The 72,089-nt window shown below is 37.0% G+C and overlaps 4 protein-coding genes across 4 annotated transcripts; 3 read left to right on the top strand and 1 right to left on the bottom strand.

Annotated features, from left to right (window-relative positions):
* Positions 1-4,214: 4,214 nt before the first annotated feature.
* Positions 4,215-4,937, top strand: LOC127849196 (uncharacterized protein C2orf16-like). The gene has a single exon (XM_052381916.1). It carries the CDS (start codon positions 4,215-4,217, stop codon positions 4,935-4,937), a length of 723 nt encoding a protein of 240 aa, XP_052237876.1.
* Positions 4,938-9,575: 4,638 nt separating this feature from the next.
* LOC127849195 (uncharacterized) lies at positions 9,576-10,982 on the top strand. Its single transcript, XM_052381915.1, has one exon. The coding sequence runs from the start codon at positions 9,576-9,578 to the stop codon at positions 10,572-10,574; it is 999 nt and encodes a 332-aa protein (XP_052237875.1). The 3' UTR covers positions 10,575-10,982.
* A 39,407-nt stretch (positions 10,983-50,389) lies between these two features.
* On the bottom strand, positions 50,390-65,710 carry LOC127848545 (uncharacterized). The gene is made up of 4 exons (XM_052381059.1): positions 65,553-65,710; positions 65,235-65,290; positions 55,298-55,380; positions 50,390-51,876 (listed from the first exon to the last, which is right to left on the bottom strand). Exons 1-4 carry the CDS (start codon positions 65,567-65,569, stop codon positions 51,010-51,012), a joined length of 1,023 nt encoding a protein of 340 aa, XP_052237019.1. The 5' UTR covers positions 65,570-65,710; the 3' UTR covers positions 50,390-51,009.
* Positions 65,711-66,464: 754 nt separating this feature from the next.
* LOC127848546 (galactoside alpha-(1,2)-fucosyltransferase 2-like) lies at positions 66,465-69,079 on the top strand. Its single transcript, XM_052381061.1, has 2 exons — positions 66,465-66,764; positions 67,159-69,079. The coding sequence occupies exons 1-2, from the start codon at positions 66,725-66,727 to the stop codon at positions 68,109-68,111; spliced, it is 993 nt and encodes a 330-aa protein (XP_052237021.1). The 5' UTR covers positions 66,465-66,724; the 3' UTR covers positions 68,112-69,079.
* The last annotated feature ends 3,010 nt before the right edge of the window (positions 69,080-72,089 follow it).

Below are 72,089 nucleotides of genomic sequence, written 5' to 3'. Positions count from 1 at the left end.
TATTTAAGTACCACTTATTGATTTTACTATGGTACACACCATTTAATAAACATTATTCCACACGGCACTTCTTAATGGTTTAATATTTTAACAAATTCCAAAGAAATGCATAGCAAAAATTGCCGAACTCGTCGTTTAAGTCATATCATTATATAATATGCCATTAATGTTAATAACAGTCCTCGTTAACTTAATTAAAATTTAATTAAGCATACACGATATACGTCATGTGTAGCAAACACGTAAATAAAATGTAAATGTACGCTTACCTTTTTGTACAGATTTGCAACATTCACGAATTTAAGTGGGGTGTCCTTCGTGTCCCTAAGGTTGTACAGGTCACAGCAGGCACGGATTTACCGGGGGGCACGAGGGGCACGTGCCCCCCCCCCCCCAGCCGCTAAAGACTTCTTGGTTTCATGTTTGTGTTTTTTTTTGTGAAACACAGTTGGCCAGATGTTCCGATTTACCCGATATCTGACAGAGAACGTGTCCCTACCTACAGTGTCAGTCAGTACAGGCACCGTGTACTTAAACAACCGCCACTCGCCGCGGTGTTCATCTCACTGTGTTAGCTTACCAATATGAACCCCGCGATGGGTGTTCAGATCAAATATCGCGGGGGCCGTTTGCGATAAGGTGAACACCGCGAATCACCGCGGACCCATAATATCTACCGCGGTGTTCATCGTGTTCGCTAAAAATAAAACAATTGATAAATAAACGTATTGTATTGATCCCTTTTGATTTAAAAGTGGTAATAAATAATGTATTTCACACCCATGCACATGACAGTGTTTTCTGTCTTTTAAACGCCGCGTATTAAAGAAAACCGCGTTCGCACTTAGCTGTAGGATACCGCACCTGGAGGAGTGTTAACTGAGTGTTTGATTATTCAATGAACAGTTTGAAGCCATGGAGAACTCATAACTGATTGTAGTAATCGTATTATCCCGAGTCTCTGGATTACCCGATACATACGTGCCAAATGTCTCAATCTGTATCCATTACTCGATAATCCCATATATGCTCGATTTATATTTTTAAAACCACATTATGGATGGGTAATGTAGACGATAAGAGCCATAAACACAAATGTTTGAAATTTTCGAAAGTGTCAAATAAATTTCGGCATAATTATGATTCTATTTAAAGATACGATGAAATAACCTCCCAATCAGGACCGTTGTATTGCATCTTGCGTAAATCACCTGACACGGTTTGCACGCGTCGTGTAAAGCTATTTTAGGTTACAAATTCTACATGAAATAAATGAATTTCTTTGTCCAGATAAAAAACGCGCGAAAATTGGCGTGGGTGTATTTATTTGTAAAAAAAAAAATTCGTAGCGTGTACAGCATTGAGATAATTTAATTTCCATTAAAAGTTTCGTTGTGAATTTCAACTAAAGCACCGGGGTATCTCGCGAATTATTTGGCATTGACATTTCCTCTTAATAAAATATAATTTAAACACGCTGTATCGTTACCGTTACGCTGTATCAGTACCTTCATTATTGAAACAATTATTGTTTTGTATATTGACTGCACACAAGTGTCGTAACATACAGATGCAATACGTAAATTCAGACAGTACTTAAAGTCGGACACAAGAAAATAAATGATTTAATACTCTGTTGATTTATTTGAAACTCGGTATTTGTTGTTAAAAAGGGCAATTGCATTGATTAACACTATAAGAGTCAATAGTATTGATCATCTAAACGCTTTATTTACGTTTCCGACTTTACGTACTGTCCGAATTTAAGTACGCATACATGTGCACATACATGTAATATCTACATGTAGTATATGATTTTCTTGTGTACATTTACATTTGAAACGCGTGAATGACTCTCGCAGACAGGTGTTTACGGTGGCTGAACAGCATCGCGGTGATCATGGGTGTTCCCGTTAACGATAGCGTGCAATCGCGGCGATTCCGGGTGTTCGCCGAACACCGCGGTCAGTAGCGTGTCCGACCCCCGCGAAATGTCAACCATCGGGAAAAGTGAACACCGCGGACAGGCGTTTTTGTATAAGTACACGGTGCCTTTACTGTACCTAACAGTCAACTATCCACAGGGGGCACCTGTTGTACGTTTACACTCGATTATCACCGTCGCAAAAATCGCTTTAGTTCGATATGCTCTCTTTTCGGCAGATATTTTAAGCGTCTGGGTAACGTTTATTAAGCGCCTGTTATTTACACTAAATAAGCGCCTGGATGATCTCGAACATTGTTTTGACGGCAAGTATACCAATTAACACTGTTCTGTCAGATGTCATAACCGTGAGAACATTATATAAGTAGACGTTTCTTGCGGTATATAATACAGCGTGTCACGGCATTGTCTTCATAAAAAAGAAACGAAAGGCAACAACGCTGGATCGATTGTTTTTTCATTAAAAAAAACAACACAGAATCAAAGTTGTTAGTCTAAGGTAACAATTTATTAAAAAAAAAAAATAATTATTTTAACATGTTTATTGCGCTAAGTATATTCAGTATGTTAAATTGTTAACACTGAAATAAAACAGCAAAATTATTAAGTGTGAATTTACTAACTAATTTTTCTATACTGATAATATAATGAATAAAGCCCATACAATGATATATGCCTGCTCTGCTCTGTATACACCTTGTAGATATTAATTTCATTAAAATTATTGAACTTTGTTAAATGTTATGTGCACTTTTTTCAGCTTTTGCATTTTCAACTTATAACATTCACATTTTATCACGCTTTATATAAGCTCTGATAAACTATGGTAATTGAAATATTAATCAGACCTACAGTATTTTTTAATGATATGTATAACTGAATTTCGCATTTTTAACACTCACTCTTTTTTATTTTCAGAAGTCATCATGAAGATAACTGTAAGAGTTCACCTACCAACTCAAGTGTGGTTAAAGCTGTCAGCCCCCTAACAATTGGAGCCCCAGTGACAGATATAAGTGAGTTGGCAGAACTTTTCATTACTTACTGATGATTAGAGGACCTAGACAACAAAGTCTGGATTACTACATGGATGACCTTCACCTGGAACACTTCAGGCCGACATTGAGTGCTGGGGAATTTAGTGGGGTAATGATCCCCCCCCCCCTGCAACTTAAGATGCCGCATTAAAAGCATGCAATAGATAAATATTTCCAAACATTTGTACCATTTAAAAAAATGCAGCAACCTTTCCAATGACAAGCTGTGAATGCGAAAGGAGAATATCAACGTCAGGGAATGTCAAAACAAGTTGTCGTTCAACTATGGGGGAAGAAAGACTCACTGGTATGTGTCTTATGTCAGTGCACAGGGACATTGATGTATACCTAAGTAATATTGTCCAACAATTTTCAAGGAAGAATCCAAGAAAAATGAAACTGCCTTGTATTTTGGAGTCTGATTTGAACAATGAAGAAAAGGACTTGTGTAAAGTTAAAGAGACTGTTTAGTTTGTAAATGGTCCCTATTACAGTTTGAAAATTGTGAGTTTTTGTGTATTTGTTACTTGTTGAACAGTTGAAAGTGAATCACACTTTTAATAAATTAAACATATTTAAAACACAGCATTTTATTTCACTTCTTTATGTTGAATGCACCAATATTAAGTATGAACGTATTAATATATGACCATTCATTGAACTCAGACTTCATGCCGCACACCCACTCGCATTTTTTTTGTTAACAAACTTTGTGGCCCCCAGTTGAACCCTCTCTGGATCCGACCCTGTCACATGTTTTTGAGCCCGATCCGTTTTCGTCATACTTCAGAGACCAACAGCCATCACTGCAAAGGGCAGCGCACGATATGAAGTCCATGGCAGATCTGCGTGATATTTCCATATACTTCACGTTGATCGCGTTAGACACACTCACGAATTTTGATTTCTGTGATGCGCTCCCACATCTCGCAAATGCTTGCACCAGAAGCATCACTCTCAACAGTTTTCCACATATGTTGATGCTCCGATTGCTGAAATTAAAGTGAACAGCTCACAGTTTCAACAATGCGACACGCGCACTCTGAATAAAGTTACGTTAGGCAATGGGAAGGTTTCATTGGACAAATCAGACATCATTGTTTTTCACGTCACATGACATAGAGCTGCATTTAGCATTTACGTCGTAACGATGGCATTGCGTATTAAACCGGACAGTGTGTATAGCTCAACAAACCCAATACGGAAATCGGACCCACTCGACTGGCAGGTAGATGAGAGGGTATCTTCAGACAAGCAGCAAAATCCGCGGAGAGAATGAGCAATCACGCAGGGACAGTGAGCAATCACGCAGGGACAGTGAGCAATTACGCAGGGACAGTGAGCGACCACACAGGAACAGTGAGCGATCACACAGGAACATTAAGCGATCACACAGGAACATTAAGCGATCACACAGGAACATTAAGCGATCACACGGGAACAGTAGGCGATCTCGCACGGACAGTAGGCGATCACGCAGGGATAGTAAGCGATCACGCAGGAACAGTAGGCGATCTCACAGGGACAGTAGGCGATCACGCAGGGACAGTAGGCGATCACACAGGGACAGTAAGCGATCACGCAGGGACAGTAGGCGATCACGCAGGGACAGTAAGCGATCACGCAGGGACAGTAGGCGATCACACAGGAACAGTGATCGATCGCACAGGAACATTGAGCGATCACATAGGAACAATAGGCGATCTCGCAGGGACAGAATGCGATCACGCAGGGACAGTAAGCAATCACGCAGGGACAGTAAGCTATCACGCAGGGACAGTAAGCGATCACACAGGAGTATTGAGCGATCACACAGGGACAGTAGGCGATCTCGCGGGGACAGTAGGCAATCACACAGGGGCAGTAGGCGATTACGCAGGGACAGTGAGCGATCACACAGGAACAGTGAGCGATCGCATTCAGAAGGTTCTGTTTCATGGAAACGGCAGTTATAACTTGCACCCAGATAGACTGGAACCAAATTGACATTGCTGTCTTCACCATAGAAACGGATCAACACAGAGACAAAATCATGTCGTTCATGAAAGATCACGGATATAAATGGCTTACACACTTGACAGGCTATGACATTTGTAGTAAACACACAGGCTAGTCGGGGACGATACGTTCCGGCTTAACTGGAGTTTTGCTAAAGAGACTCTCTGTAAAACTAACAAGAAATATCTTTAAAAAAGATATACGGCGTAAATAGTTTAATGAATGAGATCAAGGATAGCGAATGTCTTTTTCTGTGCAGTTCTTAGCTGCATCACACGCAGTACGGGATGTTACGGGGAGTTTTCGCGGCTTATTTTACATTATAACATATTGCTGGTCATAAACCTATAGATACAAAACAGAAAACCAAAAGACGAATGGAAGTGAAATTTAAACATATGAGTCAACCGGCCACACGAGAACAAACCTGTTTTAGTGGTCTGTCGGGCATTGCTATTTGATTCGATTATTAACAGTATCGAGAATCATCGTGCTCATGCTTAAAGTGATATTATGGGCATTTTGCACTGTTGAATTGAGCTGAAAAGAATTAACAGGTCAAAATAGTTAGTTAAAATGTGGTTACTGATCAATTACCTGCAACTCACCTTGCTACCAGTTGTTTATAAAAATATATTTTATATTCGATATTCTTACGTGACCCACCCAGTCCTGTAAGCCGAAATGATCCGTAAAACAATATTGTGTCTTTGTGTCGTATGAACAAATCTGCACTAAAACTAAATTTAGGTTCAACTCGTAAACGCATGATCAGTTGTCAAACGAAAGTACGGTTGATATTCAAATGCATTATTTTTCTCTTTCTGGTATATTGTTTTAGTATGTTGATGCTGCATTAATTACTATAAGTGTATATGAAGTAGAAACATAAAAAATAATCAACGGTTGCGATAGACACCTATAAACTGTTACATGCTCATAATATCACTTTAGTACATTAGGCAATATGGTGGAATAATTATTGTTAAATTTATTAAAAATAATATTTATCATTGTATTGTTGAAAACACATTAAGAATCTATTATTGACATACCATAATTATATTGCTGAATATCTTCTTTTAACATATTTCTGGTCTAAAGAAAATTCCAGGTCACCTAGTTCACGGATAGCGTCTTTATTATATAACGATTATTTTACTGATCGCGAACTCCGGTGATGACCTGTATATAAACTCTGAATGTCCGCGAATTGACCCGAAACCTCGCGGGTTGAAATGCAATTCTTTAAAGTGAGGCCTCGCTTCCACTGCTCTTTATACTTTTACATGTTAACATGTTGACAGGAATATGGAAGTAAGTACTAAATATGAGAACATAGCCTTTTAAGTATAAACGCTTTTGCGCTGGTAATACTCTGAAAATAAAAGGTGTACGCACAAACTGTATTGATGTCGAGAATTGAGTGTAAAACTGTTCTATCTATTAAGCCTTTTCATTAGAGATAAAATTGTTTCATACAGTAAAACAGTGTTACAAAGACGCGGATATGTTTCCAATGTTCTGGTGGTATACTCAAATCAGCCAATGGAATAAATGAAGTGTATTCATTCGTACCTAGCCGCGGGAAATTTTATTTGAATTTTATTGGACACTTACAAAGGTCAAGTCAGGGTGAAAAGCTGGCTTAATACAGCTTACGCCGAAAAAAATCATAAAATTGTAAAGTGTCGCCTCTGATTAGCCTTTGCGGACTCCACATGCTAATCTGGGACAGCAATTCTGCTCCCTTATTGATGAAGATAATGTGGGAAAGCAAACAATTATAGTGTTTCGCATCGGAGGCCCGCTTAGATCCTATGAAAAGTGGTTTTAAAATGGTGAAAAAATTGAAGATGGATAACATCGACAGATTTCAAAAACTATTTTTAATTCCAACCTAAGGATGCTTTGTAACTATTGGATGCAATGGCGACCTCAATTTATTGCTACTCGTGTTCGTTACAATGAAACTCTAGAGCGTGTACACTCCCGGTTTTTTCAAATGCGTGACTTGTTTAAATTGAAATGTACCAAACTTTCTCGCTGTGAGTGAGGTGTGGACGGCATCCATTAAATGTAACTCATATGTCGCGTTGTGTTAAGTATTAAGCAAAGCTGACTCGAATGAAAGACCAAAGGTATCCGAAAAACTGTTACCTGATCCTACGTAACTAAAACACGGACGTCAAGACAACGTGGGTGATACAACTTTTGTTTGAAAATAGATTTGGGTTTGCTTGGATAAATAATTATATCCTGCATCCTTTGAAGCGCACAATCTTTAAGTCTTCTTTTATAGAGTTTCATAAAATCACTGACATTTCCAATTTCTCCGGCTATCCAAGCAAACCCGAAGCCATTTTCAAACAGAAGTTGTTTAACTCTGGATGCCCACGTTGTCTTGCCGTCGGTGTCTAATTTACGTCGCATCAGGTAACAGTTTTTCGGATACCTTTGGTCTTCCATTCGAGTCAGCTTGATGATATTGGCAACATGCAGGTGTGTTATAAGTTACATTTCTAATTCTTATTTAATAACAATGTTTCTGTATTTAGTGTACATGTAAATTTGCTAAATTAATAATTTTTAAGGTGGTTGTGTTTTGTGAACATTCATTTCTGCGACTGTAATTATTTTGTAAACAGATCTATATTTTAATTTTTGTTCATCTGCAAAAATATATTAATAAATAATGGTCCATTAATTTGGCTAATAATGCTTACTTTAAATACTGCTACACTGTAAATGACGAATTTACAATGCAATACAAATATACCATCGAGTTTATAAATTGTCATAAGAAATTCGTTTATATTTCATGTTGTTTACATGAAGTTATAACTATTGTTATGTTATGTTCAACGTCCGAAACAAACAGATATTTGAAAATTACTACTAGATCATAAAAACGCTATGTTATTCGCGAACTCGGCTTGTATTGGACCAAAAATTGTAATTGGGCATCGATCTGACACTTTTCACGACCACTGATCTGATGAATACACGGAGGTACTGTGAGAATCTTAAGACTTTCGGTTTATCTGATATCCTTCACGATCTAACAAAGTTCACGCTACAGCGGGTTTACGCTGCCTAGTTCATTTTTTTTGTCGCTGGGGCTCATGCTCTTTTTTTTCATGTATATCTCAACCTTCTTCCTTTCTTTACCATCGCTTCTCCTGTCACATGTTTTTCTTTTTGTTTGCAGCAGATATTGATGCTGAATACATGCAAAACATTCTCTTACTCTGTTTTCTTGTTTTTTACTCCTTTTGCATTCCAGTGCATGATGTTGATACTAGGGTTCTCTTCATTTTTTGTAATTATCACCGCAAGCTGGTTCAGAACAATGTGTGTATTCGGGCAAGCTTAGCTTATCTTACACCTAGCTCATATATCTAAAGGTCACCCCTATCTGCCACCTGATACCCACTAGGTTGCTGATTGCCACAACAATACCTATCTTAATTATTTTAAGTTTCTAAACACCCTTTTTCAAGCCAATATATTTTTTGCTTCCAATTTTTCGGACATCCCCATCATTTAATTGCTTTCAATTTAAAGAAAGTTGCGTTTTTATCAGATATCAACCAATTTGCGTTAAATACTGATAACGGCCATAAAACCTGACAGATGAATGTTAGAAGTCGCTGGGTCATTGCATTTGGTTTATTTGGATTTAATAGGCATGTTTCCATGTACAGCCCATCAAATGCTAATAATCTTACTCTGTGATTAAAGTACATTTGTTGAACATATTTCGGTTATTGAAACAAAGTCATAAATTATATTCAATTAAGTTCAAAGATTTCCTTAATACTTTACCGTGTGGTATATACAAGCACTCGCTATGATAATTGATGACATTATGCACAGGAATATAGAGACATCCCGGTGCCTTGAGGTATATTGTCAGTGTTTCTCTTACTTTTCGGACACTATTTTGGAAATATTTTAGAGTTTCTTAATTTTCCGACACAAAAATATTACATTTTTAAGTGTCCGAAAAATTAGAGTAATTTCGGTAGATGAGAGAAAGCTTAACCCAGAATAATTGAAGTTACAATTGTATTCATGGGATTTATGGAAAAAAAATCTTACTATTCTTAAGTTTCTCTTAAAAATAAATGTTTATGATTTTAAAATACACACAAAGTATAGAAAAATGACTTAAATAACCTAAACAAATGTACATTATTTGATACGGATTTATATTTTAAATGATCATTTCTATCGATTGGGACATAACCCATTGAGCTAATTTAATCAATAGTAGTTGAAAGACTTCGATCTTACTTCGATCGTCAGGCGGTGCTAGGCGGAAATAGAAGAACGTTGAATAATGAAACACAAGTTGCTAGCAAATAGACGCGGATCAAGCGTTTCGATTTTCTGTTTTAAACACTATCACAAATCCATTTTTTGCTGAACTGTATGGAATTAATCAAATGTATTAAGTGTGTTAACTGTGGTACACTTGCGCATTTGAACGTTTTGGTTAATTAAAAATGTTTGCGAAAACGTTGCGCACCGACTTGAAGCCGTTTATTGCGGGATTCTGTACTTGTGCATTTCTCTTTTACGTCGTAACGATGGCATTTCGTATTAAACCTGAAAGTGTGTATAGCTCAATACGGAACTCGGACCCAATCGGCTGTCATGCAGATGAGAAGTTATCTTCAGACAAATTCTCAAAATCCCCAGAGACAGTGAGGGATCTCGCAGGAAAAGTGAGCCATCACACAAGAACAGTAGGCGATCACGCAGGGGTATTGAGCGATCACGCTGTGGCAGTAGGCGATCACAATGGGACAGTAGGCGATCACGCAGGGACAGTAGGCGATCACGCAGGGACAGTAGGCGATCACACAGGGACAGTCAGCGATCGCGCAGGGACAGTGAGCGATCGCATTCAGAGGGTTCTGTTTCATGGAAACGGCAGTTACAATTTGCACTCAAATCTTCGTAACAAAGATTCTTTTTTGCAGTATGGGCAAGACAAATACATTAGCAACATCTTTGGGTCGAAAAGAAATGGTTTTTTTGTTGAGATCGGAGCGTATGACGGACAGTTTCTTTCGAACACATTACTCCTTGAAATGAAGAACAACTGGACGGGACTTTTAATTGAAGCCATTCCACACATGTTTTCTCTCATAGCTTCTGTAAACAGAAATTGTTATGCTATTAACTGTTGCCTAGGATATACGAATACGTCCTTGACATTTACGATCGCCGGAATGATTTCCAGTGCAGATGCAGTAATGACTGCACAGCACAGGAACAGAATAAACAGGGAAAGAAGCAAAAATGACAAAACGTACAACAAACCCGTAACCGTTCAATGTTACAGCCTCTTGGATGTTCTGTACGTGATTGGAACTAAAAAGGTGGATTACTTCTCATTGGATGTTGAAGGTGCGGAATTGTACATCCTGGAGTCAATAGACTGGAACCATATTGACATTGATGTCTTCACCATAGAAACGGATCAACACAGAGACAAAATAATGTCGTTCATGAAAGATCACGGATATAAATGGCTTACACACTTGACAGGAGATGACATTTTTAGTAAACACACAGGCTAGTCAGGGACGACACGTTCCGACTTAACTGGAGTTTTGCTGAAGAGACTCTCTGTAAACTAAAAATATCATACAAGTGGAAAGTGTCCCCTCTGATTAGCCTGTGCGGACTCCACATGCTAATCTGGGACGGCAATTCTGGTCCCTTATTGATGAAAATAATGTGGGAAAGCAAACACTTATAGTGTTTCGCATCGGAGGCCGCTTAGATCCTATGAAAAGTGGTTTTAAAACGGTGAACAAATTGAAGTTGTGCAGATTTATAAATATCTGGGAGCCTATTTTACACCAACCTTGTAATGGACCAAAGTTCATGAAATATTTAGTCTACAAGCTTTGAAGGCTGTGGATACCATATACAGATTTCAAAAACTATTTTTACTTCCAAACTAAAGATGCTTTTTAACTATTCGATGAAATGGCGACCCCAATTTTATGCTACTCGTGTTCGTTACAATGAAACTCTAGTGCGTGTACACTCCCGGTTTTTCAAATGCCTGGCGTGTTTATATTGAAATGTACCAAACTCTCTCGCTCTGAGTGAGGTGTGGACGGCTTCAATTAAATGTAACTCATATGTCGCGTTGTGTTAAATATTGGGCAATGCTGACTCGAATGAAAGACCAAAGGTATCCGAAAAACTGTTACCTGATCCGACGTAACTTAAAAACCGACGGCAAGACAACGTGTGTGACACAATTTTTGTTTGAAAATGGATTTGGGTTTGCTTGGATAGCCGGTGAAATTTGAAACGTCAGTGCTTTTATGAATCTCTATAAAAGAAGAATTAAAGACTGTGCTCTCCAAAGGATGCAGGATTTTGTCAAAACATCACCAAAAGCACTAAATTATAAATATTTCAAAACTCTCCTGAATACCGAGAAATACCTATATATTGATTTATCTTATATTTTAAATAAGACGTTATCAAATGTTCGTTATTCAAGCCACGAACAACAAATTGGAAAGGGTCGATATATGAATAAAGACAGAGGATAGAAATACTGTTAATGTTGTAATTTTGCAAAATTCCATTTTGTTTTGTTGTACCCGTTATATGATGAGATAAGACTTAAATATTTAATGGATTTTATTTGAAACCATTATATAACTTTAAATCTGTTTTATACAATGATGTCGGAATATGACAGAAAGCGTGTAATTGCTATAGCAAAATATATGCACAAAGCATTTACTACTCGAAAGAAGTTTTTGCTTGATACTTAATTGAATATTAATGTGTTTTATGACGTTATAAGTTCTTTTATTATGCAGCATACAGCTTGAATTACTAACTTGTCAAAGTTATGATATGATATGTTATGTGTAAAGACGATGTAAGTGATACGACGTTGCGTTCAGGACCGTTCCTTTAATTCAACTAACAATAACATAATAATAGGATATGACGTTACTTAAAAAAACAACGTTACATAAAATGGCGCAACGTTCCGTTAACGCGCCAAAACCGCGACATTCTGGGGGCCTCAAAATGATTAAGCAACATGTATAAATAAGTCTGATCAAAATGTTAATCTAACAACAATACTTGAAGTACAAATTATTAGTCAAAATAATTATCTAAGATACTCTCAAAGTATCAATCACCTAAACCCCAGAAAAGATTGCACTGTCTTTAAAAGTTCACTTTGCATCACATTTGTATCAATCACATGTTAAGCACATTGTTTATAGACTGTTTATCGTGCTGTTCTAACATGTTTAATCACAATGTTCATCACTAGTTTCTCTCGGTTTCGCTTCCACATAGCACTTCTAACAGTTTTACGATTGGCCTGGTTGTGTGTCCATTGCACGTACATGAAAAGCAACTTTGCGGCCGCCTCGTACGTCTGCACCACCGGTGTTCTCTGTGCATGCGGGTACATGTTCATGTTGAAAACCGCGCACGTGGTGTACCGGAAGCCGAAGCCGACGGGCGCGGCTCCGGCGCTCGGGTGGTGGTACGGCTTACGATGCGCAGGCGGTGACTCGCGGGAATCTTTGTGAGAAGCGGTCACCGTAGAGCTGACCGTCGGACTATCGCCACGTGACTTTTTGGACAACACGTTCGGCTTATGATCTTCGCTCTCGGAGCTGGACGAGAGCTTGGAGTCGGACGACGAGCTGAAATCGGGCATGCTCGCGTCACGTGACTGGGGGATTACCCCCTGAAAACTCTGCGGCGACGGCGACCACGAAACTGAGATCGTCTCAGAATCCAATCAGCCGTCTGTCCGCTCGCTCTTCATCTCTGCAGAGGAGACGCTTGTCTGGTTGCTCGATGCGGTTCCCGCCGGATCGCCGGAGCTCCGCGGCCGCTCGTGGTTGCCGTCGGCGCTGCTAGGATATGTCGGTTCCGTGCGTTCAGAGTGTCCGCCATAATCAGGCCACAAGTGAGTCGCAAGGTTAACGTTTGCGTAGCGGCCTTTGTGTGAGAAGCTGTTCCGGTAAACTGAATGTGTAGAATGTGGCTGCAGCTGGGCGGCGGCGAGGTGATGATGGCGCGTCGGATATACGCCATTGAAGTGAAATCCAGCGGGTGGTTCGTAGACAGTACCAGGCGGCGACATCCTGTGGGTCAACGGCCGGAAAATGGCTGTGGATGTTTCCGGTACGCCGACCCTGTTCGAAAGGCCGCTTACAAAAGGGAATTCAATTGCGATTTTTACGTGAGAGCTGTGTTGGTTTGGGGACGATTGAACTTTACCGGTACGCAACACTTAACATCAAACAGCGTACCCTTACCCTAACCCTAACCCTTAACACCTTACACATAACAACTAACGCAACACCTTATAATCTTTTTTATCCTATATATTTCCTTAGTATCGCGGGCTACCGCCCCCAAACCCCCGCTTTGTCGATAGTGGTAAACAAATGCGTACCGGTAAAGTTCAATCTAGCCCTGACTCCCTATGCTCGTATCCCGTTGATCACGATCGGCGATAAGTGTGTCTAATTTCATGCATAAATCCATCAAGTAAATGTCTGTTTCCACAATTGCATCTTCAATTTCTTCAGTTTCCGTGTTTGATAAGATTTTTTCGTTAAGTGTCTCTAGCATTTCCACTTTTGTCTCAATTTTTTTTAGAAGTGTGTTGAGTTCTATCAGCGTTCCATCATCTTTCTTTTCTTCGATTTTCTCCAGCAAAATGGCGATTGTGCGTTTAGTACCTCCTCTATTTGATCTTAACTTGTGTAACATCATCGTACTTCTAGTGTAATAATTACGGCACCACACTATAAAGACGATGTAAATAATAAGACGTTCAGGTTCGTTCCTTTAATTCAACAAACAATAACATAGTATAACAGGATATGACGTTACGTTAAAAACAACGTTACATAAATTGGCGCGACGTTACGTTAACGCGCCAAAACCGCGACATTATGCTTATGTCTTCGTGTTAAATGGTTTGCTTGTTTATATTTTATTATTAATTAACATTTCTCTGTCATAATTGGATGATTATTGAACAATTCTATTTTCGCCGTAGGCCTTGCATTGCAATAAAGCATTTATTATTTAATGTTATGTTATTTTTTACGCATCTTTTAGCATACAACGGAAATATACCTAACTCACCGTATACCTTAGTATTATATGTGTTAATTTTGAATTTAACAAAATCAAAAATATTAACTTGTGCGTTTGATCTATTAAGATTTATTTAAAAAGATTTACCTTTCAGATGCATAGCATAAAACGAAAAAAATAATAATTCAACGACTGCCAAATTAATTTCGGATTCAGCTGACACTACTTACATTTAAACAGTATAATATGCATTTTCTTATAGGATTTTCCAACTTAATGTTTTTGACTTAATTTGAAGCTACCCATGTAGTTAACAACAACGCCGAGATATTAGAAATTATCTTTACAATTGTATCTCCATTTCCTATTTTGTATTATATTACCCCTTAAATAAGAGTTATTTCCCTTTGTTTCTTACGAATTATGCAATTTTCCAGGGATATATTTAAGATACATAAAAAGATTTCAACATGGAACTTCATGGGTGTTTAGATATCAATCACATGGAACTTCATGGGTGTTAAGATATCAATCACATGGAACTCCATGGGTGTTTAGATATCAATCACACGAAACATCATGGGTGTTTAGATATCAATCACATGGAACTTCATGTGTGTTTAGATATCAATCACATGGAACTTCATGGGTGTTTAGATATCAATCACATGGAACTTCATGGGTGTTTAGATATCAATCACATGGAACTTCATGGGTGTTTAGATATCAATCACATGGAACTTCATGGGTGTTTAGATATCAATCAGGAGAACAGCCATGCACAAGAACCATATACATTAACTGTCTTAAATGAGAGTTATTTCCCTTTATTTTTTTATTTTTAAGATGTATATATAAAGTATTTAGAAAAAGCTCAAACCTTCCTTTACTTCTGCGCTAATCAATAATGAAATTTTTTTGGTGAGGAAAATCAATTCAACGAATATGCTTGTTGCTTTCTGAAAGTGCTTTGGGCTCGAATAATGAGTGAACTCCATAAAATATTTATATAACACTTCTTTGCCTTAAATTTATGAAAAAAAGAAGTAGTCAGTATGTATTCCGAAAATCTCAAAAGTGTAACACAAAGGTAAATCATTGTGCAAGTCATAAATACACAGGCACCAATTATTTACAGGTACTCCAATCATAACATTATAATCCACAAAAATGATCGTGGTGCCAAGAAATTAAATTTGTCTTAAAATTGCTAAACCAACTGTTTTGCAAAAAATAATGGACATGTTTAGATTAAAGTACCAGTAATTACTAGAAGTAATACTGTACTGGAGACTCAAAATGATAATATTATCATTTTTGCTTGTTATAATCACGAGATCAAATAAATGACCTCAATAAGAATTGATGAGGGTATGATATCGTTTATTGCTCATGAAGTTGCTTAGATCCAAGAACATTTGACTGAAATGTAATCATCCCGATGGTGGTTATGTCTTCATCGTTTCATTTTCATGAACTGTTTTTTTTTCTGAATACTTGGTCAGTGTTGGGATTTCTACTCAATTCAGACGGTTTCATCCATTTCAAAGTCAAAATTATTTAACAAATTGTTATTAACTTTGCTGTATCTATGTACAAATGAAAAGTTGAATTGCACCAAAAACGGGGTTGAGCATTTTTCTCTCTTGGGGTGATTCTTAAATCATACCCCTATCGGTATAAACAAATAACTAGGCGGCGAGGATTTTAAGACAAACTGATCAATTTCAACTGTATTTTTCCCTAAGTCAGTAACGGACTGAAGATAAGCTGATATCCGAATAAATCAATAAATAGGCAACAAATTGATTGATTGGCTTGATACTTCACATGTGCATTGACCTTAAACAGTAGATGACTCCTATTGAAATTGGGGTCACTAATTCAAAGCCCTGTTTGGGAAGCATATATCTCCGATCGCGGGACTCTTGTTGTAATTAATTAGGGTTTGAAAAAACATAACTTCACTCATTATTAAGAATGATGATAGTGGAGTTGGTGTCTGTACAGCGTCATGGACTGGGTAAGATCCGTAAGGATTGCACTATAAATTTATTGACAGACTGAATAAATGATAAGGCTGTCCAGCTATAACAGTGGTTGCTATACTCGCTTCTAATTTAGGCGAATATGGTTTGTCTCCTGATCCCGGCAGCATGTGAGTCTGGTTGGTGGTCACCATACCGGACAGGTGATGTTTTCTCCTGGTACTCCAGACCCCCCTCCCCACAACACAAGACTAAACCGTATTGAAAGATATTCAGTAACAACAAAATAGCGGGAACATTTCAGCTAAAATTCTTATTTCGTCCCAAATTTCGTGAGTCTAGCATCTGGCTCGGAAAAGACTTAAAAACTTTGAAATAACACAAATAAATGATGATATTGGTAACATGCAGGTGTGTTATAAGTCACATTTCTAATTCTTAAAAAAAATGTTTCTGTATTTAGTGTACATGTAAATTTGCTAAATTAATAATTATTAAGGTGGTTGTGTTTTGTGAATACTAATTTCTGCGACTGTAATTATTTTGTAAACAGATCTATATTGTAATATTTGTTCATTTGCAAAAATATATTAATAAATAATGGTCCATTAATTTGGCTAATAATGCTTACTTTAAATACTGCTACACTGTAAATGAAGAATTTATAATGCAATACAAATATACCATCGAGTTTATGAATTGTCATAAGAAATTCGTTTATATTTCATAAGGTTTACATGGAGTTATAACTATTGTTGTGTTAGTTTTTTTAGTTGTTAACAACTTGTTTACGTTCAACGTCCGAAACAAACAGATATCCGAAAATTACTACTAGATCATAAAACCGCTATGTTATTCGCGAACTCGGCTTGTATTGGAACAAAAATTGTTATTGTGCATCGATCTGACACTTTTTACGACCAATGATCTGATGAATACACGGGATACTGTGAGAATCTTAAGACTGCCGGTTTATCTGATGTTCTTCATGATCTAACAAAGTTCACGCTACAGCGAGTGAATACAATAAATCTCTGGTCATCTTCCTCATCTAACAGAAGGAATCACTAACATGTCGACGTCTGTGTCATTTCTCCCTCAAGGTTAATATCGTGTCGGTTATGAGGAGTGGGTCTGTTTTTTGCTTCTTTGACGGTAAATGTGTGTCTTACACCTAGTGCCGTACACCTACGTATGTCGGTAAACACAAGACGAGCGAAGCGGTGTCTCCATTCAAATCATAGGTTCGAGGTGCAGTTACATCTACATTGTACATTGTTGGAACAGGTGAAGTTTCTTCTTTGCATCGTTTCCGTTTTCCCTGCATCACCCTGTCGGAGGCTACTGCAAATTAATTTCCCCCATGCGTATGGTGTCCGTTGTTTTTGACGAGGATTTCTTCTCTCGTAGTTGCCCGTGAGGTACAGTCACGCACAGCATACGTCCAATATATTCGATCTTATAACCTGAAGTCGAAACGACATATATTACGATAATTATGATTTACTATCTCTAACTAATCTTACTATCTCGAGTCCATGCATCCATGCATAAATAACTTATTGACATACTAGTAAATTAAAATATTTATGATTGAAAAAACTCTATATTTAATCTTGATATATCGACCCCGTTCATCAATAGTTCAATCCGTTCTTTTGATCTCTTCGATCTCTGAATAAAGATTCTGAATAGTTTCATTAACGGCATACTTCCAATACTTCCAATGTTATTAAATTGATGCGCATATAATAACTACCAATTTGAAACCGTCAACCACAATGCTCAACTCTCCGTGTTTATTGGTAACCAAATCAACGAGAAGTAACGAGTTTACCATGTTTTCTTATCAGGAATTTTGAAATAAGTGAAATTAATGTGGTTTGTTATTGCACTCGAGTGAGGCTTTTATACTACCAACGGTGAATTTATTTATAACACTTTGATGTTGATAAATGGATGTTTGTGATTTTTGACCGTTATTTTAATAAATAAAATAACAGTTTTTTTATAATTATCGCTGTATACTTAGTTCGAAGTTAATTAAAATAAAGCCCAGTTATGATCTTTTTGAAAGATTAGTTATGATTATAACGCATGCCAATTTGTCCTATACTTGTGGAGTGCGATTCGTCAACCACCCTATAACTTTAACCATCTTCGTATCTACTTTAACACAACAGAGCAGATTTATTGACGATTTAGCATACACAGCTCATTGTCAAAATAACAATATAGCAATAATAAATACACATAAATATTCATGCGCCAAAATAACAACAATTTTGTTTATGCATTTTTTACTAATACATGATTGTTGTGAGAATGCAATATGTAAGAGAAGGCTCTTTATTATTTTTTAACAAAGTTAAATGGATGTTAAAATCCGTAATTGATTGAGAAAAATAATGCTGTTATATAGTATAAATAAAATTTCAATTCTGGGGAAAAACTTATCTATATATTTTCGGCTCTAAGTTTAAATGATTTAATACAGAAATTAGAAAGACGTATCAATATAGATTTTCTGGTCTCATTGAATAAATGTAAAAAAATTAAACATACTTGGTCTTCTTCTGTAAACATTAGATATACGTGTATTTATAAAATTGTCATACAAAGGGCATATCAAAACAAAATGGTATTCATCTCCAATTTCATTAAGTGTACATAATTTACAGATTCTTTCATTTATTTCAATGTTTTGATGCCTACCAGTTTCTATATATAGAACATTAGTTATAAATTTGCTATTATGTTTCTAAATGTAGAATTTTCTAAGTAAATAAATCTTTCAAACATGGGTTTCAATTCCTTGTAAAAAATAGTAATGAAGTGTCATTAACACCAGTTCGCCATTTTGAAATAAACAAATCATGTAATATATTTCGACACATAACAATAAATCTGTTAACATTATATGATTATGCTAGTTTGTAACACGCCTGTATGGTGAACTCTTTATGACTACTGTACTTTCAGAACAAGTATTCAATGCAATTCGTTTTATTTTCAGACGGTGTTCATTGTCGATGTTAAATATACTAGACAAATAGACCACGTTCTTGTTTATGAACACCGTGATCTACAGCATCAACCATCATGCTCAAAGTACAATGCCCGATCCCCGGATGCGACTATGCTGCAGTACACGCAGCCATAGTGTCAGCACGTATGACAGCACATTAAATGATCCACGCACCGAGTGCTGAAGCCAAAGTGGAGAGGGTCAAACGACCTACCATTACCTCAGCGGGCACAAGTGAGGACTGGGCATACTTTCATGCAATTTAGAACGACTACGCTCATGCAACTAAATACGTAGGGCGCCATAAGGTAATCCAGCTACTCGATTGTTGTGCCAAGCCTCTACGCCGGGACCTCCAACGCTCATCAGGAAGCTCGCATGGAAAAATCCGAGGCAGAGGTCTAAGCAGCTATCAAAACGCTGGTAGTTCGGGAGTAAAACACCATGGGGGCCAGAGAAGCCTTGCACAACATGCGACAAGATCGTGACGAAACTGTTCGCAGAGTTGGTGCCCGTATAAGAGGAAAAGCAAGTGTATGCACATTCACAATACCATGTCCGTCATGCGCTAATAATGTCAATTATACCGATGCAATCCTTCGCGATGTTCTGACAAGAGGTATTGCTATTCCAGAAATCCAACTGGACTTGCTGGGTGACAACAACCAGGAGATGACCCTTGAGGAAGTGTTTAAGTACGTAGAGGCCAAGGAGGCTGGCAAACGTTCCGCCACCAGACTTGTGAACTCTCACGCGGTGGATGCAGCAAGCAGCTCCTACAAAAGGACTAAATCCGCTTACTACACCCAATCACATAACAAGCCTCTAGAACTATGTGGTTATTGCGGAAAGAAGGGTCACGGCCGGGGTGCCCCAGCGCAAATTCGTCGGCAAGAATGCACGGCATATGGACACACATGCAAGCATTGCAATCGTGAGCACCACTTTGAAAGCGTATGCCGCAGTCAAGACAGGCCTACAAAAGCCAGTGACTTGTCTAACAGTGCTATATTTGCTGCTTTATATGTTGTTTATAACATGTGCATTATTGATAATTCATATTCGCTAGATAAATCCGGCATTGAACGATCACTATGCATTGATCACCACGTGTACTATAAACTCAGTGACACATGGGTCAAACAAAGATAAAAAACGCAGCCATTCGTTAATGTTACTGTAAAAGTCTCACCTCTTAATTATAAAACACTTGGGTTTACGTTGAAACATGACCGCTCTATTTCAGTCACAATCTCTGTCATGGCCGACACCGGATGTCAGAGCTGTCTTGCCAGTCTGAAGGTGATACACTGGCTAGGGCTATGTGAGTCAGACATCATTCCAGTAACCATGCGGATGTACACAGCTACTTATGTGGGAATCAAGATCATGGGTGCTACAGTACTGCGCCTCAGTGCAACCAATGAAGCAGGCGAAACTATGAAAACTAGCCAAATGACATACACCACCGAGGCTGTCGACAGACTATTCCTCAGTCGTGAAGCCTGTGTAGCCCTCGGCATCATCCCTGAAACATTCACTGTTATTTTTTTATTTCACATGCAATTGATACCCTATCCTGCGGTAACCCCACTAAGGAATCCCTGTCAACTTGCGAATGTCCCCGACGCCGGCTACCCCCAATCCCATCCACATCGCTCCCATACCCCGCAACTCAAGATAATCTGCCACACTTGAAAGCTTTCCTATTCAAATATAATGAATCTAGCACCTTCAACAAATGCGAGCATCAACCGCATTGAAGGACACACCCCCAATGAAGTTTATGGTGGACCCTACAGCGGAACTTGTTGCTCATCACACACCGATTCCTGTCCCCATCCACTGGCGAGAGTCGGTCAAATCTGGCCTGGACCAAGACGTACGTCTTGGAGTTATCGAGCCGATACCCATTGGCGAACCTGTAACATGGTGAAACATTATGGTTGTCAGTGCGGAAAAGAAGGGTGAACCTCGCAGAACAGTTGACTTCCAAGCGATGAATGCCCATGCCACCCGCGAAACTCATCACACGCCGTCACCATTTCACCAGGCCCGATCAATCCCAAACGGCAAAAAGAAAACGGTTTTTGACGCCTGGAACGGGCACCATAGTGTCCCTAAACGCGAAGAAGATCGCCATCTAACTACGTTTATCACGCCGAGGAGGCGCTATCGATACAAAACAGCTCCACAGGGATACGTGGCCTCTGGTGATGGGTATACTCGCAGATATGACGAGCTAGTCTCCGATATCCCAAACAAAACAAAATGCATAGATGATGTCCTCCTTTAGTCTGACTCAAAAGAGGAGAGTTTTTTTCCAAGCTGCTAAGTGGCTTGACATATGTGGCAGAAATGGCATCACATTGAACCCCGAAAAATTCACATTCGCTGAGGACAGCGTCGAATACGCTGGATTTGAGATGACGCCAGACACCGTAAGGCCATGCAAAAAATTCCTTCAAGCAATTCTGGACTTCCCCACACCGCGTAACATAACAGACATACGTTCATGGTTTGGTCTTGTTAACCAAGTCGCATATGCCTTCAGCATGACGGACAAAATGCTGCCGTTCCGTCAGCTCTTCAAAACTGAACATATGTTTCACTGGTCTGCTGAACTCTAGGAGGCATTTGATGAGTCAACACGGGTCATAGCTGACGAAATAAAAATGGGTGTGAGAATATTCGCCTCTTACAAACATACTGGTTTAGCGACAGACTGGTCTAAGGATGACCTTGGATTTTGGTTGCTACAGAAGCACTGTTTGTGTGCATCTTCAACTCCTATCTGTTGCAAAGATGGTTGGAAGGTCACTCTTGTCGGGTGTCGTTTCACGCATTCTGCAGAATCCAGGTATGCCCCGATTGAAGGAGAAGCGTTAACTGTGGCTGATGCATTAGACATGGCCAGATTTTTTGTTCTTGGTTGCAGTCAACTGATCGTCGCTGTTGACCTTTGTTGAAAATTCTTGGTGACAGAACACTTATTTCCAACACGCGCCTTCGAAACCTAAAAGAAAAAAAACTCCGTTACAGGTTTAAGATGGTTCATATTCCTGCCTTAAAAAACAAAGCAACGGATTGCCTATCTCGACATCCTACTGGCAAACCGGATAAGATGGTTCTGCCCGATGACATCGCCTGTATGCCAGACATCATACTTGCATCAGCATTGATGGACGGCCTCCGGATCAAATATGAAACAGAGCCGAGTCAGGATGATTCTGGCAAGCAAGCAGGGCTCTCATCACTACACGCACTCCAATCCGTAACATGGGAACGGATCCGTACGGCTAAATCCAGTGATCCATATATGCAGACACTCCTGCAAATGATCTAATCAGGAATCCCCGAAAATCGCCAGGACGTTCCTGAACCGCTCCGAGAATACTTCCCGTTTCGAGATCAACTGCACACATCAGACGGTGTGGTTCTTTATGAGGATCGTGTTGTCATTCCTCCAGCACTTAGACATGAGGTTCTTGAATGCTTATATTCGGTTCACCAAGGTGTAACAGCAATGACATCTAGAGCAGAATAAGCAATATACACTCAACATGCCAACAATGCAATCGTATTGCACCCTCTAACCCGAGTGCCCCACCAACACCACTCGCCAATTCAGAATATCCATTCCAGTGTGTGTGCGCTGATTTCTTCCATTACAAAGGCTGTAACTTCCTTCTAGTAGTTGACATATATTTAAATTTGTCCATAGTCGAGAGAGTCCACAACGGTGCAGAGGGCTTAATCGACTGTCTGCGACGCACGTTTGTGACATTGAGGATTCCATAATGATTAGCTTCTGACGGTGGACCGGTGTTCACTTCAGTCACTACCCGTACGTACCTAAAGAACTGGGGTGTCCATCATAGGATTTCATCTGTCGCATTTCCACACAACAACTGTCGCGCTGAAGTTGGTGTGAAGACTGTGAAACGTCTTATTACGGACAACACAACACCTGACGGCAGCCTTGACACAGATGCATTCCAGCGGGCTATGTAACAATACATAAATACTCCAGACAGAGACACCAAGCTAGCCCCTGCCATATGTATCTTTGGACATCCAATACGGGACTTCATCCCTATACTACCAGGACTGTAACTACCTCATAGTTCCTGATGAGAAACCTTAAACCTTCGCGAGGAGGCTCTTCGACGCATACATAGGATAGCGGCAGAGCGGCTACAGGAACACACACGCAGATTGCATCCACTGATTGTTGGGGACCTATGCGATTTCAGAATCAAACTGGTCAACACCCCCTCAAATGGGACAGGACAGGTGTGGTCATAGAGGTCCGACAGTTTGATCAATATGTGGTCAGGATTGATGGTTCCGGGCGCGTGACACTCCGAAACATTCTTATTTAAACATTAACAGATTCTTGATATATCCACACGTCATTAAAACCTGACTCTTTTAAAAGTTTTCGAACGTTTGATGCCCATGACTTTGCGTGAGGGTAATCGCATGCTTCTTTACATTGTCAACGAATAATATTGTTTAAAACACAGTTGGACGATTTTTCTTTCAAAATTTTTAAGAAATATTTTACTACACGTAAAAATCGACATATATAGTACATCGGGTATCTACCAATTTCGGCATACAAAGCCTTTGAATTTGTAGGAGCTTTCACATTTAAAAGCAATTTCCAGATTTTGCGTTGGACTCGCTCAATAGTTTCATCTTTAGTAAATCCCCACACCTCGCTTCCATATTTAAGAATCGAGGCAACATAGGCATCAACCAGATTTAACATGATTTTAACAGGTACATTCATCAAAGATTTTGTAATCGTAAATAATGAGTTCATCGCCCAAGCGCTTTGGCAGACAAAGATTTTGTGGCTTGTATAAACGCGCCACTGCTATTCCTAGATAATTAAAATTATTCACGATTTCAAGAGCATTGTTGTTATAAACCCATATAAGTGTATCCCTTTTTTAATCTACCTATATGAACGGTTACAATTTTTGTCTTGTCGACATTGGCAGTTATATTCCACTTCGTGCAATACTCAAGCAAATTGTTCAGTGAAGATTGTAATCCATCTGCGGATTCAGAGATAAATACTGCGTCGTCGGCGAATAATAGAAGATAGATTGATAATTGATCAATAGTCATGCCTGCATTTATATCAGCTTGTAATTGCAACTCAATTTTCATTAAAGAATGAAAACATTATCGGCGCACATATCTCACCTTGTAATAAACCGATGTCGGATTCAAAAAAATATGAAATACTATTCATTTATCCCATTTTCACCGCGACATTGACGGTATAACACGTTGTGGAATATACTTGCTTGTATTCAACACTGTGGAATATACCTGTTGCGTGCACGGACTACTTTTTAAATGACGTCATGCGATATGCGCTAAAATTAGGTCGATATTGTTTGGTTCATTGATCGAATTTTAAGGTCACCCATTAGAAGAAAATGTGCATATTTTGCAGAAAAATATATATATGACATATTCACCAAAAGAAATGTTGAAATAAAATATAAAATTACACGATTTTTGTTTTGTTATTTTTTTTATTTATATTTACTTTACCACTGAATGATTTTTCATAAGAAACAGAGTCGACAAAACTTAAGCTTCAAAATTATTCGACCTTCAACCTTTAAATCTAGTCATATGACATAATTTTTCGCCATCCGTATAATGAATCAGCTAATTGATGGCGTCATAAAATGACATACTTATTGCGTCATTTTACCCATTTGTTTTGACGATTTATTATAAACGCGACTTATTTCACATGTTTTCTACATGTACGGTATGTCGACATATCTGAATTGTCAATTGATCACATTTTCCTTATTTCGTGTAATGTGCATTGTTTATAACCAAAGCATATACTTTTGACATTTAACTTAAATATTAAGAATGTACAACAAGCCATACACATATCGCACATTTCATGAATAATCTGCTATGTTTGCTTTCCTATTTAATTCACGTTAGGCATAGAGCTGTGTAAAGTATAAGATGGTAAAAATAGCACCACACTAGAATTGGGAACGTCCCATTTTGTACACGGGTATTTTCTACTCATTTATCTGTTGTGTACTGGAATGTTTTCCATTCTTTGTGTATTTATATACTAAATTATTTTCTCGTACAATAGGGGTTTTATCATAGATAAATGAAACATTGTGCAAGTTTAAACATAATTATTTTTGTATGCAGAAATCTGCAAATGCAACCGAGTTTACCAACGGCTATTATTAGATAAACTGCTCCGGTTCATTTGAACAGCAGAAATGTAGAGTACATGACGTAGCGTGTGACGAAGAAGAAAGTTTACCGCGTTCAAAAACTCATTTGAATAAAGTGATAGAATGGCATAAGGGTCTTTATTTAACTATGCTAAAATAATTATTAAAGACCCTAGATGCAAAATCGTCAATTATTGAGTTAAATGAATTATTATATGGATTTTAAAGGGTAATTTAAGGTAAGATACTAGTTCTTACGTGTTTTGATTTTTGTTTGTACTTTTGTCGTTCCCTGTTCTCGGGGAAATGATTTCAACATGGGCGCCATTGATGCATCGGATCACACACGGCATACCCATAACATTATATAAAAAACACGTTCTGCGCGTCCTTAAATTCGTCGTCCGAAGTCGGAAAACGTATTGCCCTGTATATTTTGTCAAATAAAGTGTCAGTCGCTGCAATTGTCTGTTTACTCGTCAAAATTGCCAAGGTCTTCGATAGCTAAAGAAACTTCAGCGTACAGTTTATTTAGTATTGACAGACCTGTACAAAGTCGCGCCAGTCAAAAATCATAAAAAGCGACATTTAAAGTTATGGTAGCCAGAACTAGGTCGTCGATGGTGTACATGTATGTTGACATCGACAGCATTTTGTCAGGAGCAATCGCCGCCATATTGGATTTTGATCATTTTCTTTCGAAAATAAAAAAAATTATAGTAAAGTAAAAGCTTCTTTCGCATATGGTGATATTTTTACTTGTTTTACAGTTTGTGTGTGAATTTTTTAAAGACTATTTTGCGTACCAGAACAAATACATGTATATCACTACGCATGGTTACATTTGTTAGATTTTAATTAAAACGCTTTTATGACTGAATTAAAATTATTGTTAAGGTTATTAGATCTATTTATGTTAAATGTCAAGTTGAAAAAAAATCTAATGGGATAAATAGAATACTAGGCTCGCGCTTCCGGCGTTCTAAGCCTCGCAACATAAACTTCTCTGTATTCAACGCTAACCTAGTATTCTCTATATGCTTAACACCCAATTTAATCTGATTCTAAATAGAACAAACGGACAACGCTTTACCATCAATACCAGACTAAATGAGCTTAAACCAAATATGCATACGATACGTTAAGTCATATGCTTTTAAATAATCGACAAAACAGCAAAATAGTTGTGTGTATTGTTTAAATGTTGACCAGCTGTGGGGGAATTTCCCAGACTTAAGAATATGATTAAATAACAATTCCAATGCGTTACCTATATGATGGACACTTTCTTTGAAATGATCGTAGATAATATTGACCGAAAAACACGCCTTATTATTACCTAATCGTTTTGTGGCCATGACAATTCCTTCAAGTGATATGCGTCTATCGAGTTCCGGGTAGGAACTGTCAGAGTTATGGTTGGTGTCAAAATTTCGACCAAAATATACACTGTTATCATTATTTAAAACACCTTCATTTTTCGCCAGGTTTGTAAAGTGTTCAACGAATTCTTTTAAATCAGTTGTTTCTCCGTTCGGGTTCTTGGATCTTTTTTTGAACATTTTCCAATATTCTTCAGGTGATTTTGATTTTATACTGTCCATCTTGCGTCCTAACGAACGATTTATATCTGACTTGCATTTACGACAATAATATTTGTATGCATTCTTTTTTTCAAGTACTGACTGGCGATTAATCATCATTATTAATTGTGTTATATTTGTATAAAGCATCCTTATTCAATCTTCAAATAAGTTAATGTTTTTTAAGATATAGCATCGTATAATTTTGTGTGCTTTCTAGCCGCATGAATTTAAAGCTGGTTCAGTGGCTGCGGTATAGTGGATATGGTGTCTGCTTAGTGCTAACTGGCTTAGTCACTGGGAGGTCTCTTTTTTGATCCCTTAAGTGGGAGAATTCTTCAGATCGCCCTAACGGCACTAAGTACTGGTCCTTCCCAGGAAACAGTTTGTTTCATCAAATGTCTCAATGTAGTGTATGTAGCATACACTGATTTAACATAATGAAAATAATGTGATGTGTCAAATCAATTTTGATTGACATGATGTTTTTAAACCAATAAGTTTTAGACTGTCAAATTACACACACTGACTAAGTAGTGAAAGCCATACCTGGAGTTTTCGTCAGTGTACTACAGACTTAATCAGCAGAATGATTTCTACTGTTGGGAAATGTTAACACAGCCTAATGTCTTCTTTTTTTAATTATCAATGTATAATTATGTGGAACAGAATGACAGCATACTTGTTTTACAATTAAAATATTTAATAAATACATGTATATTGCAGGGTTCTAATTTTCTTTGGCAAACTATTGTCAAATAGCTTCAATTGTTTCGCCACTAAAAAACTAGCCATTTTGTAGCAATTCATAAAGCACAGTCTAAATTGCATATACTTAGTTCGAGCTGTATAGTTACAATTTGAATGCAATTAAACATAATGTTATATCATGTATATTTTTTATTTAAACATTCAAATAACACATACAACAAAACATAGATTATCAGTTATCATATACGCCTATTTAAATGTCAGTCATTGTCTTGGATAAGCCGCATGAAGCATGTAAATGATTTTAATATATATACATATATATATATATATATATATATATATATATATATATATATATATATATATATATATATAGCATAACAATTTCTATTTTTATTAGGATTTTCAAATTAATATGAAATTGTTAATTCGTTTAACAATTTTTAAACATTTGAAACTCAACTTTCGTATAATAATTTCTTTGTTATTTAACAAATACTGTACATAAATAGAGGTGTGGCCAAGGCTCATTATACACACATGCTGAAACTTCTATAAAACTATATGTCCTAAATATTAGAGGGTTAACTAAATGCACAAATGACATAGATTTTGCATATTCATATTGTGTGTATATGGTGATGTTCTCAGTGAATATATTATTTTTGAAAATATAAGATCCCCGAGTAAAGCAGACGTCGTAACTCAGGCGGAGTGGTAGTGTAAGTAAGAAAATCTTTTTGTCGAAACGGCGTGATAACAAGAATATACAAACAGTTTAGGATTGTATTGTCTTATATATAAAAAAGGAAAAACATTCTTTACCATAAGATCTGATTATATACTATGCATGTGTAACTCCAGAAGGGTCTGTTTTATATGACGCGGAGGAAAACAATGGCATAAGTCTATTAAATGAAAGATTAGCTGTTATAAAGTCAGATTTCCTAGATACCTCGTGTCTTAAAGCCGGGGACTTGAACGCTCGTGTGAAAGATATGATTGACTACATCAATATTGATTTTATTTATAACACAGAAACAGACTACCCAGGTGATAATTTTTGTCTTCAGAATAATTCGAAAGACTTGGCGATAAATAAGTTTTGGTACTCTCTTCTCGAACTATGTTGTATGCATGATGTGCATATGCTAATTTGTCGACTGTTCGATGATAAAGACGGCTATTTTACATGTGTTGCAAATAGAGGCCATAGTATTGTAGATTATGTCTTAGCTTCATCTAATTTCATATTATTTTCTCATTTGGTGTTGATTTTATTGATTTATCAGATCATTTTCTATGATACTGTACTTTGTATTGTAAAGACAATAATAATCGTATGCGTACTAACGATACTGATATGTCTGCCAAACGTGCATGTATCAAATATAAATGGCACCATTAGGGTAAAGATTAATTTGTAAATAATTTTGAGAGATTATAAATATATATAACTGAAAAAGTACCCAATTTTGATAATTGGTTATAATTGTATTCTTTAAATTTCACGCGAATGTTATGGTCGTCTGATTTGTGGAATTTGATATAATTTTGTTAATTATTGTTAAAGCGTCTGTTGGAAATACAGTGCAGTATGGCCCTATGGCAATCTCCACGCAGAGTTGTCGTTCCTTGCACTAACATTTGATTTAGCTATGCTGGTTCCCATCGAAAATCTGCGCGGAGGTTGGCCTGACAATAGGATAATTGTCTTAAGATGAGATAGTCCGATATCCCTAACCTACTCGTGTATTAACAGCCGGTATGTGTGCAAACATACACAACTACTTAAATATTGAAAGTTTTCTCTTACATAATAACATAATTAAGCACATATTTTCCGCTTTTCAACCTGGTCCATATTCTTATGAAATCGTTAAAGGGCAATTACTTTATTATACTAAAGTAGATCCGTAAGAGTTGGTCTTTATATAATTTTGCTATGTAGTTATTTGGATACTTGTAGCTCGGACATCATTGAATAAACATGTATCCACATACGCCCTGCGTTGTATTAACTACATCGGCGAGACTACAACAGAACACTGAGCAGTAACCTTGTTCTTAAATATAGTGTGGCATTTTCATTGAGTCACATTATAAAGCGTATCAGATTAACATGTGCAGTCCACAGGTTATTGCGCAATGTGATATTACTTATGACAATAACGCTCTTACTCGAGTTACCAAGAAACTATTGCTCATGATTTATGTTCGGGGAAACGTCGAGAAGCTCAAGTTTTAGGATAAGGCAAATTTGAGAAATCAGTACAGGATTCAATGTAACCTTGGGCCTTTTCCCCTAGATCTAAATTATGTATGAGTTGTTACTACCACCTGGTCGAGTTAACTCAACTTCAATGAACATGTACATTACCACTTTTACAACATATATCGATAGTACAGAAGCGGTAACCAGGGTGTGGTTGGGTAAAATGTCTCGAACCAGAAGTGAGAATTGAGTGTCAGGTGAGAACCAATTGAGTCTGATTTTCCGATTGAACTGCGACAAAGTACTAACTCTATGATGAACAACCCATACAACACTGAAATTATAACGCATTTTAATAATTGGCATTTCAGCCGCGAAATTGAAAAATAAATAAGTAAATAAATGTTAAAAAATATTTGATACAAATTTGCATTAAAAATAAATAGCATTTTCCGACTTTGTTTTATCGTCTGTATATCATTGCTATCTATATCGCCTGCGTTTTCCTGTCTGCGTTTCAGGAAACCCACAGCTGGCGCTCGCTAAAAACACATTAACAATTTGGCGCCCCTAGCTGTACTGTTTGACAATATCTGCATTCGCGTTTTGGTCGCTTCAAAGATTTTCAAGTCCTTAACGACTACTTTAATAGTTACTCTTTGAATTTAAATTGGTGCATAAAACAGTAATGGTAAATATTTACTTCATATTTTTAAATAAACAAACAACGGGCTGATATGTAGGGAATTATTTTACTCAAACAATTAAAACAATAGCATAATCAAGCGTCCAGTAAATTAGAAATAACATTTACTTCCGAATATTTACTTGCTCGCAAAATACCAAACTCTCTTGATACGTGATTCTGATTTTCAAAAAAGAATCAATGATTTAGGATTTTTCATGGACATAATAAAGCTATTTTAGCATTGACTTTGAAAAATACATAAATAAAATAGTTAATAGGATTACGAAATTAAAAAAATAAATATATAAACATACCATTGCTAAGCAAGAACTAGAGCACTTCCCTGCCATTTAAAAAAACGACTTCTTTTCGGTCATTGGATTCGCCCTTCTTCTGTAGGGATTTACTTAACGAAAATGAAGTGAGGAGACAGGCACGACTCGTACGACTCGTACGACCAGTTGCATATTCTTGGGCTGAAATACAGAATACAAAGTCGGATCGGTCGGGGCCCAGAATAACAACGGCCAGGTACTCCGCAACCAGTCTCCAGGGTGGATGCAACAAGTTAGCTACTTGAGCTAATCCAACGATCAAGTTGACAACAAAGGGAACAACGATAGGAACATACGAACACGCATTGCGTGTGACAAGGTACATGAACTGACGCACGAGCTGAAGCGCTACCGCACGGACATCATCGGACTAGCCGAGATTAGATGTCTAGGATTCGGAGAAACATCAACAGACGAAGGGCATTAGATATGGTTCAGCGGTGATGGTTCTACACATCGTCACGGGCTTGCTTTCATCGTTAGGAAAGAGGTAGCAACGGCGTCATCAGTTGCACTCCAGTCTCAAGCAGACCCTTTGCCATCCGTTTATCAGCGAAATCTTACAACATAACAATCACCCAGGTCTACGCACCAACAACTGGCTACAAAGACGAGGAGAAAAGTTCTATGAAGAATAAGGGTCTCTCAGAAAGACATTCTCATTGTCCAAGGCGTCCGGAACGCAAAGGTTGGACCAGACGCATACCAAGACTGGTCAGGGAAATATTTAGATTTGGCTTAGGAGAGACCAACGACATAGGATTGAGACTTCTTGACTTCGCCAGAAGCAAACAACTCACCCTGACAAACACGCTGCACCCACACTCACCGTCAAGATCAGTGACCTGACCGTGCATGCTCCTATTGGGCAAGTATAAAACCAGATCGATTTCATTCTGGCGCCGTAACGGTTCAAGTCCAGCCTTAACAAAGCGAACACAAGAAAGTTTCCTGGCGCAGGCATGGGAAGTTACCAATGACCACATCATAAAAAAGTTCTGCAAGAACTCTCGCGTTTGATTTGACTTGGAAATTAAAAGATCCAGTGATAACAGATATGTTTCAAGCAAAGAAGGTGGCAAGTTAGCAGCCCTGAACATATTAGACATTAACATCGACACCTTTAGCAGCAACATCAATGATGTCCTACTGTCATCGGACGAGGAAGTACTTTGGAGAGAGAGAAGGAAGAACAAGCCCTTGTTGGCATGGACATGAACAAAAGAAGAGAGCTGAGGCATGAGAAGTACACCAGCCTGGACTCTATTATATTTCAAAATACCCAGAAAGCGAACAGGGGGGTAAGGAAGAAGATGAAATAGGCAAAGGAGGAATCGATTGAGGAACAATGAAGTCATCGACGAAGAGATGACCGCAGGCAGCAGTAAATAAGGCCGACACCCCCAGTCAACCCAAGGTCATAGTTATATCAGATGCTGATGGGAATCTCCTTACCGAGAGTTCCGCAGTCCTAAACAGATGGGGTGAATACTGAAGTGACCTCTACATCTATTCCCTTCAACCGGACTCCAGTCTCATTCAGAACGATCCCAGACGAGAAGCGGACGACAACAGTTCGTCCGTACTTAAGGCAGATGATGAGAAGTCACTGCGTAGTCTTAAGGTAGGAAAATCTATGGGAGTGGACAACGTCCCTTCCGAGCTAATTAAGCGCGGAGGAGACGCAACCACTGCAACATTGACGGCACTATGCCAAAAGACCTGGGAGGTGAAGAAGTGGCCAAAAGAGTGCACCCAGTCACTGGTCATACCCCTACCGAAAAAAGGGCAACCTCAAGTTGTGCTAGAATTACCTCGCCATCAGTCTAATCATTAATACCAGCAAAGTCACGCTTCTCATCAGCCTTTATCGTTTAAAAAGTAAGGTAGAGGAACTCCTGGCCAAAAGACAGGCTGAATTCATAGCTGGGCAACTCTGGAGCAGATCTGCAACTGTAAAATCATTAGTAAAAAACACCTACAACACCAACGTGACCTCTTCAACAACTTAATTGACTTTCGATCGCCTATGATATGTCATGAGAGGATTTAACATTGACGAAGGGCTGGAGCAAGTCTTTCAAGAACTCTTCATAAATGCCATCCGTGCAGTACTTTTCAACGGACAGCACGGCGACCTCTTCAGGACATCATTGGGCGTCCGTCATGGATACCTACTCTTTCCCGACCTGTTCAACCTTTTCAATATCCATCGGTGGAAAACCTATCTCCAACTTCAGATTTGCTGATGACATTGACCTCATGGGTGGCCCCAACAGTGAACTTCAAGATCTCATCAAAAGATTCTATGAAATAGAAAGAACAAGATCGTACGGGATGGAGGTTTGCATGGAGAAGTCGAAGATCATGGCGATCACTAACACCAATGCAGACATCACCATGAACGGCGAGAAGCTAGAAAAAGTGACCAGTTTCAAGTACTTAGGCGTACCACTGTCCAAGGATGGTACCAGTACCGCTGAGGTCCAAAATAAGAAATGCAATTACGACCGCAGCGATTGCCAGAATGAGAAGGTTGTGGTAAACCAGTGCCATCAGTTTATCCACCAAGTACAGGCTTTACAAGTCCCTCGTAGTCTCGCGGACACAGAACGCAGGATACAGGCATTTGAACATATAAGACCAACAAGTACGTCCGGAACATGCACGCAACACTTGTTGGTTCACAAGAGCCCCTACTGGCCACCGTCAAACGAAGAAATTTGGCTTTGTTTGGACACGTCTCCAGACACGACTTTCTGTGCAAGACTGTTCTTCTGAGCACGCTAGAGGGAGGTCGACGTTGAGGCCGTCAGGAGAAAAGCTGGGTAGTCAATGTAAAAAGTGGACATACCTTGCCATGGATGAGTTACTTTCAGCAGTACACACCAGACCTGACTGGAGCTGGATTTCTGTATTGTCGTCCCTTATTTCCCCCGACGGCCGAACCGGATAAGGGAGTTATGATGATGAGCTACGGAGGTTTTTCGAATGTTTAACGCATCCCAATAATTGCGGGCATAAAATACGGTCGCACCAAGATACTTTCAAAACGATCTCAACGTACCTGACATTTTTCCCCGAAAGTCGGCACAAGTTTTGCAGCAGGACACTGTTCGAATGTTCTCAGTATAACACTGCCATCGGCGTATGGCGCTCCAGTTTCATCTTTCACCGTACTTGCAGCCTGTTACAATGATACAGTACTTGAAGCAGGATGGTCTAATTATAGCACCATCATAATTGTAATATCTCGCAACCAATCTCCACGCAGAGTTGTCATTCCATGCTCTCACATACAGTCTCTGCCATTACAAAAAAATCCTACCAGATCTGGTATGATGTTTTTGTTTAAGTATTACATTATGAATAGTAATATAATTTTCTTTTATATTTTGAAAAGAATTGTATGAGATTAGGTTCATAATACAAATAAATTACCTAAGTAAAACAAGTACGAATAACAACGATTAAATGATTTTACCGCGTGGCTATGCTGTCACCACGTGGTTGGTTATGAAGGCAGGGATTTAATCAAGCTCCGCTAGTTTCAGTAAAATCTCTTCGCGTAGGTTGCCTCGCCAAAGTTTGACCTGTCACCGCTATTACAGCATGTTGCAACGTAAATTAGGAATGTCATGCTATAACACCGTTATTATTGGATAACGCTTTTGTTCGATCAAACTAATGACAGCATGTGACAATTAAACTTGAAACTGGATGGCGTCTTTATAGAATCGCTTTCGGGGCTCTTACTCTGAATAACTATCTTTCACCGAATCAAAAAAGTCTCATAAATGCATTTTGCTTAGTTCGATCCGTCAACGTGGTACCATAATGTTCGATTGAAAAATGGAACAACATAATTAACAGATCATTCTTTGTATACGATGGATAACTCTTTTGTTCGATCCATCAACGTTACAAAATTATTCAGTTAAACGTGAAACACAGTTGTATAGTTGACGATCACGTTAGTGTTCGATTCGCCACTGAACGCGAAATCAGTTGAAACAATAAGAGCATACATAGGAACGACCTCAAAATAAAAGCGCACTGCCATCGGTTTATCGGTCCTGCAATATAATTTTTATGAAAACATGTAGATTGTGCTTTAACGCCGCACGTCGGCAGTACGTTTACAAAACGCGCCTTCAGATTTTTGGTGAACTGTCACTTTGTTACATACCCGTTTGTAAATAACAGACAACCCGCATGGTGCTTCATTTCTGCCATATCGTTCGTGCATGTTGGCGGGTTTGAAAGACGCCATACGAATATTGAAAAACGACAACTATTCAGGCGAATACAATAAATACCGGTTGTTTTGATTGTTATAGAATTTCGAACCCGGCATCACACCAGAACAAGTAAAGTGCGTATGTGAAGCCAGACGAACCCGCCGTTACACCAGATCGACAAGTTTAGTGCGCATGTGCAGCCAGATGAACCCGCCATCACAAAAAACAACACGTTTTGTGCGCATGTGCAGCCAAACGAACCTTCCATCTTACCAGAACGACAGTCAACCTCCGCGCAGAGCTTTGACGGGAACCTGCATAGCTGTAACAGGTCCATGCCGTCATAACTAACCACGTGATGATATCCAAGCCGCGTATTTAAATAATTTTACCGTTGTTATTATTTCTTTTTTTTAATTTAGGTATTTTTATTATGAATCTAAACTTATAAACTATTTTCAAAATGTTAAAGAAAATAATACTACTTTTCATAATATAATACTTTAACCAATAAAAAATCTGGTAGGATTTTCTGGTGATGGCAGAGATTGTATGTGAGGCCAAGGAACGACAACTCTGCGTGAAGATTGATGTGCAGCCAGATGAACCCGCCAGAACGACAACACTTAAATCTCTAGCTCTTTCACCAATCAATGACGAATAGAAGCCTCTGATTTGTCAATCTTGCGTCTCGACGGATTAAAAAAACCAGGTCGATCAAACGACAACGATAAAAAACAACAGGGCGATACGAGATGTGTCGTTCTTTCGTAATTGCCGACCACATAGATGACAACACACCAGGACCTTGCGACAGAAATCAGTCACTAATCAATAACTATTCCTCTTTAAAAGATAAAAAAATGTGCAACACCCCTGAACGATATGATAGAAATCAGCCACTATTGACGGGTTATGTACCTTCCATGTCAAGTTTGCCTTGCGAATTCGTCGTACAGTAAGTTGCGCGCGTTTCCTTGTGGCAACAGTGGCCTAGAAAAGCGCTCATCCGGTCTGAACACGTGGTTATGGGAACCAACTCCCCTGGCTGGTCTCGGAATATGCAAGTCTCTGGAATCAGGAATCAATATCAGAGTAAAAACAACGAAACAAATCGGAGGAACTTTATCTACATGTCTGTGGGAGTTAATAAACGAACTGCTCTGCTCTCGAAGCAGCGATTCATCCTGTTTTAGTTTAATCCAATTTATTTGAGCTCGATTGCATCGAAAGCCTCAGGCTCATTGAAACGCTTTCGAGTCCGTTTTCTGGTCATAGAACCAGTACTTGGTGTCCTTTCTTTGTTAGGTGGGGGGATTTAAAGAACACTCCCACAGTAGGGATCGACCCTTGACCGAAGCATCCTGTTTCCGGTTTGACAAAACGTGGATAAGATCTCCATCTTCAAACGCAATTCGAAATGATTATTATACTCTTCAATTTGGAATTCATCATTGAGATTTGGTTTGTTAACTTGATTGTTATTGGCAAAATCACGATATTCTAAGAAAACATGGTTCAAAAACAGATTGTGCTTAAAATTGCACCGAAACATACTCGTTATCATCGTTCGAAACGGACATCATAGCTAAATGCACATTATTTCGTGGAAGCGTGTTTGGTATTCCGTATAATACTGGAAACTTACCCTCTACCAGCAGGTTACGCATAGAAGCAATTTTAAACAATCACTCACGCATTTACATCCTCGTAATGTTGATAATTATGTTTTAGTGTTGGACGAACGTACCGTCTTTCACCTCAGCCTCTTTGGACGTCACACACGTTTCGTTGACACACGACTGAAAAGGAAAGCATGAGTTTGATACCTCGTCACATAGCGATTTTAAGTGTCCTTTTCAGCGAACCGTTTAGGGTGTAAAAGTTTTACGAAGTCAACGAACGAGTTGTACATATCGCGATTAGATAAGCATTTCCTAAATGAACGAATACGGTAATTTGGGCCTCGCAAACCTAACGCATCCACTGCAATGTTGGCGAAAACCTTCAAATATTTAGTCGCTATAACGGTCTTAATGGAATAACATGAAATTAATTCGTTAACCGCAGTCATTCATTTATTAACTAAAATATGATTGTTTAATGCCAAAGATCAATGATACTTTTAAGAAATATGGTTGATAAAAACTCTACAGAAGAGTATTTTAGGCTTTCCTTACGATTTCCTCATGATGTTCCATCCGCCGGAAGGACTTTGCGCAAAAGCTGTACGCTATCCGTGGTACAGAACATGCCGGTACATATGTCGGAAGAGGCGCCTACGTGCGCGCTCTGAAAGAGACGTGGTGGCATTTAATATTGAACACTTACGCGACAAAAATATGCTTAAATTACGTGCGCGCTCTGGAAAAGACGCCGAATAATTCAATATTAAACAATTACGCGACAAGCAATAATGGCACTGTCAACACCTTGATATCGTACGCATATACATTGATGCAATTTTAGCGGTTGTTTTAAGCAGCTTTAGGTCTGGTATCTTGACAAGAGGGTTTGATAGTGAACTATCCGACCGTCCGTCCTTACGAAATGAACTATGTTTTGCGTGTTGAAAATCAATTTTGACCATTGTACGTCAAACACTAATTATGGACATATACTAGTCTCTTTGTGTGGAATATTTATAGTTCGTTTTAATTTCCGTTAAACAGAAAGCAAAACAAACATTGCACGCCGGCTGCTCTCTGTTTTCTCGTTAGGATTGTAAAAAAGCGAACAAACACGTCATTTAAAGCTTCACGTAAATTTATTCTTTAACGTAACTCGTAATGTTTAAATAATAAATAACATGAAAACACTTTCAGTAAATAAGTTCTGCTATCACAATGAAACTCTCGCGCTATTCAACGCTCATTCAACACTATAGTATAAGTTTTAAAGAATGATAAACTATTTAAATATATTTAAGAAGTAAATCACTTAATTTGTTAGGTATTTAAGACTATTATTTTGTTGTACTATCCATGTGAATTAAGTATAATATAATTAGTATTTCTTACAAGTTTTCTTAATATTTTGGAATCGATTTAAACGCCCTGAATGTTATGGCTTTACTGAATTGCTTAACACAAGGTATGTGCCTTTTTATACTCGAGTGACCCAAAAGTTGGTCACTAACCAATTTAACATGGCCCGACCAAAAATTCTTGGTTGATTGCCCTAAAATTAATGGTCGATGACCCAAAATAAATGGTCTATGACCCAAAAATTTGTAATCGTGACGTCAATCGACCATAGAAATGGTCATGAACGCTCAAAATGACATCATGCAAAAATAATCCGCCATATTAGAATTTTGAAAACAAATGTATATAAATCAAACTATGGATGCTAAGAAGATGGATACACCACTTTAAACAAAAAAATTACAGAGATTATACCATATCTAAAAATAACCAGCTTCATGCTTAGTTGAGTCGCTGCCCGAAATAACTAAAAATTGAACGCAATCCAACGCGACAAGATGGCTGTAACTAGATCAGTAATGTGAGTGATCTGGCAATAACATATGGAAAAATGTACTTATGTATGCATATTAAAATATACATGCAGCGAAGATGTAAATGTATATTCACCAAATGTTATAAGAAGCTTACAGAGTGCACAAACTTAGACAGCGAAACATGAAATTGAACTTAAAACACAGAAAGAAAAACAGCATCAACGAAAGTGGCATATGCAGTTTATGGTTTGAATGTTGTTAATCGGCTATGTCTTTTGTTTGTATGCTGTATTGAGAAATTAACAATTCACATGCAAATTAAATCATGGCTGCTTACAGATTGAATCAATGAGTTGTAAAAAAAAAAGGTAATTAAAGTTTTATTCACAGCCAAATTACAGATATTTTAATGCTTCTATATGCAAGGCATATCAATACCCCCTTGTTTTTTGGCAAGACTCTTGTTTCCACACTCAACTTGTAATTTGAGCAAATACTAAAACAGTTTCTAATAAATATCGTAACGGTTTTAGATGAACTTACAACAATACAAAAACTTTAAAATATTAAAGCAACAATGCATCTCATCCGAAAATGTTACATGGTAATGTAGATAAAGTTAAATGGAACGAATTGGATACGATAAAGCTGCCACCCACTATCACGCTTTACCTTTTCGACTCATACTCCCTCTTAGGCTTCTGACCCATGGACCGCCTTTCTAGGTCTGAGTTAAACCTGATTCCTTTGATATCATCACTCATGTGGCCTAATTATGTGTTGATTGCACGCAACTCAGTTGTGTTCTCTTTTATTGCCTTCAGAAACTCCCTACTATCCCTGCTCAGCTGGTTCACAAAGGCGGTAAAGCATGTCTGAGAACCTCATTCTGTGAAGAGCTTCTCTTTGGAGAATTGTTGACGCTATTAATAAAAAGTCGCTCTTAAGAGGGTTCTGCAACTGGTCCCGCCCATTCTGCAGCTGTACACGAACACATATCTTGGAGAAAAGAATCCTAGACGCCAACACTCACTTAAAAATCATTTTCATCAGTAAGCGGATTGTTCATTTCAATTCTTATTGTTGAAGCGTTGGTGCCCGCTTCTGGAGCGTGTCCTGCCTTGTTCACGTCTTGGGTGCTACTCATAAACATTGGCATCGAAAACGGGATCGTCACTGGCCACAGGTCTGAAGCTGGCGCCTGAACTACCCGAAAGGTGGAAACTTGCGGTGTTGTGGCGTTTGTGTAATACAAGCTGCATCGGTGGGGGTGGTTCTCACAGGCCCCTCCACTAGCCTAAATGCAGAGACAATAACAGCCAATGAAGATGTTTCCCCGCTCCCCTTCGACATCCAACTAGGGAAAACTAAGTCCTCCAAATCTTACTAAAAAATGCCTTTGGAGTCTTCCTCTGGATCGCCTTCATCAAACTCCATCATGTTGCCGACTTTCTACGGTCCTTTCGGCTTTCCTCAAGATTTGCGAGTAGTCGGCTACTCTGGCACGTTTAGCCTCGTCAACATGACGTTGATATTTTGTGATGTGGTTTGTGAGGTCGGCTACTTTCGTGCAGCGAAAGTTGCGCAACCCTTACGAAAATGTGGCCATGTCCATCGGCACATGATGCTTAAGTATATGCACGATCAGACTCCCTTTCTGTCGGTCTTCCAACACGTTTTACATCGGTATCTACGCATTCGGCGCTGCTGCGCTTGTACCATGGGGTTCACCCTTCTCTGAAATTGAGTTACTCTTTGTTATAACACGTTAAATTTATTTAAACGTCTATGAAATTTATAAAGGTTAAATTTCCTTTCTCTCTGAAATTGTCACACATACTGCTTTGTACGTATCTTCATCATGCTCAACACAATGTCATTAACAAAACGTCACTAACAACCACTGTCATAAATGTACATTGTATCAAACGTTATGTAAAGTTTCAAAATTTAATATCCACTGATGACACGTTGGTCTTTGGTTCTTGCTTTTTTCAAAATCTTCCTCAGCGAGGACGACAACAATTTTGGTTAAACACTCCGAGTGCAAGGCTTGAGCTTGTTGTGGTGTACAATTCTGGTTTGGCCTTCTTTGTTCAGCTGGATGGTAAAGTTGATTTCGGAGATTTTTGCTGTTATAAGGTAAGGACCATCGTAAGCCCTTTTAATCTTAGGGTTGGTCGCCGATTTGATACCGATGAAAGCTTGGCGCCGTAAATTTCTTTGCTTTGTTGAGCCATCTTTCCGATGTGTTTTCTGGCCATCTCTTGGGCTTTCAACATTATTTCTTGTAGCCGTAGTACATACTCGCCAGCGTTCTCTTGCTTCGATGATGCTTAAACATGACTGTAGATGAGGCTGGCTGGCATGTGGAATTCTATTTCTAACGCTAGCAGGTTGGGGAAAAGTTTGATGCTCACGTGTGGGATCGACCGGTATGCGGCTGCTTGACAGGCCAGTGCTGATCCCATTATTCCTGTTCGCCAACGAGATATGCTCTGACCATGTTCAACATTCTTCTGTAATCGCGTACGGGAAAACCAGCTGAAGGCAATCGTTTGTTTCATTTAATCTTTGAAACGTATATTACGTATACTACTAGTGCTATTGAGTCCCATATCGCCCAATAATGACGTGCCTCTGAACTCAACGATACCATTTCATCAACCGGCGCTCTCGAACCATCGCGCATCATACGGTATACGGATCGTCACTCTGCATGTCTGCCATTTCAACGCTTGTGGATTCAGTTGCTCCTGTGTAAAGGTTGGAACTTCTACTGTCGTATGATGGACCCGGCTTTGTCGCTTCACACTCGTTACATTTAACACTGATGATAACATGTGCGTTTTTGGTTGAAATGACAGGCGTTGCGCATTCGTCCTGAGGTGACCCGACATTCACTTCAAGATGCCCGTTCCTATCTTCCTTTTTATTTGTTTTCAACAGCATAGAGTCGGCTTTCCTTCGGCATTTGTTGCATGGGCCGCACTTCAATAGTTCGCTTGTATCTACGTCGCTACATGAACAGTACCCGAGAACTTTCACTGCGCAATAAAGCATCGCAGTGGGCTTGCCTGCTACCTGCTCTGTATTCGATAGAAAAGTCATACGCAGCCAGAATATCAATCCATCTCGCGAATTTTCCAATCGGTTCCTTTAAACTAAAGAGCCATATCAACGATTGGTGATCTGTCTAACGATAAAATGCCGCCCCAGCAAATACTGTCTGAAATGCTGGATGAAGTATACTGCCGCTAAAAGCTATTTTTCAGTGATGCAGTTATTCTTCTCTGCTTTATTCACATCCCTGCTCGGGTATGAGATAACTCGCTCGCGACTCTGCTGCTCTTGGCTCAAAACCGCACGGACCCCAGTGCCGGACGCATCGACATCGAGGTAGAATGTCCCACCTTCGTTTAGTTGATATTCTGTTACGTTTCGCCGATAAGGGCGTCCTTAATTCGTTAAAACGCAATATCACATACATCATTCCTTTCAGATTTGGCATCTCTTTTCGTAATATCAATTAATGGTCTTTTAGCGTTATCTTTTATAAATCTACGATAATATTAGCCAGTTCCTACAAACGGTTTGACCTGCTTTGCGTTTCCGTGTTTTGGACAGTTGACTTTTTTTCAACGTTCGTGGGATCTGGGCTTTCACCCTCTTTTTAGACCACGTGACCCAGAAAAATGTCTTTGAGCTGGAGAAGGCGGCACTTATCTGGCTTTAGCTTCAAACCTGCTGCTTTGATACTATGTAAAACCTCATCTGATCTCAAAAGAAGAAAGCTGGATCCAAACACCACGATGTCATCAATGTAAACCAAACAGGAAAGCCAACTTAAACCTTGAAATGCCAGCTCCATGGTACGCTGGAAGGTATTTGTGGCGTTGTTCAAACCGAAAGGCATCGTTTTCATCTCGTATTGACCATACTTACAGCAGAAAGCGCTTTTTGTAACGTCATCCTTCTTAAACGGTATTTAAAAGTACCCTAACGTTAGGTCAAACCTACTGAAGTAGCTTGCCCCGGCCTCAGCGTCTAAACAATCTTAGAATCTTGGTAGCGGAAAACCATCTGGCTTGACTTTTCTTTAATCAACGCAAGGTCGTATAGTACCAGATGTTTTCTTTACCAATATAAAGAAGTGAAACTCCAGCTGCTGGAGCAGTATTGAATTTTCATTAAAAACAAATAGTTGGTCCTTTATTTAAGGCAAGTGACCGACTGCCCAAACAGTACAAAACAGCACAAAACAGCACAATACAAACCAACATAAACACAAAATATGAATAAAGCTGGGGTCACCGCCTTGAAACGGTCAATGCAAAGCATTGGGGTTTAAACCTGGTTATAGAGCGCTCAACCTCACACTTGGCCCAGCAATATTCATAATACATTTAAGTGAAAATAAAATTTAACGTCATAGCGTTGTAACTCAAATTAAACAATAATAAAAGGGAATTAAAACGCATTCAATTTAATTTCTATTAAGACAAAAAGACTGGACCAAGGGGACGTTCTTTTCTGAATGACGCCTTTGTTAAGAAAATCGTCAAGTGCTTTCTTTTCTCCTTCAGAGTATGCTAATGGAGCCTGCCTTGGTCGCTGTTTAATGGGTGCTGCGGTTTCTGTGTTTATGGCATGCTCAGAAAGATGTGTAAGTCCTAGGTCTAACTCGTCTTTAGAGAACGTATCGGTATATTTAACCAACAACCCAGCTATAACAGATTGTTGCTCTTCCGTTTTGCCGACGACTGATTCTTCCAACAATTATTGCAAGAGTGGGACCATGTCCTTTGCATTGGCAACCGGTAAGTCCGTAATACTGCTGTCGGTTTTAGCTGTTTTCAGATGTACTCTTCTTACCGTTGTAATGTTATCCCGTTCGCTTTCGCTCTGTTCATTAGCTATAACCCTGTACAACAATCGATCCTCTCTGCTTTTCCTATCTCTTCATCTTGTCGCAACCCTACGCCCATTTAAAAAGGATTCAATACTCTTACCTTACAGGTGACGGCTCTGTTTTTGTTCACTAACGTTGCCGCCATTTTCAACGGGTAACGCTATACAAAACCCTCTGTGTGAAGAAAAGAAATTTCTTCTTTGACTTTATCATCCGCCTCATCGAGTCCGACATAAACATCAACCGCTACGTCTGAGAGGGATTGCAACGTCTTCTGCAACAGTAACCTTCCGTAGTTTCTTGATAGCGGGTATCAATGGTAGAATTTCCCTAAAGCTTGATGATACTCTTGCTTAGGAAGATGTTCGCCTGTCCGTTCTTCTCTCCAACCAAAACATTCAGCCCTAGTAGCACTTCGTCATCTATGTCGGCCACAACTGCTTGACATGTCACATTTACTGCGCCTAATACCACATTAAATTCGCCCATCCCCATCTTGCGAATTGGTGGAACACCTGCCACACGCACCGGTGTCGGCGGTAAAGGTCACTGTTGTCTCCCTACCCACCCTCGGATATAAACGCCAGTGGTCAGCTCTCTTCCTCCCTTCAGTCCCGTACTTGGTATTTCCCTCTCCGACTCGCTTATCCCAGTATGATGTTCCTTGCCCTCTTAATTTTTGTTGGCTTCTTTTTCTAACAGGACCTGCCTCTGGGCTCGAGATAAATCTTCACCTTCGCCCTTTAAATCTTCTCGAGATGGCTTTTCGCTGACAATTTTTGTGGCAGATATGTTATCCTTTCTTGGCTTTACGTGCTCGAGGGATTCGCATTCACTGAGGACGAAAGCCAGGATGACAAAACAAGCAAAATAAGGCAATCTACACAAGCAAACACTAGCAGACCCGACCTTAAGAATCGTGATTGATCAAATAGGCAACGGATGGTCCAATACGCCACGAGAATCAAAGCCATATGTATCAGTGCGCGATGAACTCTCATCCGAAAATGGAATTATATTCCGAGGAGATCGCGCAGTGGTGCCGAAATCGATGCAAAAACACGCGCTAGAACATATTTATTCTCACGCTGGTGTTGAAGGCTATCTAGCTAGAGCACACAACAGTGTTTATAGGCCGAAAATGACGTCAGAAATAAAGGATTACGTCAGCAAGTGTGAAACATGCCAGTCGTTCGGTAGGAAGCAGTGTAAGCAACCGCTTATCAGCCACGACGTACCAGATCGCTTATGGGCTAAAGTAGCAACGGACGTGTTCACATTCAACAACAAAGAGTACTTAGTGACAGTAAACTTTTTCAGCAATTTCTTTGAAATCAATTACTTTGATCAAGCCACGTCCAAACTTATCATCAGAAAGCTTAAGCAACACTTCGCAAGACACGGAATACCGAAAACGCTTGTGTCAGATCAAGCTACAGTCTTAGGTCTGAGCAGTTGAACGCTTTTGAAAATGAATGGGACATTACTCACTCATACTCGTCAGCTCGATATCCCCAGAGCAACGGAAAAGCCGAGAATGCTGTAAAACTTGCCAAGAACATAATGAAAAAAGCGAAACACTCGAACACTGAGCCTATGATAGCATTACTAAATTTCCGGAATACTCCGCAACACTCTACTGGTTATAGCTCAGCGGACCAGTTGTTCAATCGAGCAACAAGAACACTGTTACCCATCAAGTCTTCGAAGCTTCAGCCTGCAGTAGCCAATGCCGCACACCGAAAGCTAATGGAAAGTAAAGAACGTCAAGCGCATTACTACAACCGCAATGCACGTGACATAAAGCCATTACACGTCGGTGACACCGTCTGCATACAACCAACGGAACGGAACACAACATGGGAAAGGGGAACAATTTAGGCAAATCCCCAAATTCGTTCGTATGATGTGAGAACATAATCTGGCGGCGTCATCAATAGAAATCGCAAAAATCTGAGACAAAATACCAGAGCTCTACACTCCAAGGGAGGAAAATCGTGAAAATGAACAATTCTTTGATGCACTAGAATTACCTCCCATTGAACTTCCGAATTATAAAGGCCCAGAGAAAAAAAACACAATCTTCTATTAAACCACTAATAACAACAACTAGATCAGGTCAACAAATTAAGCCACCTGAGCGGTTCAAAGACTATGTGCTTAACTTTGTAAATAGTGTTCTGTAATTATGTGCAGACTTTTGAAATCACACATGCGTTACTTGTATGTAATTTATAATTTGCGTGAATACATGAAGGCAACTTGAGATCATGTATACTGCTTATTATGTGCATATGATTAAGCAAATAGTAATGACTTTTATTAATAAGAAGTACATTCATGATCATGTCTTTCTTTTTAAAAGAGAAAGGATGTAACAGTATAAGCCTTTAATTGAATGCATGAGTCATACCCAGTGCCACTCTGTTAGTATATACATAAATGCCCCCGTAATTTACTCAGTCTATTGCTAGCGCTCACAACATACACGCGCACTTTCAAGTTGCCCGATAATATATTTATTATGGATGTTTAATAAACTTATAAACCATACGTGTAGTTTATTAAGTACACCATAAACAATGACCCAAAATAAATGGTCGATGACCCAAAAGTTGGTCATCGTGACGTCAATCAACCATAAAAATTGTCATGAACGCCTAAAATGACATCATGGAAAAATAATCCGCCTTATTTTAATTTTAAACAGAAATTAATGAAAATCAAAATATTGACGCTTAGAAGATGGTTACACCACTTAAAACAAGAATAATACAGAGATTTCATCATATCTTAAAATAACCTGCTTCATGCTTGGTTGAGTCGCTGCCAGAAATAACTATCGTCGAATACCGGCAGAGCTCCAGATAAGGGTCGTATTTTCGTAATTACGAATTATTTTCAAGTCCGTTACGTATTTATTTTAAAATCTTGTCGTACCATTAAGAATTACAAAATCAAGTTACGAATATTATTTTTACATCGGTTCGTATCGATTTTTATTGAGTTCTTTTCGCATATTAAAGATCTTTTCGGTGCTTATATAGAATGGTTATCGGGTTTGTTTGCCGCAATTTTTTCCAATGAAAGCGGCGTATACAGTCTATCTGTCAAAAAACAATGGCGGCGCCCAGAGAGCGTCCTTAAAAAACTGCAAAGCGTCCAAAAACACGCTTTTAACATATTGTACGCAAAGTGAGCCGAAGTTAAATGTTTAGAAAGAAATTATAGAAATGATCTTATACGATGTTGTATGTTCAGTTTCCGACGCAATCGGAAAAGCTAATCAAAAACGCGACACGACGGGTCCAAACACAAAAAACATTGAACGAGTGGAAGGGACAAGTCCCGTGGCTAATCGTTGAAAAGATTGAAGGAGAGACCTGTTTTAATTGTGAAATATGTAAAAATTCATCTAAGGCATGCAATCTAAGCACAGTTTGGGCATATGAAGGTTTTTGAAAAATAAAATTGTATAATACTGAAAAGACACTGTTGAACTCGTATAAATAAAGTTGCTAGTATGTTTATTTTGATTTTTTTGCGTGAAAATAACCATTACTATTTATTTTAAGGTAATTTATAGAAAATAAGAATTATTTTCCAAAACGTAGTAGTTACGTTAAGAATAAAATTTCAGAGTTAAGAATTCTTTTTGAAAATCCGGTAGTAATTTAAGAATTTCACAAAACCTTATCTGGAGCTCTGAATACCCACGACTAATTCATTACGTTACTCTCCAGCATAAGATAAATGAAGAGCAGCGGAATGGGTCAAACGTGGGTGTCCGACGATGCTTTAACATACGCTTAACCAAGCTACTATGCTGTTTAAGCTAGAGGTAGTAACAATTATTCTTTGTTTAATCCACATGTAAAAAGTAACGATCATAAATGCACACAGCGCCCTGATCAACACTTGAACAGAGGATCGTTTAGGTATTATGTTGGTTACAATAAAGTTGATCCTAAATGACTGACAAGCTGAAAGCAAGCTATAGTGTAACAAACCTTTAATGATTATGTATAGGAAACATGAATGAAGCGTTATGGAAGAATCTCGCCATACAGTTGTCCATTGTATTGTTTTACTGTTCATTGAAAAAATTAACAAGGAAATTGCGCAGGCTGGTTAGGACCTACGCTTTCCGCGGACGGCATAAGACCCATTTTCGCATGACGCGACTCAAATGTCTAAGAAAGAAAACCACTCCACGTTTTAATTTGTCAAGATCTGAATAGTTAATATGTTCATTATCATTTTAGTTGATCTTTTTAATAAGACTTAAGTTAATGTGCAATCTGATTGTATTGTGATTATTATTCTTTATCCGGTTTCAAATCTAAAAATATCTTCTTTGTATGATGGCTAAAAACATTGATAATTAAACCATCTTTTAAAACAATCTCTACAGAAGACAGAAGTGTCAAGTAGCACATGCACTAACTTGACTTACAGTTACTAGTATGTTTTTTCCAGACCTTTTCAATCAAAAGTATATTTAGTGCCAATGATATTTACAGCAATATAAAGTATCCAGCTTTGGATGACATGTACTTTCTCGACTTTCTCGACTTTCAGCTCTTCAAAAATTATTATTATCAAAGTAAGCATATCATCGAATCAAAAGGTGATACTTTGCCCCATTCCTTTCAAATAATCAAGCTAACATTCTACAAAGGAGTGTTAACGTGGATTAAAAATAAGTTGTAAAGACGTAAGTGATAAAAGTGTATCATCAAACGCGCCCTGAAAAAAAACGGACAATGTCGGCGTCTTTAAGTCAGACCCGAGGTAGGTGCCGACCGACTATGACGTCATTACTTTTCAGTATAATATTGACAACATTTTGATTTATATAAAAGAAAACGTACACTGTGTGATTTGGAGTGGTGGCATTCCTTATCTACGTCATCACAGAGCTCTGCAACCGGCTTAATCAAGGGCGATGTTTTTGCAGCCATTGTACTGTGGTCTTTTATATTGAAAACAGTATATTGTTCAATCTTTATAATATTCTTACTTATTGTGAATTACGATCAAAAACTCAGATGAAGATAAGAGATGTGTTTGTCAGAAACACTAGGCCCCCTATTGCACCGCTTTCATTTATACATTTATTTTATCATTTGGCAGGTACAGATCATTTTTAAAAGGGACGTACTATTTTTAAAGGAATATAATAAAAAAATATTACTTCTCTTGTGAAAATGAGTTGTTCAATGATTTATAGAAATTATCTCCCTTTTAAGCATATTACTTCCCTTGGATTTATTTTTTTAACCTTTGACCCTGAAGGATAACATTGACCTTGACCTTTCACCGCTAAAAATGTGCAGCTCCGTGAGATAAACATGCATGCCACATATCAAGTTGCTATCTTCAATATTGCAAAAGTTATTGCCAATGTTAAAGTTTTCGGACGGACGTACAGACTGACTGAGGGACAGTTCAACTGCTATATGCCATCCTGCCGGGGGCATAAAAAAACGTTCTTATCATTGGCGTAATTGATTTTTAGATACGCACAGTTTGATGAAATGTTTAAATAATTAAACAAAGCTTTGGGACGCTTTACTGTATCACGTCCAGAAGGCGGGCTTTTATTCATTTATGTTATTAGCAGTACTCACGGGTGTTTTACGCACAATGCAAATACATGAATACCGATGAGGTCATACCATATATTATTTTATGCTAATTACTGGCACACTAACCGCGTTTTTAAATGTGACATTTGCCGCAATCCCATTAACTCAAAGCTTCAAATATAGAATTTACAACCTTGCAGTGTTGCATAACAGTTGTTCTGATTCCTTTATTAAACTGACGGTTGCCCTTAACAAATCAATCAATGGATATATTACTATACTCTAAATGCCTTGAGGTTTCTAAACTGTTTTGTTATGTGTATTGATCAGAGTGTATTTGTGAATTAATAGGCCACATCCGCGTCGTCATGACATCTTTGAGTACTAACCTGCCCTTATGACCTGCAGGTAGGTCACAATTTACCCCTGCTGTACGGGTATTCGCCAAACAAATAGATTTAAAAGGAAACCATAACCCACTGACCAATGGTGACCTTAACGTTTCCCGGTAGTCATGGGCGTGTGTGGCTCGTCAGATGAGTAATTTTGATGCCGAATTATAAGGGAACCATTAGGGAATATTTAAATAATATAAATCTTGAATAATGTTTGTGTAGTACTTTAGAAACCAAAAGTTTGGTTGCTATGATGTTGAGCTCTGGTGGGTCATGTTAAGTATATTTCATGTAGGTGTTGTGTATTTGTCTGGAGCGGAATAGGAGGGGTAATGAAACTGTTCGTGTACGAGAGTCGTGAAAGGCATTTGAGCTTTGTCCCGACCCCGCCCCGAGCCCCGAACCGCGGAAGCAATCGAGAAAAGTGCTCCATCATCCACCCTCGCGCTTCCCGTGACAACAGATCAGTCATAGATCGACCGAGGAGACCCACTGACCCCATCCGGAGCCACCATCGCCTATTTCCACCCACTTTCTCCCAAACAGTCAGGCCGCGTACCAAGCAGGAGAGCGGTAAACACGCGCCACTCAAATTACTATTTATTTTGCTTTAACTTTATAGTAATAGGAAAATTAATAATAATAAAATATAGTTATACCTTTATCATGTGTTATTATGTCATAATAACAAACATTCTCATGTTGAAAGATAAAATAATAAAAGATGAGAATGTTTGTTATTATGGCATAATAGCACATGATAAAGGTATAACTATATTTTATTATTATTAATTTTCCTATTATTATAAACACTGTAAAAAACATAAGCAGATATCAACAATTCCAACGTTGTTAAAAATTGTATTGCTTGATTGATTTGAATGATGCATACACTTTAATAAATTTCGTTCGAATTTAGTGGTTTCATTTCTATTGTGTCTGCAGTAAAGACAAGTTTTCACACTATTCAAATAATATGCACAAGTGCATATTTAACTGAAACGTCACTGTTTAAACGAGTAAATGATAAAAATACATACTCAAAGGTCTATGATAAAATTTGGCATGTTAACAGATTCGGCAATCTTCTTGACATTGGTGTCACATAATACCGGAAAACAATATGCTGCGTTAAATGAACTTGTTTTTTTAATGTTATTTGTCATAACCCGTGAACCGAGTGCCGATGGTTTTGTCAGTTCCTTGTATTACCACAAAAATGCATATTTCAAATTGCATATTGGAACAAATAACTCGATCAATCAAACGCGTCAAATGTCGTCGAGGTTTTAAATGAGCCAATCACATAGCTTAAATCACACACACGAATAGTTAAGTTTATATTGGAACAGGTGATCGTTTTATTACATCGTCTAGAAACTCTAAAGTGTCTGTTTAATAAAATAATGTTATATTATGCTTAGAGCTTCATATAACGGCGATCGTTTACTGCAGCCATGCGCTCTGAACTACACGCACTTCCAGCACGCACATGTTATTTAGGGCGACTCTTCATGAAGCATAAGATAGCCAAGATAAAACCAGTTGTACTCGGTTGGTGGCTTATACGCCTGGATCTCAGTAGCCGGCTTAAGCACGCGCCTTCCTTCAACGCTGAACATGGCGTAGATAATTTGCTGATCTGTGTTCATGAGCGACAGAGACATAAAATACTCCACTGCCTGGCGGAACTGATATTCATATGCAAGAATAGTCAAGCGGTTTGCAAAGACGATACCGCCTCCGATCCACAGTAAATTGTTTTTAAAAATAACCTCCGGTGACAATGCAAGATTTGCGTTAAACAATATTAAATTCATGGCTACCATAGTTTCGTTGAAATTTGGCGGTCTTTTCAATCGAAATGGTGTAGTGGACGTCCTGTCCCGGAAATAGCCAATTTCAAGCCACATGAAGTAGTCCGTGTTGAACGTATTATCTTGTGCGACCCTACCGAGGACGTCATATTTGGCTATTTGCGAGCAGGCATATTCAGGTAACACGGTGTTAGGGTAGTGTTTAGGGTAACCTTTCTGAGAATAGATGGCAAAAATTCTGTCTCGTAAATTGAATGCCCAAGATGAATTTCGTTGAATCACAATTATTTTGGTTGTTTCGTTTCTAATTCTCCGAATATTACTCATTCTGTCAGCAAATTCGTACGAATCCGTGTAAACAATCACTGGGTTTAAAATGTATTTAAAAACTTCACTCCAGTTGTTGTAGGTATTCTTCGTAAATATGTTATTGACCGAACCTTTACGAAATGTTCCCAGATTAAAATAGGCCGTAACGACAGTGATGCTGTTGGCGGCCACATCAAATGTTGGTTGGTTGGGAAGCTGGGTAGGTACTGTCGTCGTAGGCTTAAAAAGAGTAAATGAAACGTGATTGTTCAATGACAAATAACAAAACAGTAACCAAACATAGGCTAGGGTTGGATTATTTTATTGGTTTATCTTAGAACCTATGTCTTGATATGTTTAACAGGTAAGTTCTACGTTATATTTACGGTAATTTTATGAAAAGTAAATGGGGAATGTATAGATTTTTTAATATTACAAAAACTATAACCGATCTCTTATATATCTTTTTTGCCGAAGTGTCCAATTTATGTTTGAACAATCGACATGTTATGAAACTTGAGAAAATTGAACGCATGCAGCGAATAAGAAAGCATCACGTGTTGATTTTTGAAACCAATAAAAATCTATAAATCCATCCGTCTCGTTCTTAAGTTCTAACAGGGTCTAAAACACCTTGATGGAGATACATCATTTGACAAGAATGGTGTATACATTCAACGTCATGGTCATTTGTTTAACTCTTGTTAAGGACTCATGTTTGTGATAAAAATAAGTTATATCATTCTGATTGTATTTTCCATCTAGATGTTTTAATTATCTTCGTGTATAGAAGCTGCAATTTATTTGTTTAAAATGCAATCTTTTCTAATGACTGTGATTTCCGTTTCAGTAACTATAAAAGATGAGAAAGAAGTCCAACTATTTCGCAAAAAAATAGTTTAAATTGTTAATAGCATTGTGAAGTGTTGACTTTCCACAAGTTAGGTGGCATATGAAATATATATGTTCTTCTACCAACATCTATTTCTGTTTTTATTAATACATAATTCTAATTGATTTCTGCATTTGTCTCATGTATTAACATAAACAGAAACTGATCTAAGAAACGATAATATAAAGGAGTAAACGCATTTTTACAGAAGCGAACAGTGTGTATGGTATTACTTAATAATGTTTTTTTTAAATATAATTTAAAGTTGTTATTTTCTAACTATTTATGATACAATGTGAGACTGAGAAATTGTATAGTTGTGAAGGCCAAGAATCGAAATGTAAAACGTGTCAATGTAACTAAGTTAACACAAAATAAAAATAAACAATACGCTTTTAAAAGAAAGCCAAGAGACACATCTAACATAAGTGAGCAATAAACAAGTGCCACTGAAGTAAACCAAAACTCGATTAAAAAGGAGAAGAAGAAGATATACACTGAATGTTTATAAGAGAATGTCTTTTGTTTGTATGCTGTTCTGGGAAATTAACAAGTTCACATGCAAATTAAAGGGGCCTGTTCACGTTTTGGTAAATTGACCAAATTAAAAAAAAATAATTCCAGATTCGCAAATTTTCGTTTTTGTTATAATATTTGTGAGGAAACAGCAATACTGAATATTTACCATGCTCCAAAATATCCATTATATGCATCTTTTGACGATTTAAAAACCTAAAAATTATAAAGCGTTGCAACGCGAAACGAATGAATAATTTGGAGAGTTCTGTTTTTGTCGTTAAATTTTGTGAAACTACGAGGATTGCTGATATGAAGTATAAAATACGTCCCTTATTGTACGAGCACGGATGGCCGAGTTGTCCAAGTGGGTAGACTTTTACTCTAGGACTTGAGGGATCAGAGGTTCGAGCCCTGGTGAGGGTTACTTTTTTTCTATTTTTAATTGTATTCTTCTAATTTTTTACTGGAGGTGTTAAGTTCCAATGTTTACATTTATCAATATAAAGCTTTTAAAGACAAACCTCAATTCAAGCCTACATCTGTAAAAAGGCCCCTTTAAATCATGCCTCCTTAAGGATTGAACCAATGAGTATTCAAGAAACTGGTAAGTAAAGTTTGATTCACAGCCAAATTACAGATCTTTTCATGTTCCTATATGCAGGGCATATCAATAAACTAGTCTCTTTGTGTTGACTATTTTTAGTTCGATTTTGATCAATGTCACCGTTAAACATAAAGCTTTATACGGTCTGGCAAAAAATACATTAACGACATCAGAATTACAAATCCTATATATTGGTGATCGCAACGCGTCCCTCGTATGAAAATCTAGTATTTTTCAATGCGCTTCTACAATATTTTACAATATAATTTCATATATGTCTAGTTTTTATTGTAATTTTGAATATCTGATGCATTATCAACGTATTGAAACGTTTCGGATAAAGTTACTGTTACCTTTTCCAACACTTAAGTATGATACTTATAGGGACCATTTCTATAAAATAGATTTCTCCTATAGCAAATTTAATACCTTACAGTTATAAAATGGGTAAAAACAAACTAAACATGTGATTAATACATATAAAGAAAGTGCAATTAAATTACATGTACTTCATTCAGAATACTTTATGCCCAACGGAATTAAGAAAACATAATCTCAATATGACAGCATTTATCATCGGATTGATTGTAAAAACAGATCACGTTGAAACAAAACAAGCGTCCGAGCCGCTTCATCCGTGACATTGAGCCGTATTTCAAAATTCACATAAAACCTTTTATCGCTATACGTAAATTGCTTTAGGTTCACAATGTATGACGGGATTTTTACAAGTGTCAATTAACCGACGCGCTTTTTAGTTGTGAGCGTTAGCCCACAACTAATTTAGAGAGGCAGTTTTGCAAGTCAGTCTGCTTAAAATACGCTAGGAACGACAACTGTAAGTCTCTACGCTAGAAACGATAATCACTGCCTGGTTATACTTAACCACTGGTACACTGCAGCAGACAGCCTATATGTAAACGATATGTTTAAGAGCTTGTTCAACAATGTTGGCCAGTCTAGTGTTTATTACAGCTTGTGCGACGACATTTGCCAGATTATCATTGAAATCTGTACAAATTGGCTGCTTTCAGGGAAAACAGGGCTTAATGCTGCATTAAAAGTCTGTCATGTGGCCAAAATTGTTGCTCAATAATTCAAAGAAAATAGATAAAGTATTAGATATACATAATACAACATGTACATGAGTATAGGCTTGTTATTCTTTAGCAAGGAATCACAATTCTAAAGATGGTTGCCAGTGCAGCAACCAATTGTGAAAAAAGAGACATATTGTTGCTATTATCTCTAAGATATCTCTATAAAATAAATATGAGGTTAAACAGTGCACACACATCTCGACCTGTGCTTAAAGATACACTCTTTATAAATCTAAATGGGTTGTGTTCATTCCATTTCAAACTTGCGATATAAAAAGCTATAACATAATTTTGAATACTGAGGTGCGTCTAAGATTATGCAATAGCGAACAACTTTAGTGCCTTCAGCGCTTTGATTATTAAGGTAGATTGTCGAGATTTCATTTACACTAATAACCCCACAACCATGGCAATTACAAAGTCAAACATAAGTAAACGTGGATCTGAATAGACCTTTTCGAATTTAAAAAAGCAGAAACAAAAAAGCGTACAATTAAATGTTAAAACATGGATCGCTTGAATGACCAACAAAAGCGTTTTTCTGACCTGAAGCGGGCCAAGCAGGAATCTGTTGGTAAAACTAACTCCCATGATTAGGCCGACTACAAGTACACCCAGGAACTTCACAACTGAAATAAAAGAAGTCGTTAAGTAAAACAGTGATTTCTTACACACACACACAATGCAAACAAGTATAAGACAGCTGTTATTTATTATTTTACCTTTTATCAACATCGTCATAACATCGTCATAACAATAACATTGCTAGTTAAAAACAAGATAGGCGGGCCTGGTGAATAACTAACAAGTAGGCCACGGTTGCATATCCTCGTTCGTTCAATACGTCTTGTAAAACATTAAATTTAGCGACCATAGGCTAGTTGACCCCTACTTATTCCCATCCCTGACGGGATGGCCCTTGATCGCATAGCTGTTCCAATTGTAACTAGTTACCACATTAGTTTATTTTTTAATTCGCGTTTATCAATTTTGTTTTGATAAATTATGTAACAAACTGATCATGGCAAATCAATCAAATATAAAGCTAGTAATTTTGGTAAAAAATGAATAAAATTAGTCCAGTCCTTACGCCATGTGATGACAAAACAAAATTATTTCAGTCCATACTCCATTTGATGACAAAACAAAATTAATTCAGACCATATTCCTTGTGATGCGAAACAAAATTAATTCAGTCCATACTCCATGTGATGACAAAACAAAATTAATTCAGTCCATACTCCATGTGATGACAAAACACAATCTATTCAGATGTGTTTGTCAGAAACATAATGCCCCCTCCTGCGCCGCCTTGAAGCCATATATTTGATCTTTGACCTTAAAGGATGACTTTGACCTTTCACCACTCTACATGTGCAGCTCCATGGGATACACATGCACACCAAATATCTAGTTGCTATCTTCAATATTGCAAAAGTCATGACCAATGTTAAAGTTTTCGGACGAACGGACATACTGACTGACGGACAGACAGACTGATGAACAGACGAAAGACGGACGGACTGACGGACCTTTCAAAAACTATATGCCACCCTTCGGAGCCATAAAAACAAAACAAAGGTAATTGACAGAAATAAACGCCCGCTGTATAAAAAGGGAGCTCATAAGATGCCCTAAAATTTTTGCTGCTTAGCAAAAGTTACATCCATTTATAATCAATACGCATAAATGTGGCGTTTAATGACAATGCAATAAAAAGTCATTAAGAATGTAAACACAAATAAGGAGAAACCTGTGTGAGGTGACTGACGCTCTATGGATGGCTTTTATATTTAACCTCCATTTAATGTTAAGAAATGTTTGCAGAACTTTTTTTTTGCATTATTTGTAGGAACAAAGGGAAAACAATGTAGCCAATTGGATGAACATGAATTTTGGCCTCCATTTAATTTGATTTCAACAAAAATTTGCAGAACGTTTGGGGAATATTCTACCAGCTCTGTACGATTTAGAGATCGGAAACGGAATTTCTCAAATTTTATTGTATTTTATTGTATGCAAAAAATAGCCTTAACTATAAAGTGCTTTGTGCAAATCGGCTTGTTAATGAACTTGGACTCAATTTCAGGTCAACAATAATTTCCAGAACATTTGATAAAGATTCGAGCAAAACTTTGCGACTTACAGAGCAGAACACTGCCACCTTCAATCCATCGGGCCCTCCGAAAATAAAACGCATGCCCGTACGAAGGGAAGTAATTAGAAAGGTGATATGGAAACTTATTCATTACTTCGAACCGGCAAGTTTCTTTGTCAAAGTTCAAGGCCCATAACTTCCCCCAAAAAAACAATAGACCGGAACGAAAGTTATATTTCATTCGAAGGTCATGTAGGTAGACTCACGCACCAAATATCATTTCAATATATTAAACCGTTTAAAAAATCTATATAATGAAATGCCCGACTAATGGACGGAAAGTCCAACTGCCACCCTACACGGGGCAAAATAATCAGCTTAATATCTGAAAGAGTTGCGATGAAAAACCCTCATGAAAATGGGGTTTTTTTTGTGAAAATTTAAGTCCAAGGCCCATAACTTCGCCAAATATCAATGGGCCAGAACGAATTTCACACTTTATCTTTCGGTCATGTAGGTAGACTCGCATACCGAAAATCAGCTTAAAATCTGATATAGTTCCGTAAAAAAAACACTACGGAAAACGGTTAACATAGAAAAAAATTTAAGGTCCAATCTAATGTCACAGTTGTTGACAATTTTGATGGTTTATCTGTGTTGATGGTGGTGAAAGGAAAACTGCGTAGTAGATGATAAACATTTTATTAGGAATTTATTTTAAAACTTTAGTGGTGGCTTGAATTCAAATAGAAAATAGTATTATAGTTATATGTCAGTCATACTTTATGATACTTTTCTTTTTACAAGTTTTTGATTTTCAAAGTTTGCTTTCCTTCTTAATCAAAAATCATACGTTTCTGAAAATGCTGTTCACACCAATATTTAAAGCTTTAGTCTTGAGAAAGGTGCTGATTTACTTGTTATATTCCATATTTTTTTATTAAAAAATAAGTTTTGTGAAGCATGAAAAAAAACTTGAAAAGTGCAAAGTTTTAAAAACAATACGGAGGGAAGACCTCTCCCGCACGGGAAGACCCCTCCCGCACCGTCCCTGGTTAAGGCCTCCCCCCCCCAAGTCAAAAATTCCTTCGTACGGTCCTGAAATGATTTTATAATAATGCAACAGGCGTATAATGAATTCTATGTGATCACAACTGTCACTTACTCAATAGTGTATTTATAAAAGAAAAACAAACTACATGTTGGTAATCACGATTAAAGACCGAACATATTTTGTCCAAAGTTAACAGCTCAAGAGTAATTGATACATTATATGTTGGGTATTATTAAAACCTCGCACAGATGTCTACGAATGTGGTAAGATTTAGAGTATAATTTTTCTTATTTTTTTCAAATAATATGCACTTTACTGATGAACATTTAGTCTATCAAACATGATATAAAACAAAAATTTTTTTTAGAAGACACTTTGAAACAGGAGTGCAATCTTGTGTTAAACTAATATGTACAGGTTGTATTAATTGTGTGTTTTTAAGGGGCCTTTTCACAGATTTCGGCATGTATTGAAGTTTGACAGTAAATGCTTTATATTGATAAATGTTAACATTGGATCTAAAAAACTACAGTAAAAATAAGAACAAAATTAAAGAAAAAATGTAACCCACAACCAGACTAGAACCACTGACCCCTGATGTAAAAGTCAATCGCTTAGATCACTCGGCCATCTGTGCTCATACAAGGAGTGATGTATTTTTTTACTTTATGTAAGCAATACTCGTAGTATCACAAAATATAATAACAACATAACTCTGCAAATTATTCAATCGTTTCACGTTGCAACGCTTTATAATTTTCAGGTTTTTAAATCCTAAAAAGATGCATATAATTGATATTTATAGCATGGTAACTGTTCAGTATTACTGTTTCATCACAAATATCATAACTACAACACACATGTTCGATTCTGAATCATTTTTTTTTATTTTGTCAATATACATTAACGTCAAAAGGCCCCTATAAGCCATTAATCCGCTTTACCCCATCCGCAATACTAAACTAGACGGACACAAGAACGAACACAAAGACCGATATTTTAAATCAAGATAATATCAATATCTTTTGCGAAATATTGTCACTTGCGTTATGTGTACCGAAAACAGTAATTAGGCGCAAGTTTGCACTCGCCGCGTTGCACATGTACGTCAGATGTATAAACTATTGCGAAATTCCCAATAGCGTATGCACGCTTCGTGTTAAAGTGTCCATTCAGAGATAGAAAAAAACACAGTTAATTCTATCGATTATGGCAACTACAATCATGAAATACTGAGCCATTAGGTCGTTTGAGGACTGTTTGCATGTAAAACTGGTCTCAGTTACGGATTGTGAAGGTATACAATGCACATAAAGCAATTTGATACCTTAGCTTCACAGAATAATTGTATACATTTAAAAACTCTGCACCTCTGCACACAACAAAAAAGCGAAAAACGATCTTTTTAAAGGGACTTGTTTACAGTTTGGTACAATGGCAATTTAAGAAAAAGATCGTCTTAAATAAAAAGAATCAATTGGTGAATTATAATTACACGAGCAATATAAATGTCCTACTTTAAAAAAGAATTAAATATATCGGTTCGCATAAGGATAATGATGAATTGAAATTGATAAACTTACATTTTACGTTCGTAAATCGTTTTACACTTGAATCATATGAAAATTGCGTTCAACAGACTTAGTGGTTAGTTTTTGCTCAAAATGGTCGGGTTTAAACAAATATTCACTTGTTTGGCTAACATATTTATCAAATCGTTGCACGTGTTATAACTTTGTTAATAAAATCATTAATTGACTTTTTGTTTCAGAACTACGATAATCTGTGAACAAGTATGTTATAATGTTTAATTCATGGAAGACATTATGTATTAGCTAAAGCACTCTATTAGCTAATGATTGTGAAAACTGTTAGGGCTTGGTTTCGTCAATGGATATTTATCAATAGATTAAATAATATATGTTTGTGTCATTAATTTGAACACACTATTCGTCATTCTTCGAAATATAAATACAAAAAATGTAAGCTTGTGTGTCAGGTTTTCTTCTTCTGGATAAATGTGTGTTTTTTAAATCAAAAAGTATTTTGTATTGATCGGTTGATTGCTAAAATGTTTGCAGTTTTTGAAAATATTTAAGTCATTTATCGAATGTCAGTATCTACAATTTACACTTTATCCTGTGCTATCTGATGTTTTTAGAGAGAATATACTTTCCCTACATGTACTTCAACCATGAGTAGGGAAAGAAAGGCTATAGAAAAGATTTAATGACCAATACAACCTCCGCGCAGAGATATGACTGGAACCAGCATAGCCGGATCAAATCCCTGCCTTTATTACCAACCACGTGATGATTGCCGAGCCACGTGGAACAATAAATTTTCACGTTGTTTTTCATACTTTTTTTTAATGTATGTGATTAAGTTTTTTATTTTGAACCTAAACACATGCACTTTTTACAAAATATACAAGAATGCATACTTTCATAACTAACCACTTAATGATTGCCGAGCCTAGTGGTACAATAAATTATATGTTCTTTTTCTTACTTTTTTGTAATTGAGGTAATTTATTTTTTAATTATGAATGTAACCTTAAGCACTTTTTCTATATATAAAAGAAAATGGTTCAAGTCTTCATAATGTAATACTTCAACCAAAAACAATAATCCTACACAATCTGATAGGATTGTCTTGTGATGGCAGTGATTGCATGTTAGAGCATGGAACGACAACTCTGCGGAGATTGGACCACTCCTAGACCAGCTATGTGGCCTGGCCGGGGATCGAATATGCGATCCTCAAATGTTAAGTCCAGAGCTTCTAAAGCAAATACATGTTTAAAACGTGAAAACGGCTTTAAGCTGGACACGGTAAAATTAAAAATATATCATTAAAGTAGCAATTAAAATAATTGATTACATTGTATTGTTTCAATGTATGGAAACTATATGACGTTTAATATAAACGTATCGATTATCCGAGTAAACCGTTCATAAACATGAAATTAATAACATTTTTTACGAAAAAAAAGTTTTGTGTTACATATAGGGCTATACATGGAAATGCTTTTTAAATTGTGAAATTTTTATTTATATCAAAATAAGCTCGAAATAGAAGTATACAACTTCAAATCACTTCTGTAAATAATAATAAAACAACCTGTTATATATGTAATCAAACATATGCTTTAGGCTTTTACAAATCTTTACAAAGCAACTGTGCTGTAATTCGTGTTCTTATAATGAAGCATATCAGTATTATAATATCGTTATATTCTTTACATGTAATATCATGAGATTATTTATATTCTTATAAGCAATACAAAACTCACATTCATTTTAAGGATAAAACAACGAATTTACATGTAATAAAAACACTGATGGCTATTTATTATAGATGCAAAACGTTCCCGTTTTCCATCGTTAACAAAGGCAGTTGGTATTTTCTTAAAAACCAAAAGTAATGGTCATTGAACTCACGTTCGAGTATTTTCATTCATAGCAGGTTTAATTGGGGATTGTCATGTGCAGCACACGCAGGCAATGACCTCTCGATAGGCAAATGCTACAGAAGATCATTGCAACAGAATGATGATTGCTATAGATAGCAAACCAAATCTCTGGTTGCCATTGATAACAAGAAAAGTTAGTTTATGATTGTCCTAAATATCAGTCGCATTAGACGAAAGAAATAAAACGGACATAGTTGATTCCTTCTTATTTAAACAACCAGCTTAATGTTGAATACAAGACAACAGTTATTTAAGTGAGAAATCACCCCATACCTGTTTTACACCTACGCTACCTACGTGTTACATTTGTACATTAACCACACATTTTGGTTGTCAGTACATTAAATTTAACATAAACAGGTAACCTTAACGTTGAGTTTTGCGCCAGCATGTATGATCCGGTTAATGAAACTGATCTCAGGAGAATGACAACCAAGTCATGAGAAAGTAAGTTTTACAATAGTAGCTGGCAAACACATTCAGACCAATAGAATGTGAATTTCCACAAACGAGTCTGCATCTAGATGCAAAAAAAACGCGAGTGCATTTTATATCATATCTTTATATCAGAATGAGGTCGACACGTCATTAAATATGATATTGTTATGAAAGATATTTGGTCTTATCTCTTATGAAGTTTTATTATATATTATCAAACTGTTATATAACTATGTGTTTTATTTTAAAAGCTTAAAAATCGATAACATTGTATTCCAAATATATTCTCACCCAAAGTGAAATTTCACAATTGAAAGTGCGGTGTAAACTCCGCCCTCGAAGGGTTAGGGTAAGGGGTTAGGGTTAGGGGTTAATTGATGTGTAACATCTGTTATTTGTGTCGTATCTATCTGGAAAACAATGCAACCCGCTTTCTATTGAAAGTTAATGTATATCGGGCACATGAACAATAATTAATTTGTGAAAACAGCTCAGAGGCTATAGTACATCTTGAAAGTGAGATGCACACAAATTGTAATTATATGCGGTCTTGTTTTAAAATTGTATATAATATATTGTATATAATACATATTGCAATATGGGTTTTGCTGTATTGTTGTATCCCTACACATTATCAATCAGTTTACTTTAAACCAAACACAATTATTTTTTACTTGAATGTTATATTCAATAGGGTTAATATATCTTTTATTAAGTTTGAATGGCTGTTTAGCTGAACGGAATTCACTGGGGAGGGATATCATGTTTCATAGATTTAAAGTATATCAACTCTTACTAAGTTCGTTTCTTTGTGTCTCACTGACAAGTTCAAAGGAGCACTAATTTCTTTGTGTGAAAGACTTATTGAAGAACAATGTGTTTATACACTTTTTACTGCCTTTTGTATGCTTACATTTATTTTTCAATTAGAATTTAAAACTGCACAGTCAAAGACCAAACATAAATTAACCATAGATAATTTAATCAAATCGCTGAAGTTGTTTGCTATTGAATAATTTAAGACGCAACTCATTTTTTTAAATTAATCGCAAGTTTTACATCAACACAAGCAATTCAAATTTATAAAGGGTGTGTCTTAACGCACGGGTCGAGATGTGTGTGCACTTTTTATCATCCTATTTATTTTACAGAGATAACTTAGACAAAATAAATACAGCTTGGCTTTTTTGACGTTCAAAAAGCATAGAAAGTATGATGAAAATGGTAATGGGAACTGAATATAAAGACCATTTGCAATCACCATCATATTAAATGAATATTGTTGGAATATCGAATACCTATCTTACTAAGAATATAATTTCATTATGGATATTCCCTGTACAAATTTTTTGACTGTTGACATCAAATTCTATATATACAATAAGATAATTTATGAAAATGACCCGTACTTTGTTGTTGATGCATTACGTGTTGCTTAGCAGTTTACACGGTGTCATTTTACCTAAACTTGGGCACAGAGCACTAATGCGGTTTTTCGGCATAGCTGCTTTACCAAGCTTTTCACCTAAAATGACTTTTACATAACGCCAGCAGACACGCATGAATATATTCGATTATGTAATAGGCTGATTCGAGATAAAACAAATGAACTTTGGCTACAACACTGTGTCTGTGCTCAGTGAAAATCATTATTCAGTGTAAGGCATTCCGGACTACTCTCCGAATGTTCAAACGACACGAATTGTGGCCCAGTTACACTTACGCGATAAAATCCATCTCGCAGAATATCAGGGTCAGTACTCATTCACTAAATCGTCCGGGAAATATATAATTAACTATCGATAAACACAGTTTTAATTTCAAGATGAGAAAACAAAGAAGTAGTATAGTGTCACAATAAGAGGAAAATCGTTTAATTATCCAACCACAAATGTTTGCCGTATTCGGTCTTCACGTACGGACATTGTTCCTAAACGCCTGGATGGGCTGCCCTTATTTACAAGTTTGCTATTTTAAATTCAATTTTGTGTCGATAGGCCCTGTGCTAAAAGTTGCCATTTACAATTCGCAATGAGATTATTAATGGCACTCGTCGTGCGAAAATGGGTATTATTTTATATGCGCCCATCATATGTATATCCCACTCAGCCTGCGCATCTTTCAGTCTGATTAGGAGATACATAATGACACTATAACACACTTAGAGATTTTATAGAGAACAACATCGCCTCTGACCAGACTGCGCAAATGAACAGATTGGGCTTAAGATACGCTGGCCGAAAGGCATAAGACCAATTTTCGCATGAAATAATATTTCCCAGGCATATCAAATTTAACCCCGTTGTAGCAGCATGCACTCTAAACGAGGTTACACAACATCCCTCTTTACTTGTTTATCAGCCTCAGATTATGAATAGCGGCGGTTATCGTTATTAGCGTAGCTATAACATTGGTTGTTCGCTAGCGAACAACTAAAAACTGCTCAGAAATAAGACATTTAATTTGTACATATTTCCAAATGCTTACATAGTATGCATTTTCCCAAAACATATTCACTAAAGGGTCCTTTTCACATTTTGGTTAATTTACAAAATTACAAAAAATGTTTCGGACTCGCAAATGTTCGTTGTGATTATGATATTTGTAAGGAAACAGTAATACTGAACATTTACCATGCTCTAAAATATTCATTATATGCATATTTTGACGATTTAAAAACCTGAACATTATAAAGCGTTTCAATGCGAAACGATTTAATAATTTGGAGAGTTTTGTTGTTGCCGTTATATCGTGTGATACCGGGAGGATTGCATTATAAAACAGATAATAAATTACTCATTGTATGAGCACGGATTGGCAGTGTGCTCTAAGCGATAGACGTTTACTCCCGGGGTCACTGGTTCGATCCCAGTTGAGGCTTCCTTTTTTCTTTCTTTAATTTTATTCTTGTTATTTTACTGGAGCTTTTTAGGTCTAAAGTTTAAATTTATCAAAATAATGCATTTAATGACAAACTTCAATTCATGCCAAAATCTGAGCAAAAGCTCTTTTAAAATGAAAAATAACAAAACAAATAAAAATGGAACATTTTGGTAAATGGGGAAAATAATTTAACGAAAACAGACTTTAAAACTTCATTTTCAAGTGAACATTTCCGCTAAATAGATTTGCAGTGATTGTAAACTATATGATGGTTTATTTCAGAATGGAAAGGGATGTTTTTTAACATATCATTTTCGAGATATATTAATTTTTAATAAGAGGACAGATTTTGAGTGGTCCAGATTAAATATTGTGATTTTTTTGCAATGGAAAATGTTGGATTGTAATCGAAGCAAAAGCTAAAACATGTACACAAATTGACCAAAGTTGATATAAAAATGTTGGAATGATTTCTGAATATTATCATTGGTGAAAATATGCGTAAAGTGACAATGTTTTTTACAAAAGTGCTCACCTTTATTCCGACCCAAAGAAGAAATCCAGAAACATGTCCTACTTGTTCGCTGACGACTGAAAACATGTCAAAACAAAAATGTGGAAACATCAAAACATAATTGTTTCATAAAAAGTATTAAAACATTTAAAATTATATCGAAACAAAAACAATTCAATCAGAGAAAAAAATAAAAATAAGTTTTAATTTACAAGTTGTCCATCTTTTAAATATTAAATAAGCGTTGGCATGAACGTTACATGGTCGACATTGTCGAACAATTAGATAGGTAAAACATTTGAAAAAAACACATCTAACACAATTCGAAACACTACTCACACAGATAATAACTCCATATTTGTATTTATATACTCCAGTTTAAGTCGTTATATATTTGTATGTGTTTTTTTTTTATCTCACCGACGCGTATCGCCTATTTCCAAAATACTGTTAAGGTTAAACTTAATTGTGTCGATACACGAGCACGCACGCATTGGCAAAACATGACCGCCTTATGGTATCCGTTATCAGTAATGTTAAAGGGGCCTTTTCACGTTTTGGTAAATTGACAAAATCAAAAAAAATGTTTCAGATTCGCAAATTTTCGTTTTAGATATTTGTAAGGAAACAGCAATACCGAACATTTGCCATGCTCTAAAATAGCCATTATATGCATCGTTTGACGATTTTAAAAGCTGAAAATTATACAGCGTTGCAACGCGAAACGATTGAATAATTTGGAGAGTTCTGTAGTTGTTTCTATATTTTGTGAAAATTCGAGGATGGCTTATATAATTATCTGTCATGGTATGAACCCGGATGGCCGAGTGGTCTAAGTGATAGACTTTTACTCCAAGTCTCCAGGGGTCATTTGTTCGGGCCCTGTTGAGGGTTACTGTTTTGTGCTTTGTTAAATTTACTTGATGTTTACTGGAGCTTTTTAGATCCAATGTTTACACTATCAATATATTTAGCATTTAATGACAAACTTTAAAACATGCCAAAATCTGTGAAAAGGCCCCCTTAAGGTCGAGAACTATCCAATCTTAAACTATCACGTTAATTTGCTGAGTGATTCCATTTTCTGCACATACCAACTGAGTGCATTCGTCATCTCTTTAAGCGTGTCCAGGTTGCATCCCCATCCCATTAATGTAGTATATTGAACACTCAATGGCGGTATCTATGTTTAATCATTATTGTTATTCGACTTTAATATTCATATGCGATTGTTTTGCCTAAAATTAAATGTTGGCTCCCAGACTTGCTCTTCTGCAGTTTTAAAATATATAAATTGGTGATAATCAGCAACCTCAATACCACCCGTTTAAACGCATCGCGACTCATGTAATTTAAGACTTACTGTTCACACAAATAATAACTCTAACGGAGAATAACACTATTCAAGAAATTTGATCCGGGTTCTGCCTACCGTTTATTGTAGCGCTTTACAAATGCAAGCTAAGGTACTACAATATACTTAAAATTTGAAGTCGGCAATCAACGAAGACATGGCAAAACACGATAATTGTGCTTGGATTTGTTTTAAAGGTAAAATTTGTGTTAATGCTTTCAGTATGTAATGATTAATACATAATAAATTACAAATCATTTGATAACATAGCCCTAATTGATTTAAGTATATTACGGTGAGTTTACATGTTCATGTTTAAATATTCAAATTTCACACGAATATGATGTGCTTTGCTTTTGATTACACACATCTTTGCGCCTTCTTTATATGACCGGACCGAACAACAACTGTGTGTTATGATTGGTGTTAAGATCAGTGGCATAGAAATGAAAGCGTCTTACTTTATATTTCATTAACTACACAAACAGAAATATGCAAGTAAATGTTTTCTTTATTTTTTCACTAAATTGAAAATTACGCGAACAGCCTTTTAGGTTTCTCAAAATTAATGGTTTAAAATGTTCATTACAGGTTTAGCGAAAAGAAGATTCATGTACATAGGTATCCTGATGTTTTCTTTCCTGCAGCTGTTAGTATACCAAAAGGCCAAAAGTCCTGGTGGAAATGTACTCATACAGAACGGAAAACTTAGTATTAAACTTCAAGGCAGACTGGGAAATCAGATGTTCCAGTATGCGTCAATCCTAGGACTTGGTGACATGATGGATTTTATCAACATTGTTATAGAAGATGTTAGAGATGAACTGTTATCATCGTTTCAACTTTCGGATAATAGGGTGTCTTTTTCTCGTCTACCTCGCAATGGAAAATATGCGAAGGAAAGACTCAACTGTGCTTTTGACAAAAGACTAACCATGTTCAGTAATAAAGAGGATGTTAATGTTGTCGGATACCTTCAGTCTTGGAAATATTTTCATGGCATTGAAAATCACATAAGAAAAGAATTTACTTTTGTTCCAAGTATATTGTCTAAAGCCCAAAAAGTTAAACTTGACATCGCTTCACAGTTTAACGACACATCGACATTAAAAAACCGTACATACATCGGTGTACATATCCGAAGAGGAGATTTCCTCCAAGAGAGATTCAAAAAAGCTGGTCACTATACTGTTACGAAGGAATATATATTTCACGCATTACAGCTGTGCACTAGAATGTTCGGAGAAAATGCAATTTTCGTATTTTGTTCCGACGACATAAGCTGGGTGAAAGATAACTTCTCAAAAAACACCAACAAGTGGAAGATGGCGTTTGTGGAGGGCAACCCTGCCGCTGTGGATATGGCCGTTCTGAGTTTGTGTGACCATACCATTGTCACCACTGGGAGTTTTGGCTGGTGGGCGGCCTGGCTTGCGGGAGGAAAAACTATCATTTCTAAACAACAGGCAAAGCACGGATCATACCTTAGCGCTCAGTTTATATATTCTGATTACTTTTATCCAGATTGGATAGTAATCGATTGATTGTTTCTAAACAGCGTAACAAAAGTGTATGATTACATAGGAAAGTTTTATTTCAATTGCGATTTCCAATCTATTGTCGTGTTTATAACCAAATATATGTGAATACATTTAATACGCGAAGACATTAAGCGTTATGGAAATGAAAACAGCAGATTTGCTCAAATAAATAATAGCATTATGCATTTCAACATGTCGTCTTTATATAAGGTAATTGCAAGTCAAATGTCTAAGTCAAATGGTCTAAGTCAAATGTAAAATGCATGTTTGAAAGTACTTCTGCTTATAATTGAACAATGTCCTAAAGCGAATAGCAAGACAATTGCAAAGGGGTTGTGTGAATAATACAATACAAAAACGCATACACGTTAATTTTCTTAGGGTAACAATTAGGGTAACAATACAAACATGTTTGCCTCCTCTTTCTTACCGACCAGCCGACATTGTCGAGACCTAAATGTTCGTTGTTTTTCAGTTTTATTTTTGGTTGGATTAAGAATGTTAAAACAACGCACTATTTACAAATCAACCCCAAAGTAGTTCCCATGTTCACCACTGTTTATGTTATGTATTTTATGTATATTGGAATGATAGTGATATCTACACTAGATATATGTGTACACACATGACACATACAATACACATCTCAGTACATTCGATATACAAAACGATGCTCAGGGCATTTAATAAATATGCAGAGATTTTTGTATGAATGAATATGAACAGGTGGAAAAAGAATCGCATACCCGAAACTCAATAAAGGCTAAAATAAAGCGATTGGTTCTTTGTAGTATTCAGTGTCAAAAATAATGTATATTTTTACGGGCAGTTAGCGTTTTTTTTCCGTAATGAATATTTTGCTTTTTTGTGATAATTCTGAAAGTAACATAAATACTCAAAATCAACGAATACTTCGCAAAATATTTCGTAAAATATTAACCGATAAGTTAACCCATAACAATAAGCGTTTCTTATAGCAATAGCCAACATTTCAACGCTAGATGTGGCATGGTAACATAGACTAAACAAGATACAAATATCTCGTATATATTTTTTGTGGCGTACCGAATATATTTTCGAGTGACAAAACTGCTTACATTGAGTCGTCTGATGGGCTTCCAAAACCGATTGATTTTCTTTTGTGCCCAAAAGGCATCTGTATTTTGGTCGTTGAAATTCGACACCATTTCTATTCAGTGGCTTTAAATGAGGTATAGATTTCTGTGCATTCAGCTACCGAATGTTACCTATTAGACAGTCAATAAAGTTAAATTCATGAAGTTGTGTATTGGTATTTCTTTGATATAATAAAAAAATGTCGAAAAATACTCGACATATTGATTCAAATGTTGTGTCCTATTCAAGAAGCCACAAGAATCAAGTCGTTACATTTGAATTTTCTTTGTTCATTTTCTTTAAACTGTTATTATTGAATCAATTCTAAAATCTAGGTACATGCCTGAAGTAGTGTAAAAATTGCTTAGCTTTGACACAAGTGGTACGCTACACGCAGTTTAATGAATGTTAATAAGGTATACAATATATTTATATATCTATCATAAGTGGAATAGACTATTAATTCCCCTTAAACACACGTTAAATGTAGATCAAAACTTCAGTCAACACATTACGACGTTAAATGTAGATCAAAACTTCAGTCAACACATTACGAAGCCTGTCGTGATAACCTTGTCTTACTTTGTACAGAATACTCGTTTTTCATTGAATTAGTCAGGTCACAAGTTTACCGCGTAGTTTTCCATATTATGTCAGAAGCTGATTGTATTTGGTTAATTACGTTACATGAATGCATGGAAATGGACAAGACAATGTAATAATATGCATTACACGGCTTCTTATTGACCCTCGTACGATTTGATACAGGGTCATCAAATTAATACACAGCAAGAGCGTGATGGATTTGCAATATCCGTCTTTTTAAATCATTTTTTTAGCGTACTGACAAACTGTGTTACGCCTCAATGATACACTCTTATATTCGTATTATGCGTCTATATATATATATATGCATGCATGCACAAAAATATTGGCTTCTTGTCGAAGAGAAGAGATGGAGCCAATTCTTAGGAGATGGCGCTAATGATAAAAGGTGATGCCAATGCATGATGTATTCATTAACAGTCGTATCGCAATGACAATCACATGACGTATTGTTATTTGTTATATTTTCTTTATTTTTCAACGTACAGACAAAGTCCCAAATCCTTACAAAACATAAACACAAATTTAATACTAAATAAGATGTAGTTTTTTTTTAATATATATAAGTTATCAACTCAATTTAGAAGTCACCAACATTAATTAAACATATTGTACGATCACGCCGGGTATGCGGATACTTTGGTAACAGATGGCACTTCGATAACAGAGAACAACAAAAGTCACGCGCGAGAGGATAGTTCTTCAGCTTTTTTGCATTTATGTTCTGTTCATTCGGTTTTTCAACACAGGACATTGTTTGGTCGATTAATGGTATAGCACTTCGTACTGCGAAGAAACAAATTCGCAGAAAAACGGTGGATTGTAAAAAAATGATAAAATTTCATCGATAATCAGCATGAATTGGATGATCAGTACATATTTCAACAAAATACTTACAAATAAACCAAGAACGTGCTTACTTTTCGAAATTAAAGTTCAATATATCCATAAACGTTACAACATGTTACATTTTAGTTTACTTCGTATTTGAGAAAATTCAATTGTTTAAAGAGTCGAATAACAAATTTTCATGACACTTCTTTAACCGATCATCTCAATGACAATGGCACTTCTATTCCAGATTAGTAGACACTTTTACCCAGATATAACATACTCTTTTACTGTACCAGAAATGCAGAGTTCGCTGTGGAATGCTATTATAGTAAGCAGACGATGCATAAATTTGTATGTCCTGAAGTCAATTAAAAACAAATTACCGAAACATTTTTATCCCTTTGTGAATATGCTTAAAATTTTGTATAAATGTGAAAGATAAAAATGAAACTATCAAAGTATCCGCATTGCCAGCGTGACGATATATACCCAAAATGTGTAATACTCTATACAACAAATTACTAAATTTTCAACATGACGAAAATATTTCATCGACAACATTTACAACAGTTTAATATTTCACGAAATAAATATAAGAAAATACTTCTTCTTGAAACGATGATTTGTGTTCCTTAATCCAAGGTAAACGAATCTTAATCAGGCTCATATATGTTGTCTTTTCCACTATTAAGTCCATTAACTTTTTCATATAACTTTTTTGTATTATACATGTTAAATGTTCTTATCTTACATGGACGAACGTTAAAATCCATCAAGGCATTATTTGAAAACTACTTTTGTAATAAAAAACGCACGCGACTCAAATGTGCTGAAGTAGTCAACTTACAAAAATAAATAAATATACCGGTAAGTCATGTAATCATAAAAGATCATCCTATTCTTAGCGCAACCTCCTTGGCATTGGCTCCATCTCTTTTGGAAAAATGCACATTTATCTATTAGATCGGCTAGAAGCCGATTTTTATGTTCACGCATTAACGTGTACATGTCCACAGCAATCGCTTTATGTAATGAGCGATTTAATTGGCTTGTAATGTGCTCGTCACACAGGCAAAATACATCGATTTGTTTTTACGAATTTTACGATGCCACAACTTATAAAAGTCCTAACGTGTCCAAGTGGTTTGTGATTGTTTGTTTTGTGTTCATGTTTTGATGAATTTATCATTGCTGAATCACACATTTGCCGATTTTTAAATATAATGCCAAATTTGGTGAAAATACATTTATATATGATCTGGCATGAGTTGTCATAACATACCATATTTTATTAAACGAGTTCAGGAATTTTGTTAGTAAGCGAACCTTTGGCGAGCTTGCTAACGAATTTCCTTGACGAGTTTAATAAAATATGGTATGATATGACAACGAGTGTCAAATCTGTTTTATCACACGCTTTTAAAT

This window comes from Dreissena polymorpha, chromosome 10, assembly GCF_020536995.1.
Source record: "Dreissena polymorpha isolate Duluth1 chromosome 10, UMN_Dpol_1.0, whole genome shotgun sequence".
NCBI classification, from domain to species: Eukaryota; Metazoa; Mollusca; class Bivalvia; order Myida; family Dreissenidae; genus Dreissena; species Dreissena polymorpha.
This window is presented reverse-complemented; position numbering and strand designations above follow the sequence as displayed.

What these genes read in the sequence shown, in the direction of transcription:
- LOC127849196 (XM_052381916.1), top strand. Translation starts at nt 4,215, where the DNA reads ATGAGAGGGTATCTTCAGACAAGCAGCAAAATCCGCGGAGAGAATGAG.
- LOC127849195 (XM_052381915.1), top strand. Translation starts at nt 9,576, where the DNA reads ATGGCATTTCGTATTAAACCTGAAAGTGTGTATAGCTCAATACGGAAC.
- LOC127848545 (XM_052381059.1), bottom strand. An exon ending in TTCTTTGGGTCGGAATAAAG is followed by an intron (nt 55,381 to 65,234) that starts GTGAGCACTTTT and finishes CTTTTATTTCAG; the next exon opens with TTGTGAAGTTCCTGGGTGTA. An exon ending in TCCTGCTTGGCCCGCTTCAG is followed by an intron (nt 51,877 to 55,297) that starts GTCAGAAAAACG and finishes ACTCTTTTTAAG; the next exon opens with CCTACGACGACAGTACCTAC.
- LOC127848546 (XM_052381061.1), top strand. Translation starts at nt 66,725, where the DNA reads ATGGCAAAACACGATAATTGTGCTTGGATTTGTTTTAAAG. An exon ending in TGCTTGGATTTGTTTTAAAG is followed by an intron (nt 66,765 to 67,158) that starts GTAAAATTTGTG and finishes TGTTCATTACAG; the next exon opens with GTTTAGCGAAAAGAAGATTC.